The following is a 57759-nucleotide window of genomic DNA, read 5'->3' on the forward strand; positions in this document are numbered from 1 at the left end:
GTCCCAGACGAAGTTACATGCCCCTAGGCCCACTATTGGTGACGCTGCACCTTGTTTCTTTGATTGCGGCAAAACGATATGGAATTCGGAATTGTGGCTGAATCTGTTGGAAAGAGGAATCCGAGAGCTTTTCATCAAATACTCACGGGCCGAAAAGGATGTCGTATGTAGATTCGGTGGTCATTTGAAGTCAGCAGTGTAGCAGGTGGCCGAATTGGATCCCAGCACTTGGAGGACTTGATCTTGAAGTCTTCTTGTTGATCCATGATGTGAGCAACAATTGTATCCATAGTAGCCATGGTCACATCATTTATACTTGAAGAATTAACATGTATGCAGAGATTATACACCAAAGTGAAAGAGAAATGAGCCAACATGCAAAGAAACAAACCCCCGACAAATCACCTGCAAGCACATGGATTGAGGGGCCCACAAGTCAGCTCAAATGGACCTAAAGTGGGGCCAAACCACAGGGAACTGCCATAGGGGCCTACCTGTCAATTCCCTGGTGAAAGGCGGTTAAGAGGGGTGAGGCCCAGGGTGGTTTGGCCGAACTAATCTCACCACCTATGATCTCCATCCTCCATGTGACACCTCCTAGTTGCTCCCCGATGACGGTTGTGCGGGTTACTGACCTTAACAACCGTCATAAGCAGCCTATTTAAGGAGTGGAGTTTCTCACTTCATAACACACACCTTGAGGAGTTATTCTCTCTACGCTAGATTGTATCTTCCATAATATTAGTGGAAATACGCTTAGAGTATCTTTAGTCCTAGAGTTTTCTTGGAGATTTTGGTATGTCTTTAGAACTTTCCTCTTCTTTGTAAGATTCTCGAAGATTCTCGGAGTTTTCTCCTAGAGTTTTCCTAGAGATTCTAGTTGAATTAATAGAATTATCTTCTTTACCTTTTTGTGTTCATATTTCATATACTGCTTTAGTAGTTATATGCTTTATAAATAGGGAACATTCTTTATTCATATGTTTCACTTGATTAGGTTAGTCTATCTATGCTATGGTAATGGTCCAATGACCTTCATGGGTTGCCCTAGCTCTAGCTTGTCCATCCGTAGGGTGAGAGTCCCAGGGGAGTTAGTGTCATTATTTACTAGTGTAAGCATGATGCTTGGGTTAGATAAATGTCGTTGGATGCAGCTATGCCCCACGAAAAGTGAGGTAGGCGACATGTGGTGACAGCTCTGTCTGTTCTTTGTATTGTTCTTTGTATTCCTCCACTTCCAAGTATGACGTAAGAGTATGTATTATAGCGGCCCCATTTGATTTAGATTATTCATTGGATTATGGTGAAGATTATTGATTTGATTATAAGAATTAATTAAATATTTTTGGAAATATACTTAACTAATAAATTTAAATAGGTAGTTTAAAGAATGCAATAGGAGAAAGATTTCTAAGAAAACATACTTTTTGAAGAGTAATATTTTAATAATCCGGTGATTAGGTAAAAAGAATAGGGCCTAAAAGAAAGTACATGTTAATTCAAATGAGCTAATTACTGATTTCAAATGCTGAATTATGTTAATAAATGCTAAGTTGAGAATCGGTAAGCCTAGACCACTTGTCTTCTTTTATAATCATTCTATAAATAATTGTTCTAAATTTTATGTGTTTGAAATTAATATGAGAAACATTAATATTGCCAAGAAATTAATCTCTCTGTTGGGAAATATAAGACATGCATGGTTTGACTTGGCATAGTCTTCAACATAAACCTTTACCATCAATTTCTTCCAAATTATACTGTGATTGGTAGTGAAACCAATACATCCAAATAGAAATTCAGTGTTAATACTTGATTAGACCAATAGTCAAAAGGCGTGTGTGCCTCATCAGAATAATGAAATGAATTATTTGTTTCATGCTTCAAAACATATGTTTTTTTTTCAAACAAATTTCTTCTACTTCACTTGTTTAAAATTTGTTTATAAATTATTTCTCAAAACATTTAGTTTATCCTTATAATCAAGAAAATAATCCACGATAATAGTCGCTCAACAATCTTAATCAAACATGCGTACATGAATGACTTCTCTAGAAAGTATGGATAAGAACGGAGTACTAGTATCACTATACATATCAAACTTATTAACCTGATATTTTAGCATGCATCTCATGTTGTGAGATTTCTATAAAATAGCATGCATCTCATGTTTCTTTAAAATAACCTGATTTAAGTGTCTTTCCGCTTAAACAAATTCAAGTGACAATACATTTATATATATCAGAATTATTTGCGATATTTAATATAGCGCAGTAGTAGCCTCTTGTGTTGTTACATGTAAAAAAAATATTTGCGAGAAGAGTAGTTATACTAACCTCTTTCGTCAATAAGTATCATGTCAGGCAAATTAACTCATTGCTATCGGAATTTATGCGTTCCCAAACTCTAGTTACCCTAATATTTACTTTCCTTGTCTCTTTTGTAATGTTGACTGCTTGAAGCATATCATATATGAGAGCATGCCCAATAGCTTCCTTATTTTATTCTCTATCCTCAGATTTAGGAAATTTTGGTCAAAAAAATCATCTCCAACAGAATCCCTATCATATCTCTCAATAGATCAGGTTCCCATCTCCGGATATATCGTACATCACTTCTGGGGAGCGAATTTTTATTCCAAATCGTGGTCAACTCTCTCTCGTGCGCGCATGGCGAAAATTTTCTGTGATATAGTTGATGTACACAGAGTGTGCACGAAAGGTTTGTGTGCATAGGATATGTTTCCTCCTATCTGGTGCTCTAGGTCAATTAGAATAGCTTCCTAAGGCATATCTCTGCTAGGTAGAGTGAGCAAAGGAACAACTCCCTACTTATTACTATGGAGCTAGCTCGGCAACCAACAAAGTGATCTGGCTATGCATGTCCAGCAGCAGTTGTGTTCGGGGTTTCCTAAACCGCTGGTAACCATGGGCTTTGATAAAATTTGTTAGAATTCAAATTCTAATAAAAAAGAAAAAAACACCCAAAATCCTTCGAAGTAGTACATGATTTATAATGATATTTAATTATAATATTTTAAAAAAAATACTGAGCTAACTCAATATTTTGTCATGAGCATTGCTTCAAAATAAATTTTGATCCACGTGGACATTATATTGTGGACACTATAGTTTTTCTAGTTTTCGACATTATAAAAAAGTGATTTTGTGGTTTTCTTGTTCCATTTATTTTTCTTAGATACATGTGGTTTTTGGCGGTCACCATTGTAATTGCCAGCAACCTCCCAGCAGATGGCTGAGGAAACCATTGGTGTGTGCTATTTTTAGCGCAATAATCTTCTTTTCCTATAGTACTTTTATATCTAAAGTCATCACAACCCATCCTTTACAAGCATTTCCCCTTATTTCATTGCAGCTTACATTTATCAAACATATGGCCAGTTTGCCGCTATGGAATGTTCAGAAATTACAAGTAAAGGAGGCCGAAAGCCATTCCTAGTCCGAAATTTATTGTTGGTACATTAAGTTATTCATTCTACATACATTTTTATTCAATAAACGCATATAAAACCATGTGAATAACACAAAATAGTTTTTATTTTATTTGAAATGGATAATAATACTAGTCCCTTATGGTCATCTCACTGTCCACCCTACTATCAATGTTTCATAGGCACAATCAAAAGAGGAAGTTCTTCCGAAAAGCAAGCTGGCCTATTTCGTCCATATCAATATCTTCTTCTTTCATTCCCTTCGGAAGTTGCCAATTAAAACAATACAACAGATTGGCTACTACAAGCTCCACATTGGCCACACCCATAGCAATGCCAGGACAAATCCTTCGCCCTGACCCAAAAGGAAGGAGCTCAAAATGTGACCCTCTGAAATCAATTCCTTTGTCCTCAAATCTCTCTGGATAGAACTGTTCTGGATTGTCCCATATGTTAGGATCTCTTCCCATTGCCCATACATTTACATATATTCTTGTTTCTGATGGCACACTGTATCCACCAATTGTGCATGTTTTCATGGTTTGTCTAGGAATCAACAGTGTCCCTGGTGGATGCAGCCTGAAATTTTCTTTTATTATCATCTTAAGGTATTTCATGTTTTGGATATCTTCTTCACATACTTTTGATTTGTTTTTCACAATGTTATGCACTTCAGCCTGTGCCTTTTGCATTACCCTTGGGTTCCTCATAAGCTCGGACATAATCCAAGTGACAGTTACAGCAGTCGTGTCGATTCCTCCCACAAATGCATCCTGAAGTCAGATGTGGCGCTCTGATTAATTATAGGCACCTTTATTTTTTTTCAAAACAAGTTGTGTGTTGTTTATATACATACATCTGTATTTCTCCTACTCCCTCATTCCCAAATTGATCATCATATAATAGAATTTAAAATTTCTCAAATTGATCATCATATAACCATATGGACATGGATTTCATCATAATACAATTAATGTAGCATGGGAGAACGTGTATATGCTAAGGTGTAATTGGCATGGCATTTTAATCAATGCATATATTGTGGGAGAATATGTGCATGGTTTCTTGATTGATGTGATTTAAATTATCCTTGGTCTTAGTGCATAAACATATATGATGATCAATTTGGGAAGAAAGGAGTATAATATTATGTACAGTTATATAGTTACCTTCAGATAAGAGAATGACTGAGTTGCATGAACCATGTAGCCATTTCAACCTTTCTTTAAATTTATAACTTGCAACGTATATAGCATTGGGCTATGATTTGTAAAATTTTTGTACTTTGTTGAAAATAGTGCAATTTATAAAAAAAATAGTACAATTTTCATATTTTTTAAAAAATAAAATTAGACAACGAAATGATTGAATTGTATGAACCATTCAACCATTTCAATTACTTGCTAAAGGCCTATGCTTGCAATGGATATATATGATATAAAAGAAAAAACAAAAATTATAAGTTTATAGCATAGTTAGTCGATTAGACATATAATGCCATCTCCAAAGGCTGCTAGATTACCTTTTTTATCCACTTTATCTATTTTCACAAGCCATACAATCGGATAATACAGGATTGGACACTTACAATTCATCTGTGGGTGGTACGCAATTTGAAGGTTTTTCATATAACCTTTATCATTTCTAGAATTAGTATTTCTGGGCTATTAAGATGTTGTGAGAACCTTATGCTTATAGGCTCACATGCCATTTTGTGGTGTTGAAAGCAGACTCGGACACCACCACTAGTATCAAATTAGTATAGAAAAATTGATTTGGTGATCCAAAACTTCCACGCTACTCATGTACAAGTTTTTTTATGCCTTATTATATGTGAAGTCCTTATTAAATTTGCATTAGCCAAGATTCAACCTTATGTTTGCTGTAACAAAATCATGGGTTTCTTACATCTATCGATGTTCAAAGGTACTCATTCCAGTTTTAAACAACAAATTCTATATATGCTACTTCTTGAGATGTAAAAAACGTACGTGATGTTCCCCCTTCCAGTACATATATGACCTTCTGGCCCAATTAAGATGTGACTTGTGTGGCCCATGAGAGTTGTGTGCATGTTTAGAACCACATTCCTAGTTTAGCAAGAGTGGAACCAACTTATAAGGGCTTGTCCCTCCAACCATATCACTCCCTTTTACAGAAAGTGATGATGAAAGTGTAAGTGGGGTGGTTTATGTAAGTGGGCTCACCCGTCGGTTGGGTTGGGCTACGCGGTTTTGGAGGGTAGGCTGTTACAAATGGTATCAAAGCCGACTTTCGCGGTTGCACGTACGGGTCAGTATGCGGGAATATGACGCGTGGTGCATGTGGGCTCTATGTGAGGCATATGGCATGGCATATGGCATCGGCACTAGATGTGCCCTAAGAAGGGGCGTGTTCCTGGACATTTGCCTATATGCATGTGTCTATATAGGTAAGTTGGGCCGACGGAGATGTCGGGTCCTTTGAGAGGGGGAGGGGGTGATTTCCTGGCCCAATGTGTGTGAGGCATATGGTGTCGGCACTGGACGTATGGACGTGCGCTAAGAGGAGGCGTGTTCGTAGACATTTACCTATATGCCTGTGGCTATATGGGTAAGTTGGACTCGACGTATGGGTAAGTTGGGCCGACGGGGACGTCGAGTCCTTTGAGAGGGGGTGCATGACATTCTGGTCCAATTAGGATATGCCGGCGCATGATGCATGTGGGCTCTGTGTGAGGCACATGACATGGCATATGGCGTCGGCACTGGACGTGCGGACGTGCCCTAAGAGGGGGGGTGTTGCTAGACATTTGCCTATATACCTGTGTGGCTATATGGGTAAATTGTCCTTTGAGGTAGGGTGTGTAACATCCTAGCTATGTGCATGTTAGTACCACTTTGCTAAGAGTGGAACCAATTTATAAGGGCTTGTCTGTCAGCGATCCTGGAGGCTCTGATGTTACTAAGACCGATGATGCAGCAAGGGTGGAGGCTGAGGAGCTGATCGTGCCGGATGCTGACCAGGAGGATCAGGAGGTGGCGCCAAGGCAAACAACAAGACTTGTCAAACCAAATGCTAAGTACGTTGGGCCGTACTGGGCCTTGTAATAGGTCCATTTCTCTTTGTCGTAGCTGGCAGTAGCGTAGAAGGAAAGAATGGTTGGTGAAACTGTAATATAAAAATAGAGTACCCTACTCAAGAACACAGGCTTGGCAACTTGGCGGCGTTGGCGGTGGCGGCTCAACCCAGTTGGGTTTGAGAAGAGATAATACATAGTTGCCAACTTCTATCTGAGTGCGTGTGATCTGTTCTTCCTATTAAGCTGCTAACAATCTGGTATCAGAGCCTTCCGCTCCCAAAAACCCTCTTGATTTGGTTCGCATAATCCCAGGAAAGGATTGGAATCTTCCCTAGGGTTGAATTCCGTGAAAAGGAAACTTGCCTTTCCCTGGTTGAGCCGGATTCGGAGAGTGGAGTGATTGATTCTAGTACAGATTCGTCCACCACCTCTTGAAGTCATGGCTTCGGAGAGCAAATTGGATCTGTTGTTACGAACTATGGAGGAGAATGAAAGGAAGAGGGAGGTGGCTGAGAAGAAAAGGGAGGAGGCAAAGGAGAGGGCGAGGAAGGATTTCTCGGATCTCAAGAAGGTGTTCGAAGTGCGAATTCCCTTGGTGGAGAAGAAGGTGGAGGAGCTAGGCGCATCCGTACAGACCCTCAGCGACAAGGTCACTCACATTGAGGGCACAATCTTTAAGCAGGAGAACCCTCAGGAACCCACAGGGCAGGAATCGTCATGGCTAGCTGGTAAGCGCGATCCGTCTCTCTTCACTTTGAATCGCTCTAACCTTGAGTCGCCGTCCTCTAGTTCAGCCACTGCACCCGTAGATTTGAGTGCTAATCTTCCCCCTATGACCTGTCCAAAATTCGATGGAAACAACCCGCAAATGTGGAAGAGCAACTGTGAACAGTACTTTGATGTTTATGGCATTTTGCCGATGCACTGGGTTAAGGTAGCGACCTTGAATTTCTGTGGAAATGCGGCATTCTGGTTGCAATCCATCCGTTCTCAGATTGCTGGTATCACTTGGCCAACTCTTTGTGAATTGGTGTGTGCTAGATTTACTAGAGATCGGCAGGAAGCTCTCATTAGACAGTGGTTCCATACACAGCAAAATAGCTCAGTAGCAGAGTATGTGGAGCAATTTGATAGTCTAATGCATCAGCTCATGGCATATGACAGTGCTTTAACTCCAGTCTACTTTGTTCAAAAATTTGTTGAAGGGCTTAGAGATGATATTAGGGGGGTAGTAATGGTACATAGGCCACAGGATCTCGATACTGCATGCTCAATAGCTCTGTTGCAGGAGGAGGTTTTGGAAGGGATGAAATCTGTTAGTGGCAAAGGTGGGAACAATCAGGTTTATATCAAACCTGCAGCACCAAGAACTACCACCTACTCATCTGTGATTCCTAACAGCAAAGGTTTAACTCCTAGCAGTCCAACAGAAAGGAAGTTTTCAGAAGCAGATAAGACCAAAGATGATCGATTGGCGTCTCTTAAGGCATATAGAAGGTCTAAGGGCCTTTGTTTTGTTCGTGGAGAACGATGGGGACGTGATCATAAGTGTGCTACTTCAGTGCAGTTAAATGTTGTTCAGGAATTATTGGAAGCCTTGCATTCTGATTTGGAGTCTGATCAACCTGGTACTACTGAATTTACTGATGACCAAGTAGAGAACCAACTGATGGCCATTTCCCAACAGGCATTGTGGGGTACTGATTCCTCTAAATCCATTCGGCTAAGAGGTTGGGTACAGGGTACTGAGGTGCTTATGTTAGTTGACTCCGGTAGCACCCACTCATTCATTGATCAGCAAATTGGTCAGAAACTGGCAGGCCTCACTCCTCTTCCTAGTTCAGTTAATGTTAGAGTGGCAGATGGTAGTATCATGCAGTGTACTCATGAGCTGGTCGATTGTAACTGGTGGATGCAAGGGTATGATTTCAAAAGTACTTTTAAGCTTCTGCCACTAGGAAGCTATGATATCATCCTGGGAATGGACTGGCTTGAATAGTTCAGTCCCATGAAGGTTGATTGGGTGGATAAATGGTTAGAACTTCAGATTGCTGGACACACTGTTAAATTCCATGGTATTACTCCAATTACTGGACAGTGCCCCCTCATTTCCTTGGAACAGTGTCATGGTATGGTTAAGAATGGTTCTGATCAGTGCATGATTCAATTATATTCTACTCTGCACACTGATTCCAGTTGCATACCTGAAGTAGTCCAGCCAATACTTCAACAATTTCAGTCTGTATTTGCTGAACCAAAAGGGTTACCTCCACAAAGAGTGTGTGACCACAGCATTCCCTTGCTTCCTGGTTCTAAACCAGTTAATTTGAGACCATATAGATTCAATCCAGCCCTTAAAGATGAAATCGAATCCCAAATTTCTAAAATGCTTGAATCTGGAGTTATACAACCAAGCCACAGTGCCTTTGCTTCTCCTGCTCTTCTGGTCAGGAAAAAAGATGGATCCTGGAGATTGGTGATTGATTATAGGCAGCTAAATGCTATTACTGTTAAAAGTACATACCCAATGCCTGTTATTGATGAATTATTAGATGAGTTAGCGGGTGCTAAGTGGTTTTCAAAACTTGACCTACGGGCTGGTTACCTTCAAATTAGAATGAAGGCAGGGGATGAACATAAAACAGCCTTTCAGACTCACACTGGGCATTATGAATACAAGGTTATGTCATTTGGACTCACTGGTGCTCCAGCAACTTTCCAAGGAGCTATGAATGCAACATTGAAAACTGTCCTCAGAAAATTTGCCTTGGTATTCTTCGACGACATTCTCATCTACAGTCCTGACCTAGCCTCACATTTGGACCATTTGCAACAAGTTTTATCCCTTCTGCAGAAACATCAATGGCAGGTTAAATTGTCCAAATGCTCCTTTGCTCAACAACAGCTTACATATCTTGGTCACATCATCAGTGCAGCAGGTGTATCTACAGATCCTGGCAAAATTAAGGAAGTAGTTGACTGGCCTGTTCCTACATCTGTGAAGAAATTGAGGGGTTTCCTTGGGTTAGCTGGTTACTATAGGAAATTTGTTAGAAACTTTGGAGTTATCAGTAAACCTCTAACCCAACTATTAAGGAAGGGAGTACCTTTTGTCTGGTCTGATGCAACTGATCTGGCTTTTCAGCACCTCAAGCAGGCATTAGTTTCAGCCCCAGTGTTGGCATTGCCTGACTTCAGTAAACCTTTTACAGTGGAAACAGATGCATCTAAAGCAGGCATTGGAGCAGTATTATCTTAGAATGGTCATCCCTTAGCATACATCAGCAAGGCTTTAGGGCCTAGAACCAAAGGACTTTCCACATACGAAAAAGAATGCATGGCTATTTTAACAGCAATTGATCACTGGCGTTCCTACCTCCAGATGGGCGAGTTCACCATTCTAACTGACCATCATAGCTTGATTCATTTGTCTGATCAGCGTATCCATACACCTTGGCAGCATAAGGCGTTTACTAAACTACTTGGTCTTTCTTACAAAATCTGCTATCGAAAGGGTACAACTAATGCTGCCGCTGATGCACTGTCAAGGAAATTTCAAGGTGATTCTGAACTGTCTGCTATCTCTAGTTGCACTCCACTCTGGCTCTAGGAGGTAGTTCAGGGCTATCAACATGATGCCCATTCTTCTGACTTGTTAACTGCATTGACTCTAAACTCTGCAGCTAAACCTGGGTATACTCTGCATTCCGGCGTGATCAAATATAAGGGCAGAATCTGGGTTGGTAATAACCCTATTTTACAATCCAAATTGATTCAAGAGTTGCATGCTAGCCCAATTGGAGGTCATTCAGGGTTCCCTGTTACTTATGCCAAATTGAAACATCTGTTTGCTTGGCAGGGCATGAAATCTCAAGTCAAGCAATATGTCCAGCAGTGCCAAATTTGTTTGCAAGCTAAACCGGATAGGGCTAAGTATCCAGGGCTGCTTCAACCACTACCTGTGCCAGCAGGAGCTTGGCAAGCCATTTCCCTTGATTTCATAGAAGGTTTGCCTCGCTCGAACTCTTATAACTGCATTCTTGTCGTGGTGGATAGATTTTCCAAGTATAGTCATTTCATTCCTTTGGCTCACCCATTCACTGCAATTGATGTAGCTAAGGTGTTCATGGTTCACATTTTTAAGTTACATGGTCTTCCTCAGATTATTGTTTCTGACCGTGCAGAATCTTCACTAGCCAGCTTTGGGAGCAGTTATTCCAGTGGTCAGGAACAAAACTTCACCTCAGTTCGGCCTATCACCCACAAACGGATGGCCAAACCGAACGAGTCAACCAGTGCCTAGAAATGTATCTCAGATGTTTTGTTCATGCCACCCCTTCCAAATGGGTCACCTGGTTGCACTTAGCGGAGTGTTGGTATAACACATCCTATCACTCCTCCTTACATTCTACTCCTTTTGAAGTACTATATGGCTATGCTCCCAGCCATTTTGGTATATGTGCTGAAGATTGTGCCATTCCTGATCTTGCACAATGGCTCAAGGAAAGAAATCTTATGCAGTCACTGGTCCAGCAACAACTCAATCGTGCACAACAACAAATGAAGCATATGGCTAACAAGAAACGCAATTTCCGGGATTTTGCTATTGGTGACTGGGTTTATCTTAAACTGCAGCCTTACATCCAAACCTCTATTGCCACTCGAGCAAATCACTCGAGCAAACCTGCTACAAGTGCTATACACCCAGTTTTCCATGTCTCTCAATTGAAGGACGCTAAGGGGTTTAAGGGCACTATACAGACTACTCTGCCTGCTGCTGACAGTGTTTTCCAGATTCCCTCCTAGTTATTGGATACTCGTCTTATCAAAAAGGGTAACTCAACTATTCCACAAGTTCTTATTCATTGGACTAATTCTGCAGCGGAGGATGTGACTTGGGAGGACTTGGAGGACTTGCGTTCTTGTTTTCCTGCTGCCTTGGCTTGGGGGCAAGCCAAATTCCAAGGGAGGGGGATTGCCAGCGATCCTGGAGGCTCTGATGTTACTAAGACCGATGATGCAGCAAGGGTGGAGGCTGAGGAGCAGATCATGCTGGATGCTGACCAGGAGGATCAGGAGGTGGCGCCAAGGCAAACAACAAGATTTGTCAAACCGAATGCTAAGTACGTTGGGCCGGACTGGGCCTTGTAACAGGTCCATTTCTCTTTGTCGTAGCTAGCAGTAGCGTAGAAGGAAAGAATGGTTGGTGAAACTGTAATATAAAAATAGAGTACCCTACTCAAGAACATAGGCTTGGCAACTTGGCGGCATTGGCGGCGGCGGCTCAACCCAGTTGGGTTTGAGAAGAGATAATACATAGTTGCCAACTTCTATCTGAGTGCCCAAGATCTGTTCTTCCTATTAAGCTGTTAACATTGTCATTCCAACCATATCATTTCCCGGTTAACCCTATTTACACGAAGTGAGAATAAAAGTGTAAGTGGTGTGGTATGTGTAAGTGGACCCACTCATCGGTTGGGTTGGGCTTCGTGGTTTTGGAGGGTAGGCTATTACAGATATATATATCTTTGTGGGGATATAGAGATAATTATCGATTTGTAGATTGGGTGTTTATTTGTGCATTTATACTTAATATTTCTAATCTATTTGCGCATATACAAAACCAAATTTAAATTCACTCGACAAAGTGTAACCTCCACAAAAACCCGAAGTATTACTATGCAAATTGCACAAATTAATGGGCACACCTAAAGTTTCATACTGCTACACCCTTAATCAATTTTACTTTGATCTACTATACATGAGTTCTAGACTTAGCTGAAATACATGGGTTCTTTTAATTAATTATACAAATATTGTAGCCATCACTGATGGAGAAACCATCTTTGGTCGGTCTAGCAAATTCCACAATAGTCCTAGATCCAAAAAGAACCGGGACTAAAGATTGTTTTTAGACCCGGTTATAAAAATTTTGATCTTTTGTCCCGGTTCGTGGCCTGTCAGAGGCATGTCAGGAGGCCGAGGATCTTAGTCCGGTTGGGAATACCAACCGGGAGTAAATATTTCTCTTCCACATCTAATCGGTTAAGTCTCAGACCAGCTTCCTCCTCATATTCTCCTCCTATCTCTCAGATCAGATCTGGCTACTTCATCTCCTCTCCTCCCCTTCCTCCTCCTCCCCCTCCTCCCCTTCCTCCTCCTCCCCTCTCCTCCTCACATCTGAGGGCCCGCGTCGGCGGCGGCAGCGAGCGGCGGGGCCGCGACCCGCGCGGCAGAGGGTGGCGGGGCCGCGCGCGACGTGGCGGCCAGCGGGGCAGCGCGCAGCAGCCGTGGCATGCAGCCGGTTCTCCCCCCTTTTTTTATTTGTGATTTGAGAGATGTATAATTTCTTCTATTACAATTTGTGATTCATTGCATAGATCTGAGATGTATAATCGATCTGTGATGCATTTCATTTGTGTGTAATTTGTTTAAGATTTGTGATGTTTTGTAAGATTTAGGATTTGTATTTGGGATGTGAATGATTTGGGATGTTACATTGATTTGGGGATTTGGGTATATGCATGGCAGTCAGATTTGGGGATTTGGGGATTTGTTGTGTGATTTGGGTATATACATCCAACTTGATTTGGGAGAAAATAAAAAGAAAATGGGAACTGCCCTAAGACTGCCTTGTCGATCTTTAGTCCCTGTTACCAACCGAGACTAAAGAGAGAGATCTTTAGTCCCAGTTCAACCGTGACTAAAGATCGATCTTTAGTCCCGGTTATTTCACCCGGGATTAAAGATAACGATCCTTAGTCCCGGATTAATAGTCCCGGTTTTCAAATCAGGACTACATGAGAGTTACGAACAAGGACTAAAAAGCAACTCTCCACCAGTGCATCTAAGCACTCCTAGAAACCATATTACCACTGACGGTCAAAATCCATCGTGAAAATTGTTCTTGACGTGTCAATGTCATGAAATTTCCTTCGGGACTAGCTTGTCAAAGAAAAATAAAATTATCTAACGGACAAGCATTAGGATTAATTTCTATAATGTGCATTTACGTCGGGACTAATTTGACGTACGTTGATCTGAACTGTCAGCAATATTCATCTATCTTTGATGGTCTCCCCCATCATTTACGTCGGGAAAAATGACGTAGCTTTTGTAGTATTTTTTTTATGGTTAAGTGAATTATTTTCTATTTAAGTTTTCTAAAATATATGGCGCCATATTTTTTTTACTTGATTTTAGCAACACTTTTCTTTTCTTTGAACATTTTTCCCTATTGGATTGCTACCTGTATATAAGGCCCTGTTTCTTTCAGCTTAAGATTATAATTCTTAAGATTATTATAATCTAGATTATTGAGTCAGATTACTATAAGCTAGATTGTTATAATCTGTAGTAGAATAAACGGTTAGTTGTTTCTTTTCTAGATTATTAGAGCCTAGATTATTGGGTTTGCAAGTCTAAAAAGGGAGTGTGTGGCATGGTGGGTAATTTTTCACCCAATAATCTGAAAAAAAAACTCACCTAAATGAGCTTATCAGATTATAATAAGCTGGGATCCAGATTATAATAAGCTACTTCAATAAGTTGTCTGTTTCTTTCAACTTACTCTGAATAATCTAGATTATAATAATCTCAAGCTGAAAGAAACAGGGCCTAAGTATGTTTCATCTCACCTATCTTCTCTAGTAAGAGCATCATCAATGGAATGTGAATAATACACCATCAAAATTTTGTTACTGGGCTTCCTAATTAAACTGAAAATAGGTAGTGAAAAACTTGTCTCTCTAAGAGAAACCTTAAATTTAATTAATTTCAAAAAGTAAAAGGTGGGCCCATGCTAAACTAACAACCGAAATCAGCATAAATTGTTTCTCCCGTACATGAGCTTGAGCTTCTGCCTTAATAGTGCTCGCTCCTTTATGTGGCCCATTTGCCAGATCCACGTACCAGGAGATCGATGGACAGAAAAAGTGTGAAACTAATTTTGGGAGCGAGCCCTCTCCCTTAGAAGAGGAGAGTGATATAGGCAGGGATGGGAGCGGCTAAATTTTAGGAGATGATCAAGCCACCCTTATAAAAGGAGAGCGACATACGCGGGGATGGGAGCGGCAAAATTTTGAGAGATGATCAGGATACTGTTGGATCAGTTTTTTCAACTAAAATTCCATAAAAAAATTAATAGGAATGGAATTGGGGCACTGTTGGTGATGCTCTAAGTACTTAATCAATTAGTTTTAATACTAATGCTTTTATATAATGTGTATTAAAAAGTTACTAGGTGATTTTTGAGATTTACAATTTTATTATGATAAAACTTTGAAATAGTAAAGTTACTTGTGGTTTAGTATTGTGTGTCAACACCCTGTGGTCTTATGAAATTTGCTCAACAAATTAATAAAACATACCAGCAAGATTGCCTTGATATGATCGCGCGTCAGTCCAAAGGCCTCGTCTTTCTGCTCCCTCCACACCATCACCATCGCGTCGACCATGTCCTCCTGCACCCCGGCGCTGAGCCTCTCAGGCTCGAGGTGCTTGTCGATCACCGCGTCGAAGAAACCGTCGATGCGGTGGAAGACCCTCCGCCGCCGCCCCGCCGCACCGGTGAGGGCGTCGGCCCACCGCGCCAGCGCCGACGACGGGAAGAAGTCCTCGAAGCTGAAGCTGCCGAGCACCTGCATCGTCTCGTCCATCGCCTCCTGGAACGACGCGCCCCACTCCCACGACGACCACGCCGCCGAACCGTACACCTTCCCGAAGGCCACCGTGCCGATGACCCCGTCGGAGAACGTGTAGAGAGCGCTACTGAGGTCGACGGGGACGCCCGCCGGGGAGGCGGCGAGGGTGTCGACGAGGCGGGCCACTTCGGCGGCCCGCGCGTAGGCGAAGGACTGGACGCGGCGGATGCTCGTTAGCTCGATGACGAGGAGCTTCCGCATCTCACGCCAGTAGGCTGTAGGGGCTGACGGCCACGTCCAGGTAGTTGTAGCTCAACATCTGTGGACCTGATTAATAGATGAACGGTGAACACGCACATCGATCACCACATACTACAAAATGATTTTTCCATGCGTCACCTCTTTTTTTTCTCCGACGAAAAAAAATAAACGTCAGCAAAATACATTGATTTTCACTGATAAAATCCTTAAAAGGACCGCTTGTAAACATGACCCTATTTTTTATAGACGCACCTCTTAATATATAGTACCACCAGTAAAACATTGAAGCCTTATAAAATAGTCCATGAGATACTTTCCACCAGGGTTTCGTTTACCACCGGTAATCATGCTTACCGCAGGGATACGGTAAGTGTTATCAGTGGTAAGGGTTTGGTGAACTTTGAGCAAATTTAAAAATTCCAAAAAATATCAAGAAAATGAAAAAAAATCATGGATGTAGTTCTTGATTTGTAATGACACATGGTGAATAATTTTTTTGAAAAAGGGTAAGATAAAATCAAATTTGAGGGCAAAGTCAATAATAGTTTAGGAAATGGAAAAAATAAAAAAGTATTGGGCCTTCATTGGCACTGTCTAACCGGCCTATTAGGGCCCAATAGTGGAGAAAATATCTTCCGGCTGTTCTCTCCTCCTTTCTGTCAGTATGGGGTTGAATGTACTATGAGTTCTTGCATTATTATGCTATGAAGTCCATAGTATAGAAATTCTTGCATTATTATACTACAAAGTCTATAATATAGAAAAGGTCATGCCGAATTTTTGTATTTTACATCCACAAGTTAGGTTTGCAAGTATCCTAAATATTCTTCTAATTATCCCAATTTCTGCACGCATATAAGTGTTTTTCATTTTTTTCATGTTTCTGCCAAACATGTCGCTGTTTTTGAACACGAATTTCACATGGTTATAACCGCCTTACCACCCGGGGGGGAGGGGGGGTGGTAACACCCTCCCAAACGATAAGGTAAAGCCTTCTTTCCACTCATTCTCATCCCTCTGTCTCACCCGCTGTCTTCATCCTCACCTGTTCTCATCCATCTCTCTCACTCGCTCCTCTCCACTCTCCCCTAGCAACTGCGATGGTGGGATGGCTGCAGGGCGGCAAAATGGCGGCCAATCTTCGCTCGTTCTCCCCCCAGCAACTCCTTGAGCCAACAGTGGGATGATGATGGTGAGGTAGCCCCGGGATGACAACAGCAGTGGCGGGCCTCGACGGTGGATGGCTTGGCAACGAGCATGAAGGTGAGGGCTGCAGCTTGGCGTGACCCAGAACTACAGTTAGGAAAGAAGGATCCATGCATGCCATTCGCCGATGGAGCTCGACATGACGAAGACTGTGATGGCTCTCCACATGGCAAAGACGATGACAATGTTGATGTTTCTATTTGTTGATATTAATCTATTGATGTAGATGTTTGTGTGTTGTTTAAAAAAATGTGGATTTGAACCAAATCTTGTTGTTGTGAAAAATGTTTTTATTTCTTTTTTCCCAAAAATCTCTTTGCTGGCGGTGACATAAGGGTGCTGTCACTGGTGGCACCTTAAGAGATCCGCTAGCATTGGAGAACATGCTTCTGTCAGCTAAAGCTCTTTATCCAGGAAAATGTTTTATGGAGAAATTTCTCTTAGGTGTTTGGAATATTTGGAAGCAAAGGAATGGTTTCATTTTTGAGGATAAATTGCATTTGTTCTCTTCTTGGAAGCAACTTCTTAAGGGAGATTTGCTTCTTTTATTGTTTAGGCTCAATGCACGAGATCAAGATGTAGTTAGGGACTGGATCCATCTGTTGTAATCTCTTTGTAATCTCTTTGTAATTTTTTAAATTTTATTAATAAAATTAATCTAACAGCGGGGCCTCTCCTGCTGTGTTCTCTTAAGAAAAAAAGAGATCCGCTAACAAAAATCGATTTTTGTTGACGTTGGTTATCCGCCTGTCAAAATCTACGATTATCTCTTACCTTTGGTTGTTGGCAATAGCCCAGCCATGTGCAAATATTGGTTTTGAACGTCTAGAAAGATTAGTTTTGTAGTAGTGTTAATCAGTACCACGAAATTATTGATCCCGGTTAATCGCAGGGTGATCAGACACAATAAGACACCCGCGTGATTTGAAGAAATTGTTGATCCCGGTTAATCGGAGGGTTAACGTGGATCAGACACAATAAGACACCCGTGTGATTTCAAGATGCGCGTTTTATGAACCATGTCTTTGATGATATAGACTTTATATATATCGCAGGCGTGGAAGACCTGCGTATGAACACTTCATTCGGTTGGTATCCATATCTCTGACTTAACTTTTCTACGTATGTATTTGATTGTAGCCGCATCTGTGACTTAACTTTTTCAGGCATAAAAATCCCTAGTCTAGGTTTATGATACGATGATATTACTTTCTGAGGCAAATTTACGTATACCATATTTCTTTCGTAAACTGAACTTTCATCGTAAACATCAAATAATGAAAGTAGTTAGTAAAGCGAAAAGCCCAGTTTTTTACAAATTAACTTGCCTGGCGACGACGGCCGGCTGCAGCACTGCAGGTCGTTCGTCCGGAGAACGTCCTTGGCCGCCTCCGGCGAATGGACCACCACCGTGCGGATGCTGCCGAGCTGCACCTGCACCACCGGGACATACCTCCGCGCGACGGCCTGGAAGTAGCGGTGCGGCCGACTGCCGATCTGGAGGAGGTTGCCCAGCACCGGCAGCTGCCGAGGGGGCCCCGGCGGGGAAGGAGCAGATGCAGAATCCATCACCCCGCCATTGCCGTCACCCTTGAAGAAGAGGAGGTAGACAAGAGGAAGGAGGAAGAGCACCGCAGCTAGTAACTGAACAAGTGGTTGCCATGGTAGTAGCTGGCTGGCGAGAAGCTCGGTAGCCATGGTGGTTTCGCTTGCTGGAGTGCTGGCTGGACTTGGACGATGTGTAGTGGTGGATGCATGCTTATATAGGGTAGTAGTAGGAGATGCGTTCTTCTACCGAGAAAATTAACATTATGCCAGGGTAAGAGTGGGTTTCACCAAAATAATACTTTACATATAGGCTTCATTAAACTACTATTCTCAAACGTTCATCAATGCTAGAATATTTTCTTGGACAAAAATACCCGTCTTCCCCACCTTCACTCGCAACGCCAACGTGCTTGCTGGTGAATCCGTGGGAGGCACACTACACCAGAGTTAGTCACCTATGACGGGCCCTAACCATCACCTTTGATGGGTTTGGGCTAATGGTCACTGATAAGTCCCAGTCACCTCTGACGGCCCAGTATTTCTGGCCCACGGCTAGCTCTTTCCAGCCCGTCAGAGGTGTCTATCACCTCTAACAGGTTTAATTCACCACCCGTCACAGGTAGGAAAAATCACCCAAAAAATTCAAAAGCCCACAGCCCCCAGCAATATCTCGATATGCAAGAGAACAATTCAGAGAACAAGACATGATAACTTTGCATTTTATTCGTAGAAACTTTGCATTTTATTCTTAGATATGTTAACGTCAGAGAACAACAACATATGAAGCACATTCACACAAGTAATATATATCACAGATCACACAACTTAAGTAACAATATACATCACAAAGTAATGGTCCCCATCTTAACAAACTACAAATCCACACAAGCAATCAAGATATAGCCCAATCTGAAATTTGGCAATGAAAATTAGCAATAAAAATAGCCAACCGAATCGGAAATGGTGGCGGCGCTTGTGGGTGAAGGAGACATGGAGGACGCAGACACCAACGGTTGGGTGTGGAGGTGGCGGCCGCCGTATCCACGTCACCCAATCGTCGAGTAGCGGAGGACGTCGGGGGCAGGCTGCGGACGTCCACCAGATCCAGCGGCTGGTGGTCCGGGGGCAGAGGAGAAGGCAGCCGGTGATCCGGCTACTACCGGATCTCATGGGCCCGCCAGATCCGGCTGTCGACGGTCGGTAGGTGGGGGAGGCGGCTGCCGCCGGATCCGCGTCCCCCGTATTCGTTGAGGTCGGCGGGGGAGGCGGCGGCGGCTGGCGGTTGATGGAGAGACCGGAGGTCAGGAGGCGAGGGAGGTCGCCGCGGACACCGGCGGTGAGGAGGCGGCGGTCGCTGGATCCTCGTCCCCCAAACTCGTCGAGGCCGGATCCGGCGACCGGCTGTCGGGAGACGGGGGAAGGAGGCGGCAGCTCCGAGCTCCTGGAGATCGGCGGCGAGCGAGGTGGAGGGAGGCGGGAGGCCGCGGCAACCGGTGGTTGTGTGGGGAGGGGGGAGGGTGGACGGGGCGACGGTGGTCGTGGGGGGAGGGGGAGGATGGATGGGGCGACGGCTAGTGGTCGGCAGATCGAGAGAAGAGAGAAGAGAGGATGAAGCGAGAAGATCGAGAAAGGAAGAGACAAGAGAAGAGAAGAGGGATAAGGGGAAGTCCGACTGGTGGGTGGGTGGTGGGCCCCCTGGGTGGGGGTGGAGGTGGGGGTTTCTTTTTTTTTAAGTCACCAGTGACGGGTATAAAAATTGAACACGTTTGAGGTGAGGTATCTCACCTGTGACGGGTTACAAAGTTAAAACCCGTCACAGGTAAGAGGTCATCAGTGACGGGTCTATATGTGGACACTAGGGGTGGATGTCGAGCTGGCTCGGCTCGGCTAGGTCTGGCTCGTTAGGATAACGAGCTAGCTCGGCTCGGCTCGTTATCCTAACGAGCTAACAACCCAGCTCGGCTCGGCTCGTTTGAAAGCTCGAGCCAGCTCGTTAGGCTTGTGAGCTTTGGGGGCAGCCGGCGACCACGGAGGCTCGGAAGCAGCTCAACCTCGCCGGTACCTTGACAGCTCGCCGGCGACCACGGGGAGGAGCTTGACGGCGGAGGAAACGAGCTCGAGCTCGCCGGCGACCACGGGGAGGAGCTTGGCGGTGGAGGGGACGAGCTCGAGCTCACCGGCGACCACGGGGAGGACCTTGGCGGCGGAGGGGACGAGCTCGAGCTCGCCGGCGACCACGGGGAGGACCTTGGTGGCGGATGGGACGAGCTCGAGCTTGCCGGCGGCGGCAGGCACAGGGGGAGGGGCGGAGAGTGGCGGCGGCGCGTGGGACGAGCTCGAGCTCGCCGATGGCGTCGGGCGTGGGGGCAGGGAGAGGCGGAGAGCGGCGAGCCGCCGCCAGCGGGCGCTGGGGTTAGGTGGCGGCGTCGGTCGCTAGGGTGGAGGCGCAGAGCGGCGGCGTTGGGCGTGGCCGCGTGGACCGTGTCGCGTGGCGCCGCCGTGTCAGGGAGATGGGGAGCTCAGCCGCCACCACCAGGGAAGGGGAAAGGGGGAAGGGAAGCTAGGGTTTTGGTTTTTGTCTATTGGGCCTTCTAAATAAATGGGCCTATGGGTTTTGTGGTCTGGCAGCCTAGCTCGTTAAGTCTCGCGAGCAACTCGCGAGCTAGCCCGAGCTAGCTCGTTATCTCTAACGAGCTAAACTTCCAGCTCGGCTCGTTAGGAAAATCAAACGAGCCGAGCCGAGCCGAGCCGAGCTTCTCACGAGCCAAGCGAGCTAACGAGCCACGAGCTTTCTGTCCACCCCTAGTGGACACGTCTAAGATGTTGTGTGTCGGGTCCTTATATAGATCCGTCACAGATAAGTACTTACCAGTGACGGGTTATTTTCTTGAGCCCTATCTATGACGTGATTTATTGCAACCCGTCATAGATGAGGTTATTTCTGACGAGGCACTTTGGTCCGTCACTGATAGGCCGTCACAGATGGGCCGATCTGGCGTAGTGGCAGCGTCTCTGGCGCGTCAGGGGCACCAGTCCCATCGTCGCAGCTTGGTTAACGAGCGCCAACAACCTGCAAGCCACACTAGCAGGGCGGGGCAGTGCGTAGTACATTGGCGGATGTGCTCGACGACACAACGGGCTGTCGACGTCGGAGGACGGGGGTCAAGTGTGATGACGCAGCAGATGGAGGAGGCCATTGACCGGTGCTATGGCACAGATGTCTAAGCCTGACTGGTGCCCCAATCGTGCTCCGGCGTGCTCGCCTCTCCCATCCTAGACTACCTCTCTAGTGTAGCCGCAGCCATATAACTCGCCGCGCTCGTGCTCTACCACCACTCGGGCCCCTCTCTCTCCATCATGTTCTCTGTGCTACTGTCTCCGTCATCCCCATTTTCCACCTTAGCAGTGGCGTTGGGCCTCGAGGTGGTTGTGGTGGCCACAGGCGGTGGAGGAGGCCGGCCATCACACCAAAGTTCAAGGAAACCATGGTTGCCCATCGGCTCGTTGCTTGGTGCCACCATCCTCAATCACTCCTTCGTCGCCAGCGAGGTTCCCCTGTCACTAGTGTTCCTCTGTCATCACCGGTGAGCACACATTGGGAGAGGAGATGGGAAAGAAAGGTATTTTTGTCCGAGAATATTCTAGCAACGAGAAATGTTTGAGAATAGCAATTTAACGAAGGCCATATAAGAAGTGGTATTTTAGCGAAACCTACTTTTGACAGTGGCATAATGTTAATTTCATCGCTTCTATCGGCAAGTGTGGCTGCAATGTGCAAATATATTTTTGAAGGTAATGGAATAAGATAAAAGAGTAATGGAATAAAACAAGTTTAGATACCATCTGTGCGCTTCACTCTAAATAGTGGAAAGATTGATTTCTACTTTTGTACTCTGTCTTAGTATATTCATGTTCCTCGTTTAAAAAGGAGCTTTGAAACTTTAATTAAGCATGTCACTTTTAATTTACACTATATTATATTATAATAATCTCCTGGTTTTTCTTAAACGAGTTCAATAAAGAAATCTTTACTTATGCTAAATACTAATTGGACGCAGCCTCAACCTCATCAACAGCCCTGCAAAATTTAAAAAGCTAGAAAACAGAAGATATGATTGTTTGTTTGTGGTCAAAGTCATATGCACAGTTATGATTAATTTATATGTTTTTTGATAACGGAATAACGAATGGGCTAATGCTAAACAAGATTATAGAATATAAATTTGTTACTTTGACTCATCGTCAATTACAACAAGGGGACTTTTATTCGGATGATTCAACAAAATGCAGGCGATTAATATAGTAGTATGTATAGCTACAAATGGCAATTGTAACCACTATACGGATAAAGCCTACTAAACGACCGATACGACCGTTTTTGAAAACACTATAGACATGCACTGCATCGCATAGACTATTTACTCTAATAACCTTTTTTTCTCTAAGCCTAAAAAGCAGTGGGTGAGAAGGTTAGCAGTTAGGAAGGTGGGGAAAGGGGACCGTGTACAGTTCTGGGATGATGTTTGGTGTGGAGAAGTGCCTTTGAGCGTGATTTTCCCTAAGTTACATAACATAAGCAGAAATCAGGGGGTGTCTGTAAGTGAAATGTGGTTGGCTGGTGGGTGGAGATGGGAGTTTAGAAGACAACTATCTATAAGAGACCAAGGAGAGTTAGCTGAGCTGGAAGGGATGTTAAGGGAGGTAGTGTTGTCTATAGAACCTGCCCAGGTAGTTTGGCCTTATGAAAAGAATAAGTGCTTCAATATCAGATCAATGTATATACATTGATATGAAGTTCGGAGGGGTCATAGATGGGGGAGATGATGTGGCTCTGGAAAGCTAAGATACCTCTAAACATAGCACTTCATATACTTGGCTGGAAGGGGGAGGATTCCTTATGCTGTGCAATTAGTGAAGAGGAATTGGAAGGGGGGAATTATCTGTGCAAATTCTGTTTGATAAAAAGAGTCCTCTAATCATGTTCTCTTTAATTGTATTATAGTTCATTTTGCTTGGTGTGTGATTAGAGAAGCTCTGAATCTATCTAATATTCCAAGGAACTTTTGGGATTGTTGTTGTTTGCTTAAGAAGAAAAATGCTAAGATTGGTCTTTTTCATTCCTTCTAAAATAAGATTGGTCTTTTTCTGGGGGCTGCTATGTGTTGGGTTTTGTGGTTTACTCGTAATGGATGGGTGTTTGAAGATATCCTGGTCAAATCTCCGTTGCAGGTGGTGTATAGGACTATATCCTTAATGCAGCGGTTGCGAATCATGCTAAAGGGGGACATGCTTGTTATGGCAAATAAGTGGATGGAGGAAGTCATGATCAAGCTACTCCAACTCAAGCTGATCAACCTTCCTGAAGCTTTCTGATTTGGGGCTGTAGCGTTTCCAGGTTTACTGCGGAGGAGGGAAGAGCTTTTTGTTCTTCTGTTTTATTTGTTTTATGTATCGGACTCTGTACCTGTTTTGGGCCTGCTTTTTTAGGCTGGGGAAAGTAAAATTACCTTATGTAAAAAAAAAAGGTTCTCCAAAAAGGGTACAGTAAATGCTGTTATGAAAGGTAGTAATATAAAGTGAATGAAGCCTATGAGAAAGGGCTTCTCTCTATGCCAATATCCACACCATATGGTTTCCCAATAATCCAATATGTTGATGATACTCTGCTCTTTTGAAAGCTTCTTGAAGATAACTTTTTTTTAAAGGCCTTGTTAAATTCTTTTGCAGCCAATACAAGTTTGAAAGTCAATTTCCATATATGTCCTGTATGATCCCCCTGAACGTAGAAGCAGAAAAATTGAGGACTTAGCTGCCTTATTTGGATGTTCCACTGGTACTCTGCCATTCACCTATCTAGGCCTCCCTCTAGACACAATGCCAATGGTAATTGATTTTCAACCTTTAGTGGATAGAGTAGAAAATCTAGTAAAAATTTTCTGGTCTTGTGGGATAGAGTCTGTCAGCCCAAAATGAAAGGAGGCCTAGGTCTAACCAACACAAGATTGCAGAATAACGCTTTGTTGATGAAAAATATCCTCAAGTTTTGTAACAGACTGCCATGGGTCAAACTCATATGGAGCATTATCTAGATAAAGTCCCCATGGGATCTCTCCTAAGGGCTCCTTTTGGTGAAGTTATGTTTGGGGAGCTTAAAATTATTAGAAACAATATATGTTATGAACTTCATGTCCATTCAAACCCCCGCTTACCACGAGTCGATCTGGAATAGCAAAGGTATAATGAAAGTATACAATATATTACAATATTATTTGTCACATGCAAATGTATTCAACCCCCTTCTATAGTCATTTGAAGTTAATACAATATTATTTGTCACATGCTATCAATATGGATATTCAAAGTATGATTGACCCATCAATCATCCATTTTTTAAAATAAAATTCAAATATTCATAATAAATACTTGATGAGTTACAATAGTGGCACAGAGTAGAGCATGTGTGGAACTTTGTAGCTCGATCCACTCTTAAATATAAAGTTTTGAAGATATATTTGTAGTGATGACAGTGTAGTGCTGGCATGAGAGGGTGGTATTTGGGCCATATATGATATATGAGTGGACACGCAGCGCACCCGGCATACATACATGTTGGGAGGAGTGTTTGTAGATAAATCTCAAGGATATCAATTTGAAGAGAAAACACAGGAATTTTGTAGGATAGAAATTTCATAGGATTTCAATCCAATAAGATTTTTTTTCCCTATATGGTCCTTTAAAATGAAGGATTAGAAACTATTGAATCTAATGAAATATCTAAGGAATGCCTCGATCTATATGAGTTTTGGAGGATTTTTTAACACGACCTCATAGAAAGTTTCCTTTAAGTCTAACTCACGTCCAATTCCTATATTTTTCCTATGGTCAATTAAACAATCATAATTATATTTTACAATTAATTGTTTTACACTTACATTCCTATAACAACCCAACCCGTTTGAAAATTGTAGTGGTATGGTTTAGGGTTCACCACGCCCAGCTAGCCATGGGCAGCCCCATCATTGCCTGGTGGAAGGCAGTAAATGAGGTGGGCGCAATAGTCAGCCATGTCCCCATTTTCCTATACTCGTGTTATGCCCGACACAAGTAAAGTGAAGGATGATAGCTGCCGCAGTTGCCGCTCTGTCTTCCATCCTTCCAGTCCCCAGGTAGATAACTGTTGTATCGGACATAAATGTGGTAATGTTTGGACTCGAGGCTAGGCCGAGCATGTGGTTCAGACTCCTACTAAGGCCTCCACCCCTCCGGACATCCCTCACCCTGAGCGGTACGCTCTTCTTGTTTTCGGATGGGCCACGTGCCACCCCTATTTCGATCCTCAACGTAGATCCCAGTGACATGGTGTGTGCCGACTGCTCGGGAGATCCTAGTTCGTAGGTCACCGACACCTGGGTTAACCCTTTTATGTAGAAGTTTAAAGGAGTTACTGTGTGAATGTGGGCTCACTCAACATGTATATAGCAAACCAATGCAGATTTTAGATACAAGGTGTGGTATCGAGCATAATCCTTTCTGTGTGGTTCATGCACAATAGGCCATGGTCTGTACTAGAGAGTAGTTTTAGGCCTGTACCAGGTGTGCGGTGAGCTACCGGAGCGTTAGCCCGCGCGTGGGGGGGTTTGGTTGCCTGTAACACTTAATCCTATTTGTAGCCTGCATTATCTAATGATATGGGGGACACACGACCTTCTTGACGTAGTACTGAAACATCAAAAAACCGACGAAGTGGATGACCAACATGCAGCCAGTGTAGCACACCTTTCATCTCACTATCGTAAAACTACAGGAAGCAGAAGATAATTGAACCCTCTATCCGAGCGGAAAACAAGCATGATGTTGATAGGATCATCGTATTCCCCTTTATGTGGCTATGCCAAATCATAGGAAGAATGGGTAACGAGTCCCTCACATGGTTATAACTAAAAGCTAATTATTATTCATAATATCAAGTCTCTCCTATTATGGACGCACAACTATTACTTATATAGCAATCCTAAGACCGCTAAAACAAGAAATGAACTCGTTACTAACTTGGACACAGAAAAAAAAACTTATGTTGCATCAGCCATCGGCTGGTTTGGTAAATAGCGAATAAACCACTAGGAATCTGAAAGTGAGACCAAATCTTTGATGTGGGCCATCAAACTAGCTTTCCAACAAATACTCAAACATCCAAAACGGAGTCCGTATGCGAAATTCACGACCGTTTTACCACTGGAGTGTCTAAGCTGTCCAAACCAAACCAGAACTGAATCCAAACCTATACATCTTCAAATCTCCCCTTTGGAAACAATTCTCAATCCATGTAGACAAGATACTTGCCAAATTATGGAGAGTCTTGGAATAGATAGAAACCATCTAATCACATCTTAGAACCCACAAACCCTTCTAACTAGGCAATTCTCACGAGTCATCTTTTCATCAGCTTGCGCAACCTTCACTAAAATTGTCACTACTTTTAATTGGAATATCCAAATCATGTGTCACTTGATCCATTGAAAAGATGACTTGATAACCTTTCTAAATATATATGATCTTTTGATACCTTGAATCCCTCTGATTTTATGCGTAACTCTTTAGAGAATTGACGACCAGTACTGCATCCTATCCAAATCAGCCTCACTACTAGACAAATTATACTTAAATTATACTTAAGTAGTTCTTGATATTGATCTAGTATTAAAAAAGCGATTGAGAAATTAGAAAAGAAAATCAGTAGCTTCATTGTCAATGTCAATAAATAGTATAGGTTAGGCAAATCTCCGTAAACAATAGTACCAATGTTCTCGATGTTAGAGCAAGTTCAATAGTATAGCCAACTACAAGCTCCAATTCATCCATAGCCAATCTAATAGTCAATTTATACAATATGTTCTTACTATACTATTAATATATGGTCCCACCTGTCATACACACACTGTGTCTTGGAGTCCGTGCTGCAGCTGGCTACAGATCTGTAGCCCGCTGCTCTTCTCTCTCATCTTTTATCTTATTAAAATATGTTTATAGCTAGCTAATAGCCTACTATTGTACCTTCTCTTATTGTCATGCACGTACACACATACTGCAGCCTGGCAAATGGCTTAATGCAGACAATATGTATTCCCAATGCATTGATAGTCGCCAGACATGACATGATCGTGCTTGAAGGTTGAAGCATGGACAAGCATCGTGTGAAGGGAACTAGTTGATCAATCCCAAAATAGTTATTCCTATCTTATGATTTGGAATTTGTTCTGAAATAATTATCACTACATGTCTCATCGATCAGTTACTATTCAAAATTTTCTCGATCTATCTTAAGCCTCAACAGCGCTTCTACTCTCAACTATCCATCATTAATAAGGGACATAATAGTCTTTTATTCTCACTACTACAGTGGGGTGGGCGTGAAAAAAAAATCCAAAAACTCACAAGATTTTTGCACCAATTTTCACATTTTCACACGCATATGGATTGAAGGGTTCAATCCAGCAATCTCTCTCCACTCAAAGTTTTCTTTCTATCTCACCTAAAAACACTGGTTATCTTATAACCAAATACTACTATTCTTTTTTACACTACTCTCATCTGAAACTTATATTTCATATTTAACATCATAAATGAGCTCAAATGAAAAATTTTGTCAACTGTAAAGTTATAAAGTCATATCTCTCATCTAGATCAACAACTTTCGTATAGATTTTGTCTTCATCCGAGATCATTTAGAAATTTTAAAAATTCACTTATCCAAATAGGTTGGAGAACTTATAATATATTTTTGGACATCTAAATGACCTCAAACCAAAAAGTGATCAACTACAAAGTTGTATATCTCCTCGAGGTATACAAATTTGTTATAAAGTTTATTTCTGTCTGACTTCATATGAAAAAGATTGATATAAAATACAAATATGAGTAGTGTTATCATTGGTGTTGGTTTTTATTGTCGACCGGCATCTATGAATCACGGGTGCTAGTTTTGGTTGAGAATGGCAAAAAAAAAAAACGATACCTATTGAACCACACTCATAGCTACCGATTTAGTATAAGAAACGGTATCTATATGATATTTATAGGTGCCGATTTATTATAAGAAACGACACCAATAATTATCGGTGTCAGTTTTTTTATGGACTGGCACAAATGGCTAGTTATAGCTACTGGTTTTTATTTATTGAAAAAAAGACGAGGAAAAATCTTATAGGTGTCGGTTTTTTTATGTAGCGGCATCATGCACCTATTAGGGTTTATTACTAGTGTCTCATATCTTCATATATAATAAATTACATAGAATGATAATTATCGTGGGAAGGAGAGTCTTCATATATAAATTATTATAGAATGGAGAGAGTAATAAGTAGCAAAACCTTAATTATTCGTCCGGCATGTGTTTTTCATTCGCCTGGAAGGTGAGCCGTACGTGAAAGGGAATTTGAACACACGATAGAAGCATGCTGCATGGACACTGCTTCAGCGGTTCAGAAGTCAGCAAACGGCGACATTGGACGGTGAAAGGCTACAGCGGCTGGCTTGATTTTGGTACGTCGTTGTTAACAACTTCTTGAGGCCCAAGTGTTGATCTGCTCCACCAGTTTTCTTCGTTAACAATTGCAGTCTCTAGGAACACGCTTTCAGGAAATTAAACGGACTAGTAGATCTGCTGTCCTTGTTCACTGTCCATCTCAGTTTTTGGCAACGAAAACTTTCGGTGCTTCAAAACGTGTCGATGACACACGAGATTTGGTCAATTTTTACAAAAAAAAAAATTAGCATCAATAACAAACTGAGTTGCCTTGAAAAATGCTACCTTTCTTGAGTCTATCATGCATTGAAAAAACAATACCAGCTTTGAAAAAAAACGGTGTTTTGGCTATTTAAAACATGAAAAATCTGGTGTATATAATGCTTACTTCAAAAAAGTAAAGAAACGCTATGCACATATTATCATGAAAAATACTGTTATAAGACTTCAATTTATTAGATGCTATAAGCATATTTTTAGGATTGATCAATAGTTAAGGGGTCTTTGTTTTGTGCGCGCAATTATTAGCTCGTGTTTCCTTCAGCTTTTGTTGGTGTGCTTTTTCAAGACTTGCTTATGTGTGCTAGTTTGCATGAATTTGTTTAATAATTGGCTGTAGCTCGTTGAGCAAAGTTCTAGATTTTATTCTATTATTTTAAAAATAAACATATTTTAATTTTAAGCTGATACTCATAATATTAGAAATTCGATCGAATCTCACCTTAAATGTCAACTTTATGACCGGAGAAAGTAACATATACATGTGGAGCTACATATCGGCAAGCATGCCATTTCGGATACAAGATGAGAGAAGTGCTATCTGCTAAACCAGATTCTAAGATATGAAAACATAAAACATACAAGCATACAGAGACTGAAGATCTATATGCGTAAATATATTTTCTCATAGATGGTTCTTGATTCGCCTAAAAATCCAATAATTACACATGTCCTTTATAGCATGCGGAGCAAAAAACCGCCCGTAAACGCCTTGTGCGACAAATCTTGCACGTATGTGATATAAGTATTGCCACATCTTTTATCCTTACCCTGAGTTAGACATATACTTTAGAGATAAGATGATAAAGAAACAATATTATGCCTTGGTGCAGAACAATACGCATTGAACAATCGAGAGTATCATTTGAGGAACTTTGTTTTAATTGCAAAATTCTTAAAAACCTCCGGAAGGAAAGTTGAACAAAAGAGTAAGTGATTGGTGCTCTACGATCCGTTCTATCTTTTAACCACCCAAGATAAGATAAGGAGAAGCTAAAAGCCCCATATGGAATAAAGTAATAAAGGTGAAAATACTATTGCCAACTTATTCAAACTCTAGGTAGAAGGATATGTTATAAAACATGGTGGTGTTGACCAACAACCTAAGTTTTATCTTTCCTAGGGGATGAGCAAAGGTTTAGCTTGGGGGTGTTCTTAACAGTCGTTAAGTACAATTTCAACCATGACTTATCATAATAATTAAAGGGAGAACTAACATTTCTTACACGTATATCAATAATAAATAATGTAGTTCCACTGTACTTGGAGAATTAACTTGTATGCGGATGTTATACACCAAAGTGAAAGAGAAATGAGCCAACATGCAAAGAAACAAACCTCCGGCAAATCACCTGCAAGCACACGGATTGAGGCTACCACAAGTCAGCTCAAACAGAACTAAAGTGGGGCCAAACCTATAACACCCTGAAAATTTCAGTTTTGAAATACGAAGCTAAAAATTGATAATAACCAAAAATCTTTTCAAACTTTCTTGCATGCTGGAATTTATTGGGTTTTATTTCCCGTTTTCTTGTTATGCATGGGTGAAAGGACGGACGTCTGAGAATATGCTTGTACTTTGATTTAAGATATTATTTATTCAAAGAACCATGGTTATGAAATATGTTAATATTGCAAGTACCAATTATTTTCCTCAAAACCCTTCTCTATGTATTAAAACCTCATTGATGTATTTGTTTTATACATAAGGACATATATTACAGTTTTGGATGAAAACCCTCTAAGGGATAGTTCATTAAAACAAATACTATTTTAGAAAGGAAATATAATTTTGATTATTTTCTAAGAATCCTTAAAAAGGAATAAGTCCTTTGGAAAATAACTTGGAGATGACATCTAGTAGAAAATTATTTGTCAAAATCTTATTTGCAAAGTGAATCCCTAAAAAGGCTATTTTAAAAGAGAAGGTTCTCTCATATAAAGTCTTGTTTCCCTCTTCGAGAGGCTTAGCCTGGCTCACATAATAAAATTTGTTAGGGGTAATTGTATCACTGCCCCCACTTTCGAAGCCAATTACTATTTTACCCTCATTTTTTAGGGCTTGCAGTTTTACTCCCACTTTTTGAATCTGAATCAGCCGTGTACCCCTACTTCTATCTAACAGCCAGTTTTAACGGTGTTAATTGTAGAAAAAAGGACATTTATACCCTTGGTGTTTATCGCATTTTTGCCCCCATTTTTTTCCAGCTTTGTGTGATTTTGTCTCTATTTTGTGATTTCAGCTTATGTGACGAGCATTTCAACCAAATATGAGCATCTACTAGGCAATTACAAAATTTGACCAAAATATGAATAAAATTTCGACAGCATTTACAAAATTTGAACAACAAGTAGCCGCCGGCAGGCCCTTGACGCGGCTGTCCGCCAGCACTCGACGCGGCCGCCACCCAGCCCTCAATGTGGCCGCCGTCACCTCGCGTGCGCCCGTAGCCACCGCCGCCGCCACCGCACGCGCGCGCGGCCCCAGCCACCTCGTCGCCAGCGGCCGCCGCTGCCGTCTCCGTGCGCGCCCGCGGCCGCCGCTACCGCCGTCACCACCCAGCCCTCGACACGGCCATCGTTGCCTTGTGTGCGCCCGCGGCCGCCGCCGCCGCCTCCACACGAGCCCATGGCCGCCGCCGCCGCCTCCGCACGCGCTCGCGGCGGTCGCCGCTGTCTCCGCGTGCACCCGTGGCTGTCGCCGCCGCCGTCGCCACCCAGCCCTCGACGCGGCCGCCGTCGCCTTGCGTGCGCGCGCAGCCGCCACTGCCGCCTTGCCCGCGGCCGCCGCTGCCGCCCGCACCCACGGCCGCCGTCGCCGCCTCGCCCGTGGCCGCCGCCGCTGCCTCCGCGCACAAAACTGACGCACAAAACCTTCTCGCCCGCACGAAACACACTCAGGCCTTATCCATTCCCTCAGGGGTAGAAAGGTAACATATTTCCTTTTGTATTTCCTTAACACAAAACGTGGGATCCACCAAACGGCTGTCACAAGTGAGGTAGACGGCTGGTTCAGATTCAAAAAGTGGGGGTAAAACTGCAAACCCTAAAAAGTGAGGGTAAAACAACAATTGGCTTCGAAAGAGGGGGCAATGATGCAATTATCCCAATTTGTTATTATTTGTGTGTGTTTAGTTTGGTGCCAAGATCTCGATTCAATCCACTCTCCCCTAAAACTGTCCTTTGTTCGACGTCCTTCCCTGTCCCCTACCCACTCTGTCTATTTGGTTAAGCGCTTTGGTGCTAATCCAATCAAAGACCAGAAGCTCTCTCCTTCTGTCACAATGTGATCTCTCTCTCTCTCTCTCTCAAACTCTTGGAATCCTACGGTTAAATTGAAACCGCTCTATCGATTTGATTTCGATAATTCCCTCAAAAAATCTAAAATCATTCGACGGATTTATTTATCATACGTCGACTCAAATATCTCCAAATTTATCCTTACCTTGAGACCCTACCCGGTCGAATGGATTTGTATGCCATATGCATTCCCAACGGGGGATCCTAATGGACAATCAATCGCCTGGAAATGGGGGTAGCGATCGATCCCCTTTCCTCTCCCTCTCTCTACCTGGTTTCCTTTTTTGACACCACATTACTTTTCTATTTTAGTAAGTTTATATGCACCTAAAGTTTATACACCTCAAGTTTACACATCTAAAGTTTAGAGACCCAAAGTTTATAAGTTAAAAGTTTATATATCCGATTCAAATTTGAATTTGAATTCAAATTTTTTATACATATAGTATTTCTATACATCTAAAGTTTATACACTTAAAGTTTACAGACCCAAAGTTTATAAGTCAAAAGTTTACATACCGGTTTCAAATTTGAATTATATCTGATTCAAATTTGAATTTGAATTCAAATATTTTCTATATATAGTATTTTTTATGCATCTAAAGTTTATAGACTTAAAGTTTATAAGTCAAAAGTTTACATACCCGATTCAAATTTGAATTTGAATTATATCTGATTCAAATTTGAATTTGAATTCAAATATTTTCTATATATAGTATTTCTATACATCTAAAGTTTATACACTTAAAGTTCATAGACCCAAAGTTTATAAGCCAAAAGTTTACATAGCCGATTCAAATTTGAATATATATAGTATTTCTATACATAAATTTTTCTAACTTTTTATTTTTCTAAAAAAAATTTTGTAGTGTATCGAGTATAGGGGAGGGGGCGGACGGGTGATCGCTGGGCGGACGGGGGGCGATCACCCGACTATAAGCATTTCCGGTTCCCAACACCCCTCTGTGTTACCGTCGTTCATTCATTCAAGCAATCACAATGACTACCGTTGAAATTGTCTATCGGACGTCAACCCCAAATCCCTAGTCGAGGGCGCGGTGTATCCATCCAAGCAAAATGCTCGAGAACCCTAAGCGTGACCCTTGCTTATCCAAATACCAAGTTAAATCCAAAAGCCCATATTTAACAGTCCATCTACAAGTGTCAATTTAAATTCCAATTTCCAAATTCCAAACTCCCTTGTAAATTTACAAAATTCCTCGAAAAGATACAAACGGTCCAGCAGTACAAGTTCAAACAAATCATTGTCCGATTATACAGTCCATTGTACAGTCCAATTATACGGAGCCAAATCAAATTACAACTCCCTAGCAAATTACAAAACTTCCTAGCAAAACATCCAAGTCTCCTATTACACTTGATCCATTCTTTTCTCTGCCAACCCAGCCCATGCCTCCCTCTCCCTTAGGCAGCCTACCATAAGTCTACTTTGCCTCCCTCAGCCGACGCAGCATGAATGCACATAAGGTGTTCGATGAAATGCCTGCAAGCCATCACACATATTTGAGTCAAATTGTTGCTGCCATCAAATAGCTGGGTCCCCTCCTCAACAACATCCCCTGCACCCATGCTCCCAATCCACCAAATGCATCCCCAAAACACAGGTAACATGAGTAGAGACCACACCGAATGAGAAGAGCCAAGTTCACAGAGCCACACTTACCTTGTCCTGTGGCGATGTCGACACGACCGCCACAAACCTATAAAACCGCCGCCAAAGCCCAGCACCACCGCGCCTCTCCATTTCCGTCTTCCTCTCCTGCACCTGCTCTGCCACTGTCGCCTCATTCCCAGCGCATTCGCAGCCGCTTCGCTGCTTGCTCCGCCGCGGCTGGCCACGAGCCGAGCCTCCGTTGGGCAAGGGGTTGAGGTTGGCCGCCGCGTCGTCCCGTGAACTCCCTTGCACGAACAAATGAACGAACATCAGAACGATCGAACTGTGAACTTTGGAACGTACTCAAACAACAAAAGCTTGCTTTCGAACTGGAACCGAGGACGTAATCAAACTAAAAATCGAACTAAAACTGAAAACGAACCTCTATGGACGTGATCGAGCACTTGGCGCGCGAGGACGAACCGTGAGCCGAGCAGTACCTCGACGCCCGTCGACCACGCTCGGTGTGCCGCTACCCGACTGCCGCGAGGTGAGCACCTTCCCCCCTTCCTCCCCTTGCTCTCCTTCCTCCCAGCCATTCTTCTCCTTGCTGTGCCGATGCCGCCGTCGAGCGCACCGTCGCATCCTCCTCACGCGGCCGACGCCTAGCTGGCCCGCGCGCCGACCTCTACCTCCATCGCCTTTTCCCTCGAGCCAAGGCTGCCCTCCCCCTCTCCCTGTCCACGCCTGGCCACCGCGCAGCCGCGCCTGGTTGTCGACCGCGCCTCCCCGACACCCCCACAGCCGCGTTGCACCGACGAGTCAATCGCCGCCTTGTCATCACCCAAAACATCTTCCCCCATCCACCGACGTCACAGCCACCACGACCGCCGCCTTGCCGTCTCCCTCCTCTTTCCCCACCGCCACCAGCCCCACGCGAACTCCGCCGCCCCCACCGGGTCACCACCGACACTCCCACCCCCACCCCCACCCCCGCCGCCCGACTCCTCCTTCCACCATTGCCTGCCCCTCCCCACAGCAACCTCCCTCCTCTTCTCCTTCGCGCTGCCACAAAACCGTGACTCTAAACCAAACTCTTAAAATCGGTGCAATTTGACTCTCTTGACGGTTTGCTGACGTGGAGGCTACGTGGCGGTATTAACTAGGTCTCCTTTACACGTTGTGTTTAGGTGACATGTAGAATTAAAAAAAAATGTGTAGGACCCAATTATCATTGATACATAAAAGAAATTGTGGGACCCACGTGTCCCTTCTCTCTCTCCCCTCCCTCGAGTTCCTTCTCCCTCCTCGCCGCTCCCTCCCTCTCCCGCGTCGGGCGGAGACGGCGGTGAGCGGCGAGGGCGCGGACATGGCGTGGTGGCCTGCGAGCGGCGGAGGCGCGGGATGAGCTCCACCGCCTCCTCGCTGGCCAAGATCGAGTCGGCGGTCAACACGTAGGAGCTCAGCGACGTGCTATTCGTCTCCGCTGCAGGTGTCGTCGCGACGATTGACTGACGCGCCACACGACGAATGACGCCTCACGCTTTTTGGAGTACTCGAGATCGAACAAGCGATGCGGTGGTGGTGTGATTTCATTTCACGGGACAACGAGAGAGAGGGGAGGGAGCATATGGATTGGGAGCAGCTGCCGATGGAAATACTACCGAGGTGGTGCAAGGCAGGGGTAACAGGTTAATAGCTGCTGATGGGAATACTGCTCGGACTAGATGTAACTGATCCTGTGTGCCTGCGTTCACCACCACATCGCATGCAACTGCGTCGTCCACAACGGCGGCGTCAGTAGAGAGGGAGGACGTCAGGACGAAGGGGCGGCGCAGGCGGCGTGCCCCACGCACAGAGGCGGTCCTCGAGGTGTGAGCAAAGTGGATAGGCCTCAGGAGCGGCGCAGAGGCGAGCGACCCCGGCCGGGCGACGCGACGCCCCATGTGGTGAGCTATGGCATGGCCGCCTCGCGCGTCCCGATCCGCGGTGGTGGTGGTGCTCCGTGCTCGGCAGGGGCCCGGCCATCTGCTGCCGCTCTTGCGCCGCCTAGTTTTGCGGCGGCAGGGCGGGCGACCCCGCGTGCTTGCGACCCTCCCCAGCTCCTTCACCCGCCGATGCATTGCTACTGTCCGCGCCGTCCTGCGGAGGAAGAGGGTGGCGGAGGTCAAGCGCCACGTAGAAGGGTCGACGTGGGGAGGAAAGCGGCGGCGGCGACAGTGGAGTACGTCATCGACATCGATCCCGCAACGTGTGCCTCACGCTGTCGCCGCCTAAACGCCACGTCAACGCTACGTGGAAAGAAAGCCGAGTGAATAATGCCACGTAGGCACCACGTCAGCGAAACCGTCCTCCAAAACCGCTGATGGAGTCAAATTGCACCGGTTTTAAGAGTTAGGGGTCGAGATATCCAGTTTTGTGGTTTAGGGCTACGGATTAGATTTCGATCACTTTTGACTTTTGAGGGTCACTAGGTGAACTTATTCCTTTTAAGGGATAAAAACAGGTAAACAAAATTTTTGGCCCAAAAAGCCGACCTCGTCGGCTGAGGTGTGAGTTATCGTCTGTGCCGCGGGTCCAGATCAACGAACACTCGTGGGCCGTAGGCGGAGGCGCAAGTGTGTTGTGGGTAATGGGCCAAACCAGCCCATCTAGCCTTGTCATCAACAGCATAAACAAAAGAAAAGAGAGGAACTAGGGTTCCTTTCCTTCCCCCAACGCCGCCTCTTTGGAGCGACCTCCTGTCGACGCCGCGTCGGCCTCGCCCCCATCCCCATAGCCATACCAGGCCTCAATCTTCCTCTCCAATCTCCTTGTGGCTAGTTCGGACAGCAGCAGCAGCGTGGGTGGTGCCGCTGCGATTCCGGAGGAGGGGGCGGTAGTTCGGAGGCGGCGCGATGAGGTTGGAGAAGTGCTGGTTCTGCTCGTCCACCGTCTACCCCGGCCACGGCATCCAGTTCGTCCGGAACGACGCCAAGGTTCGCGCTGTCCTCCTCCTCATCCTGTGTCTCTTCTTCGCATCCTGTAGGTTATGTCCCCGTTTGGGGATGTGGATGGAGAAGCGCGCCTTTCCGTGCGCCATGTTAAGGGGAAATAAAATTAGAACCTTTTTGGGGGGGAAGTCACTGAATTCGCACACTGCACTCATCAATAAATTTAGATAGCCAGGAATTTAGATATCACGGTTGTAGTTTTTACAAAGTTTTATGTGTTTGGTGCTACTTTCCTGCATTTTGTTTCAAAAAAAGGTGGTACTATAGGCAGGATAGCTTAATTTATTACCTCCATCCTTGTACATGGCAGGAAAACAATATACAATTAACAACTAGAGACACAGATTATATATACCCTCGGTCCCAAAATATAAAGGATTTTGGGTGATTCATAGACCTAGGATATGTCACCTCCACCAAAATCCCTTATATTTTGGGACAGAGGGAGTATGTAATCTTATCTAGTGCTGCCAGTTCTCCATGTCATTATCTTGGATCAGTAAGGGCTAGGCGCTACAGGGATGGCAGGGCTGGCTTCTAGGTTCAACCTGACTAGTGATTCTAAGCAATTAGAGATCATATTACATAAAAGTTAGACAATGAAATACTAAATAGCAGCACAAGAGCTCCCAAGGATATTTAGGTGCCTAATTGACCATCTAATGCCTAATCAGGGTGGCTAGGCACCTAGCACCTAAATAGGTGCCTAGGCAGATCTTTAGGGCTGGCTTTTACAACACTGATTATTATCGTTGAAACTACACAAATCAAACAAGAAAGTCATATTGGCTGGCAAGGTTTCAGCAATAGAAGCAAAAAAGAGAGGAACATTAGATTTTTTATGGCTTGGGATCAATGTAATGTCTGCGCTCTTGGTTTTGAGAAGAGGAAGAGGTAGATGGCTGATTTTTGGAACCAAAAAGATAGTTATGTAACTATCTTATTTATTTTCTTTGTTCCCCAAACACCTCAAAATTTTTATTGCCACAGCATTTTAAACCCAGATACCTCTAAAGTTTTATTGGCATATCATACAAACAAATCATGGTACTCCTAGAAATCTATTGTACTTCCAAATAGGTTGAGGTACTTTGTCATATTTCTGCCAGTCTATTGTTGTTTTGTAATAACAGTGATTTAGTGGAGATATATAATCATTAAACTTTTTTTTAGTTTGATGTCTATGTTTCTCAGTCGTTTTCCATTCTGTTTTATGGTTGGAGTAGTGGTGGATGCTAAAAGCTGAGCCCTTTTTGGATAACAATGAGGCTTTCATTCAACATAAGTCGCTAGAACATATGAATCTTTATACGCCATATATAGTAAGAGTAATTAAACTAATTACATCAATCATCAAAGAGAGGTGGCTAACTACCTTTGCTGGTATTCATCCCATTAGTTTGTTATATCTGATGCTCTGCCCTATCAATGCTGTTATTTGTGATAAGTTGTGCAAAAGTTTGTTACTGCCTTTCTGGTATACTACCAAACATAACTAGTTTAGCTTTCTCTGATTAAAAGTCTTCAGAATAACACAGATGTTCTCAATTTGACCTTTTTGGAGTAATATCTTGCTGTTTTGTGCATTCCTTTACATTTTTTCAATGCTGTATAGCCATGCCAATACCTTTGTATTGTCTTCTTAAATAACATTTTATGTTGAATGCCATTCACGTTTACGTTTTAGATTTTATTGTGCTGGATATTGTTGGCACATTTAGTTACATTTATTTCTGTTCGCAGATCTTTCGCTTTTGCCGGTCAAAATGTCATAAAAATTTCAAGATGAAGAGGAATCCTCGTAAGGTTAAATGGACAAAAGCGTACAGGTGCTTGCATGGGAAGGACATGACACAGGTATTTGGTTGCTATTGTTTGATATTCTTTCAGTGGTAAGTGGCAACACATTTTCCACTATGTGAACCACGAGCTGAATTGTTTGATGATATCAATCAGGACTCCACCTTTGAGTTTGAGAGGAAAAGGAACAGGCCAGAGCGCTATGACCGGAATGTCACTGAGCAAACACTTAAGGCTATCTCTCTTATTACAAAGATTAGACATGAACGGCAGAAGAAACATATTACAGAGAGGTTGGCATCTGAATTTTTATTCAGTATCTGTTTATTCACGAAATTATCTTTGCCTGATATGAACTGAATTTTTAACAGGCAAAAACAGGGTAAGACAAAGCAACGGGAGAGGGATGCTAAGGAGTTGGAACAGGATATTCAAATGCTTCCAAAGAAGGTTACCCTATCAACACAAAAAACAAAAGTCGTGGTTAAAGTTTCCCAGCAGCAGACAGAAGAGAATCTTATGGAAGAGTAATGAAATGGAATCAAGTTTTGCATGTTGTTATGTAGGACTGTGTTTCATCAAATCGTTACTATGAACGGTGTATTTGACTGGGTACCAGCAAAGTTTTGCACCGACCGTCTGGTTTGTGACTTCCAGCTATCTTATAGTATCAATAGTATTGATGGCTTTGTGAACTGTTAAAAGGATGTCTATTTTTAAGATTAAATTGCATATTGCACAACCTTAATCGTAATTTATTCTACGAATGCTAGATTTTTGCCATCTATTTAGCATAATATTCCTATTCTTCCAAGACAAGATCATGTGATTTGTTTAGGTTTTGGTTTCTGGAAATCCAAATTCAGAGGCTGAAATGCTTCTGTCGGTGCCATGTACTCATGTATAGTCAGGTAGTACTTAGCCAAAGTAATTATGGACAAGCGGCCACTTATGCAAGTTTTGTACTTCTTATTAGCCCTAGACAGGGTTTGTACAATGCTAATTAATAATGTCTACCCGTATTCTCTATCGTCGAAAATACTTGGTTTGATTCATCGATGTGGCTTTGACCATAATGTTATATTTGAATAAATTTATAAAATCTTATAATTTCATATGATTATAAAATTACTTATCAAGGCAAATCTACAAAGACCATATTTTGAAAGGCAAATCTTAAAAGTCACTGATAGTCAAATGTTTCAAAAGTTTAGTTCAGATATCGTCTAGAATGTCATGTAATACTTATTTTACTAAGAGTAAATTTCATAAAACTCTATCTATTATGGTCTAATTTGCACTAAACCATAGGGATTTCGGCATATGGTGCATAACCACAAGTACTATAGTACTAAACTTCCATGACATCCACTATAGGACCTCCACTTTGTTAAATTTTGATATAAGAGTATGTTAAAATGGTAAGTAGTGTGGTTTATTAAAGTTTAGAAACATAAACATAATACCCAAGGTTATTATGTTTATGTTTAGCACACGAATTTTAGCACATGACGCATAACCTTGAATCATAATAGGCGGGGTTCTATAAAAATTATATGTTTGAAATTTCTTTTTTTTTTGTGTGTGTATTATGATTAGTGCGAAGGTCTCAAATCAAATAAACCCTTGCAATCCTAAAACTCACCCAAAACTATTTTTTCAAATAAAACCCCCCTTATTCCACTTTTTATGTTCGAAAATATTCCTCATAAAACCTCCCATTTTGACCGATATTCTCTCCGTACAAATTTGAACTTCATTTCACCCATCAAATTTTCAATCAAATATCTCTCCTCTGAATGCCTAGGATTTCTGAAAATTTTGGGTATTAGCTTTTGACCAAATATCTCATGTAAATCTTTTCTTTTACACCTCCCATCCAAAATTTAATATATTCACAACTCCAATCTCTTATAAAATATCAACATCTAAGAGAAACACCATCCTTCGAGTTCATACAGTTTCTTTTATTTAAAATTTCAAATTTTTACCCAAACCTCAATTTCAAATCCACCCAAAACTTGTCTCTGAAATTTCCTAAATAATATTAAAAGTTACTGTGCACATGGTCACACCCCTTCATTTTCCTTCTCTCCTGCCTGGGCCAAACGGTTGGCCCAAGCCTCCTCTTCATCCAAGTTCAGCATAGTACTCGCCCTCTCTCTTTCTCTCTCTCTTGTCTCTTCATCCTGAAGGCCTAGCCACATTTGTAGATCAACTAGATTTCTTTCACCTACCTCTTCTGGCGCCTGTGCGCAGCTCCTCAAGCCAGCCCAGCTAGCTACTGGCCCAACTTCCTTTTTTTTCCCACTTGGTTGTCTCCCTCCAAAATAACCTTATTTTAAATCCCTCATCTTGATGTTGAGTTTAATAGCACCTTTGAATTGCAATATCAGGTATAACGCGTCTCTTATCTTACACCTGGTTTCGGTACAGTACAGTTAAAATTACAGTATGTATAGTAGTACAGTGGTTGGAATTTAAACCTGTGGTCGTTGTTTCGTAGAAGTGTCCTTCAAACATTGTTCTCAGTCCTTTTTCACCAGTCCAGATTTGTTGCTGACAGTGCATCTATGATCAGATCAGAGCCTAATGTAATTCAACAAGCTGGTGTGTGTGGATGAACCTACGTGCGGAATAGGCGGGAAATAATCACGCCAGCCGACGGTAGCGGTGCACAGTGAGCACGGCAAGAACAAGTTCTTATCATAAGTTATATTACATTTGTTATCCTTTTATTCAGCAAATTAGCTACAAGTTTATAAGCCCCTATATGACCAGGAGTAAATGAAATAAAGCAAGCTGGAATTGATATCTAATCTACTCTCTCTCTCTCTCTCTCTCTCTTCGGTACGGCGGCTCCAGGGAGGCGAGGTGCACAGCCTCGCCTTCCCGTCGAGCACGAGCACGCACTATGTAGCTTGGAGGAGCTTCCAAGCCATAAAATTTGCTATATGTCCCTTGAATGTGTGAATACATGTTGTGTTGTTAATTGATGCTTCCCAGAGCCTCCTATAGGTTCATGACGCATTCATGATACAAGAAGGGTGGCAAGGGGCGGTGGCCGGTGGGTACCCAACAGGACACACACGTACTGCTACCACCTTGACCCAGAGCATGATGCCAACAAGCGGCAGTGGTTTGAGTACTTGCAGTAGGATGCTAACTCGTGGCTGCATGGCTGCGCTAAGAAGGAGAGGATGGAGTTGTTTGGTGGCAAGAAGGACGGTGTTGCTGCCTCTAGTGCCATCGACTTCAACACATAGGCGTGCGGGGAGGAGCCTGAGGGGCTCATCAATTGCACTTCATGTTGTTATTATGCTTTTTAGGCATGCATATCAATGAAACCCTCGCATTCCACTTTTTATGTCAACTTTGAAATAATGGGTTAGAAACTGTTTCAGAAAACCTGATACTTGGTACCAGTGGTTTTTGAAAAGGAATAATATTTTGCGAAAGTCGCGATATGGGGCATTGCCTATCTGGTGTTGCCTTGAAGAATTTTATCCAATCATCTTACAGTGTGACCACATGGGGTTTGTGGGATACCCTTGGAAAAGTAAATTATTGATTCATGTTTATCTGGTATGCCAGTGGTTGTGGGATAGCGGAGATGAAACGAAGTTTTGTGTTCTGATATTGGCCATCGTGGCACTTGCATCTATTGTGGCGTTTATGGATAGATGTAGGAGCATCCCCGGTATACCTTAAGTAGACGATGGTTTGTCTTGCCTGATGTTTGTCCTGGTCTTGATCAACTATGTGGCATATGCTATTTATGGGTTAGCTTTAGAAAGGCCTTGTCATGAACTTTCAATGCCGGCGGGTGTTGGAGTAAAGTGTGTCATGTGTGTAAAGCGTATAACCTCAGCGGAGTTTAACTAAACTATTTGAACAGTCGTGCCCACAGTTAAGGGCGAATGTGAGGTGATCTCTTAGTGTGGATTTTTTTGCCTATGCTTTATATAAATTAATTTGTGGGATGTGAATCGTTGCTAAAGTTGGTATGTGTGACTGACATAAAACCTGGATGGTTTTAAATGGGCTTGTGTGACTCGTGATTCAGAATGGCATCATAGAGTAGGCTTCCTATGTGGAAGCAAAGTGCTATAGGATATGCATAGCTTTGTTGACAAAAAAATCGAACACACCGGCTGGGAGATCTGCTTAGCTCCTGTGCAGGTACAAAGGTTGATGAGATGCGAGCGTGCCAGTCAGTTTGATCCTGCAACGGACAAGATATGCAAATATAGTAGATCAAATAGCCAATCGGCTAACAAGCCGATGGAGTGGTTCCAGCCGATAGCAGATAATAGCCGATGTCAATACCAGCCGATAGTGATAGGGTTTAAGCAATCGGCTATATGTCCAATGTAGATAATGATATAAAGACAATCGGTTGATGATGATGTAATAAAATAACAATATAATCCAGTATAAACCAATTGGCAGTCAAAAAGTAGGCTAGAGATTATGGTTCTAAGCACAACTTAGTAGATCAAACTTAACTGATGCAGCACTAAGTATGAAAAGAAACACAATATCTTGACAATCAAGCCGTTGATTGATTTTCAGGGTGGTAGATGCCTAGGCTAATCTAATCTAGCAAAGCGATTTAGTCGATACAGGCAGAAACCCTAAAGCGAGAGACAACCGATAGAGCTAAATTGAGATGCTAGGACTAGATTAACATATGAAGCATCTAGGCCCCTGTTGTTAGCTTTGGTAATTAATGACAAGCACTAATTGTGGACTAACCGTTGCTATTGAGATATATTTTAAGATAAATCCACGTCATGTGTGCGCATGGATGACTATCGATGGATTAAAATTGACGGCGCAAAGCAAAGGGAAAGAAGATGGTAAATCTAGTGCTTTAATTTAGAATTGATCGAGGTGTAGGGCGATCAAATTTGCTAGTTTATTTTTAGTTTCGCCGTACTATCAAGGGGGGGTAATGACCTAGCAATGAGATGATTTTAATTGCCACATTAGGTCATTATGTATTTAGACTTGTGCTCACATTTCATCCAACACACACTTGCTATATATATTGGTCACTGTATGCACTGGGTTCGGCCTGACTAGGGGCGGTCAGACCGGCCACATAGTGGCGGTCTAACTGGCGTGCCCTGGCCGGTCTGACCGGCCACAAAACGGCGGTCTGACCGACGGCACATGCGCGATCAGACTGGCCCCCTGGAGGCCGGGATGTGTTGCTCGGGGTGGCCGATATAGAGCCGACGGAGCCGTATTCGGTCTGACCAAGCCGATGGCGGTCTGACCGAGCTGAGGCCGGTCTGACCGGCCACTCAACGGCGGTCTGACCGGCCAGGGCGATGGGGTCCTCTGACAGGGCTACAACGTCTAGTTTTCTAGCCGTTGCAGAGTAGCACGGTCTGACCGGCCACATACCTCCGGTCAGACCAGCAGAGCACAGAGTTGGGGGATTTCGCCACCAACGGCTAGTTTTGATTGGTGGGAGTATAAATACTCCCCCTCCAGCAGCAAGGGGGCTCTCTTGGCACCCAATTCAATTGCATACACCCCTTGCACCTCTCTCACACCCACTTGAGCTTTATGTTCATCCATTTAGTGTGTTAGAGGGTTAATTAGCCAAGAGTCAAGTGCATTTGCTTCCATTCTAGAGCTAGTGTGGCATTTGATTGATCATCTCCACACCGGGTCATTGCTTGTTACTCTTGGAGGTTGCCGCTTCCTAGATGGCTTGTGGAGGAGTTGCCCGGTGACCTCTCCGAGAAGATTGTGGAGGAGGCCCGGCGCCGGTTTGTGAGTGGTTTGGAGTTCACCACCTTCGGAGTGAAGGAAGAACTACCCTAGTAATCGAGGCTTAGGTAGTCCTCTCCGTAGGCCGGCTCCCGCCTTGCCCACCCCTTGACGAAGGGGGTGTGCGGTGGCTTCGTGGTTGAGCGGTGGAGTTAGGCTCGCCTCAACGGGGAGTAGGAAACCGGCGAGTTTCCGAACCTCGGTGAAAAATCTCTTGTCTCCTTGTCTCATTTACTTGTTGCATTTACATTTGTGCAATTTACATTTCTAGAGACATATTAGAGATCATTTCACCCTAGGATTGCTAAACATTGACATAGGAGTGTGATTTACTTTCCTAGAGATATAATTGAGCCACTATCACCCTAGGTTTGCAAAACATAACTTAGTTGCTTAGTTAGAGTTGACCCTCACCAAGCCTAGCAACTTAGGTTAGTTTTGATTAGGTGTCATTTAGTTTTAAATCGCCTATTCACCCCCCTCTAGTCGACATCTCGATCCTACAAGTGGTATCAGAACTTGGTCTCTCTTGATTGGGCTTCACCGCCTAGAGAGAAGATGTCGAACGAGGTGAACCATGTAGGGAAGGCTCCTATGTTTAATGGCACAAACTACTCCACTTGGAAAATTAAAATGTCTACTCACCTCAAAGCTATGAGCTTCCATATTTGGAGTATTGTGGATGTAGGCTTTGCTATCACCGGCACGCCATTGACGGAGATAGATCACCGCTACCTCCAACTCAATGCCCAAGCTATGAATGCTTTGTTCAACTCTTTGAGCCAAGAGGAGTTCGATAGAGTGAGCAACCTTGAGACCGCATATGAGATTTGGAACAAGTTGGCGGAGATCCATGAGGTCACAAGCGAGTACAAGGATGCCAAGCTTCATTTCCTCAAGATTCAATATGAGACATTCTCCATGTTGCCTCATGAGAGTGTGAATGACATGTATGGGAGGCTCAATGTCATTGTGAATGATCTCAAGGGGCTTGGGGTAAACTACACCGATCTTGAGGTTGCCCAAAAGATACTTGGGGCTCTACCGGAGAAGTATGAGACCCTTGTCACCATGCTCATTAACTCCGACATATCAAGGATGACACCCGCAAGCCTCTTGGGGAAGATCAACACCAATGATATGTACAAGTTGAAGAAGAAGGAGATGGAGGAAGCCTCATCACCTTCCAAGAAGTGCATTGCTCTCCAAGCCGAAGTTGAAGACAAGGGCAAGGGCAAGGTGAATGAAGCCAATGAGGACTTGGAGGAAGAGATTGCCCTTCTTGCTAGAAGGTTCAATGATCTCTTGGGAAGGAGAAAGGAGAGAGGAAGAGGCTCTAACTCCAATAGGAGAAGAAATAGTAGACCCAATAAGACTCTCTCCAACTTTAGGTGCTTTGAGTGTGGTGAGAAGGGACACTTTGCTTCCAAGTGCCCTTCGAAGGATGATGATGGAGACAAGTCATCCAAGAAGAAGAGTGGAGGCTACAAGCTCTTGAAGAAGCTCAAGAAGGAAGGGAAGAAGATTGAGGCCTTCATCGGGGAATGGGACTCAAATGAGGAGAGCTCCGCCTCATCCGGGTCCGAGGAAGAAGGTGGTGATGATGCAAGCTCCAAGAAGAAGAAGATGACCGTTGTTGCCATCAAGGAGGCTCCATCACTCTTCGCTCCACTTTGTCTCATGGCAAAGGGCTCCTCTAAGGTAACATCTCTTAGTGATAGTGAGAGTAATAATGATTGTGATGATGTTTCCTATGATGAGCTTGTGAGTATGTTTGAGGAGCTCCATGCTTATAGTGAGAAGGAGATTGTCAAGTTCAAGACTCTAAAGAAGGATCATGCTTCTTTGGAGGTCTTGTATAAGGAGCTAAAGACCTCTCATGAGAGACTCACCATTTCTCATGAGAAGCTTAAGGAAGCTCATGACAACCTCCTTTTCACTACTCAACATGGAGCTCATATTGATGTTGGCATATCTTGTGATTTGCTTGATGATAGTACTACTTGCCATATTGCTCATGTTGCATCATCTAGCATTTCTACCTCTTGTGATGATCTTGTGGATATGCCTAGCTCTAGCTCTTGTGTTTCTATTTGTGATACCTCACTTGTTGTTGAGAACAATGAGCTTAAGGAGCAAGTGGCTAAGCTCAACAAGAGTTTGGAGAGATGCTTCAAGGGTAAGAACACTCTTGACAAGATTTTGAGTGAGCAACGGTGCATCCTTAACAAGGAGGGACTTAGATTCATTTGAAAGAAGGGTAAGAAACCTTCTCACTGTGCCACTTGTTTTGTCAAGAGCAATGGTAAGTATTGCTCCAAGTGTCATGAGGTTGGGCATTTGGTGAGTGATTGCCCCGGTGGTAAGCCTTCCAAGACTTGCATGTTTGATTCTCATTATATGCTTAGGAAGGCTCATGATGGTAGCATTGTTGCTAGATATGTGGGTTCCCCTATACTCGGTGGTAAAAAGAATGCCATTTGGGTGCCCAAAGCTTTGGTCTCTAACCTCCAAGGACCCAAATAAGTTTGGGTACCTAAAAGAGTTTGATCTTCTTTTGTAGGTGAACTACCGCACCGGTGGGAGCCATTGGGTGCTTGATAGTGGATGCACTCAACACATGACCGGTGATAGGGCTATGTTCACCACATTTGAAGTAGGAGGGAAAGAACAAGAGAAAGTGACATTTGGAGACAATAGCAAAGGAAAGGTAATTGAGTTAGGTAAAATTGCTATCTCCAATGATTTGTCAATTGATAATGTCTCTCTTGTTAAATCTCTAAATTTCAATTTGCTTTCGGTTGCTCAAATTTGTGATCTTGGCTTGTCATGTGCTTTCTTCCCATAAGAAGTTATTGTTTCTAGCCTTCTTGACAAGTCTTGTGTGTTCAAAGGTTTTAGATATGGAAATCTTTATTTGGTTGATTTCAATTCTAGTGAAGCAAATTTGAAAACTTGTTTAGTTGCAAAAACTTCATTGGGTTGGCTTTGGCATAGGAGGCTAGCCCATGTTGGCATGAATCAATTGAGCAAACTTTCAAAACGTGACCTAGTTGTGGGTTTGAAAGATGTGAAGTTTGAGAAAGATAAGCTTTGTAGTGCTTGTCAAGCCGGTAAGCAAGTTGCATGTTCTCATCCTACTAAAAGTATCATGTCCACATCTAGACCATTGGAGCTCTTGCATATGGATTTGTTTGGCCCAACAACCTATAAGAGCATTGGTGGAAATAGTTATTGTCTTGTGATTGTTGATGATTATTTTCGCTATACTTGGGTGTTCTTTTTGCATGATAAGTCTATTGTTGCCGAGCTTTTCAAAAGGTTTGCAAAAAGGGCCCAAAATGAATTTAGTTGCACTCTTGTGAAAATTAGAAGTGACAACGGTTCCGAGTTTAATAATACCAATATCGAGGACTATTGTGATGATCTTGGTATTAAACACGAACTTTCCGCTACCTACTCACCCAACAAAATGGTGTAGTGGAGAGGAAAAATCGTACATTGATTGAGATGGCAAGGACTATGCTTGATGAATATGGTGTTTCCGATTCCTTTTGGGCAGAAGCCATAAACACCGCTTGCCATGCAACCAATAGGCTTTATTTGCATCGTCTCTTGAAAAAGACTTTCTATGAGCTAATTGTTGGGAGGAAGCCTAATGTTGCCTATTTTCGAATTTTTGGTTGCAAGTGTTATATTTACCGAAAGGGTGTTAGACTAACCAAATTTGAAAGTCGGTGTGATGAAGGGTTTCTTCTAGGTAATGCCTCAAATAGCAAGGCATACCGGGTCTACAATAAGAACAAAGGTATTGTGGAAGAAACCGCCGATGTTCAATTTGATGAAACTAATGGCTCCCAAGAGGGGCACGAGAATTTGGATGATGTAGGTGATGAAGGCTTGATGAGAGCTATGAAGAATATGTCTATCGGAGATGTCAAGCCTATTGAAGTGGAAGACAAGCCATCCACCTCCACTCAAGATGAGCCATCTACTTCCGCTACGCCAAGTCAAGCTCAAGTTGAGGTGGAGGAGGAGAAGGCACAAGATCCACCTATGCCTCCAAGTATACACACCGCTCTTTCCATGGATCACCCAATTGACCAAGTGTTGGGTGACATTAGTAAGGGTGTTCAAACTCGATCTCGTGTCGCTTCGATTTGTGAACATTACTCGTTTGTTTCTTGTCTTGAGCCAAAACATATAGATGAAGCTCTTTTTGATCCGGATTGGATGAATGCTATGCATGAAGAGCTCAACAGCTTTGCAAGAAACAAGGTGTGGACTTTGGTTGAAAGACCTAGAGACCACAATGTCATAGGTACAAAGTGGGTCTTTAGGAACAAACAAGATGAGAATGGGTTGGTGGTGAGAAATAAGGCAAGATTGGTGGCGCAACTCAAGGATGGGACGTTCGTGAGCCAAACCAAGTACATCAAGGATCTACTCAAGAGGTTTGGCCTGGAGGATGCGAAGCCCATCAAGACACCTATGGCAACCAACGGGCATCTCGACCTTGATGAGGGAGGTAAACCGGTAGATTTAAAGCTTTATCGTTCCATAATTGGTAGCTTGCTTTACCTTACCGCATCTAGGCCCGATATCATGTTTAGTGTTTACATGTGTGCACGGTTTCAAGCCGCTCCTAAGGAGTGTCACTTAGTGGCCGTGAAATGGATTCTAAGATATTTAAAGCACATTCCTCTACTATTGGCTTGTGGTACCCAAAAGGTGCTAAATTTAAGCTTGTTGGCTATTCCGACTCGGATTATGCCGGTTGCAAAGTGGATAGAAAGAGCACATCTAGTAGTTGCCAAATGCTTGGCAGATCCCTTGTGTCATAGTTATCCAAGAAACAAAACTCCGTAGCCCTCTCTACCGCCGAGGCGGAATATGTTTCGGCGGGTAGTTGTTGTGCCCAATTGCTTTGGATGCAACAAACATTGTTGGACTATGGTATATCCTTCACCAAAACCCCACTCCTATGTGACAATGATAGTGCCACAAAGATAGCCAATAACCCGGTCCAATATTCTAGAACCAAGCATATTGATATTCGCCATCACTTCCTAAGATACCATGTTGCCAAGTGTGACATAGTCATTAGCCACATAAGAACCGATGATCAACTAGCCGACATATTTACCAAGCCTCTTGATGAAACCCGTTTTTGCAAGTTGAGGAATGAGTTAAATGTCATAGATTTCTCTAATGTGGCTTGAGATGGTGCACCATGGTTGCTTCTTTTGCATTGTGTATATTTGCTCTCATTTGCTCTTATGCTTTGGATTTATTGCCATTTGATCCTTCATGGCGAAAATGGAGCATGTCACATTAAGGGGAAGTTTTGCACTCTTGCATGTGCTCTACTTCCTTTTATATGTGAGCAAATCAACTAGTGGTGCTAGTAGTATTTTCAAAATGCCCAAGTCAACATAAGTCAAAAATTTTGCAAAATCAATGTAATTTGAAAACTCAACATAAGTCAAAAATTTTGCAAAATCAATGTAATTTGAAAACTATCTCTTGGAAAATGTTTCAAAAGGTTTCCTATATGTTTTCCAAGCCTCACATTGCAAGAAAAATGATTTTTAAATGAAAATGCCATTTTGGCTCTCTTTTGAAGAAACTAGATTCTTAGTTTTAGCCAAAATGAGATTTATCCCTAAAATGAGATTGATAAGGAATTTGAGAAAAGTTTCAAAACAAAGTTGGTAGAGAAGAACATTTGAAATGTTTTTGGTATTCAAACCTATTTCAAAAACCAAATCATTCAAAAGTTATTTGAAAACCAATTTGGCCCAAAACCCCTATAGACCTTAAAATGTCACCTCTTAGCATTTAAGTGAGTTTTGTTGCAAATCATCATAATCTTCAAATATTATGGATGGTTAGCAATATTTAAACTCACACATTTCAAAAATTGCTCCAAAAATCAATTTTTTTGTTGAATTTTATTGTGTGGGGGTTGTCGGCTTGTGCAAGGGCTGTGCATAGCCGGCAGGGCGTTGCCCAGTCTAACCGCCCATATAGGGCCGGTCTGACCGGCGTGGCCGAGGCGGTCTGACCGGCTGCATAGGGTCGGTCTGACCGGCCGAGCAGGTGGGCCCAGGACTTTTCTCCCTTTCTTCCTTCTTACTTCTCCACTCGACCCAATCTCCTCCCATTCAGCCCTCTTCTTCTCCAACTCGAAAAAAACTCCTCCTCTCTCCTCTCCCAAACCCTAGCCACCTCCCTCCATCAAATCCATTCAGTTTGACCGTGGATTTCTCTCCGGTTACACCGTAAGTGATTCTCCTCCACTTCCTCTCTCTATTCCATGGATTAGTTTGTGTTTTTGTTGAGTTTTTTATCCATGGCATGGAACCCTAGGTGAAGCACGAGGTGTTCTTCGATTTGCACCAATAGAGGGTAGTTTCTTAGTGTGATTCAACTCCTCCAACCGGTAAATCACTCTCCCTCTTGTGCATTCTCTCAAATTGATCTATTTCACCCTAGGGCTATGGGTAGTTGTTCCAATCTTGATGAAATAGGTTCAACCCTTTGATGTTCATGTTCCAATCTTGTGCAATATTGTTCTAGCAAATTTTAGACTCAAATGTGTAGGTGAAAATTTTTGGATGCTTAAACTTGTGGGAGGAGGTCTGCCCGGAGCCACAGGCGGTCTTACCGTGGGTCAGCCGCCGGTCTGACCGGCGTGTGCGCCCGGTCTGACCGGTCGGCAGCCGTCGGTCTGACCGGCCACCATGGGCGGTCTGACCGGCCTGATGCCGACGGTCTGACCGCCCTACTAGTTGCGGTCTGACCACCCCTCCACAGGATATAAACAAATTTTCACCTCTCCAAATTTTTTTCTAGAATTATTGCTAATATCCTATCATCCTTTGCTATTTGACAGTGATGCCTCCCCGCACTCGCCATAGTCGTCGTGCGCCCACTCCGGATCCCATGAGTGAGCCTGAAGAATCGAGTGGAGAGGATTACGCTCAAAGTGATGAAGAGGTTGAGGCAAATGTTGAGGGGGCTAGTGAGGAGGCAAGTAGAGATGATGTCAGTGATAGTGGGGAGGATGAGGATGAACAAAGTGATGAGATGAAAATTGATCCCTCCATCCAGTTTGTGGTGAACATGAGGAATCCATCGCAGTATACCATCTTGAGGCATCATGATCAGTTCTTGAGGCCTCGGGTCACCCCGGATCCCCGGTTTCACACCGTTTTCCAGAAGACAGTGTATGAGCAGGTTTATGTAGGGAAAGCTTTTGCAGAGTATAAGTGGATTTCTTGGAGAGACATCAATGAGACTCCAGAGTTTAAGAGCTTGCAGGATCTCTTCAAGACTGTTGGCATTGACCGGATTGTGACCCTCAAGCAAGACTATAATGAAGATTTGATCCGGCAGTTCTATGCTACAGTGTGGGTGGCTGGAGACTATAGTGATATGAAGTGGATGTCCGACACCCTTCAGTGTTCTATCTCTCGGAGGCAGTTCCGGCGGCTCCTTAACATACGCTTGGATTTTGGACATGATTTGCATGAGGCGCACACCCACAATCCGCTCTCCATAGACTATCTCTCTCAGTTCTATGAAGATGGAGCGCGGTACACACATGGGAAGGTTGCCGGCTTGAGGACTATCCCCAGTGTGGTTAACAGGATTGTGAGAGCCACTATCCTCCCTCGCCTTGGCAACAATGATGACATTTGGGGGGTGGCTTGGCACGTCATCGATGCAATCATTCAGGGTCGTCAGTTCGACATTGTGTCTTTTATGATGCAAGAGATTGCCATCTCCAAGGGGACCTTCACTCAGGGAATCTATTATGCCCCTTACATCATGAGGTTGATTAAAGACAAGCTTGGGGCTGCTGGGCAAAATTTGAAGAAGCACAAGCAGTACAAGCCCCGCCTTTAGCTTGGAGCTCCCCGTGCACCTAGGACGATGCCCTCTTCTCACCCTGGAGCTAGCTTAAGCTCAGCACCTCCTCCTCCTCATGGGTATGATCCAAATGCTTTCTTCCATCCTCAGTATGCTTACTTTGGAATGCAACCCAATAAATACTTCAACACGGTACTTGGGGCTATTAATACCCTAAGTGAAAGCATTCAACGCTTGTCTACCGGGTATGAAGCATTGCATGATGATGTTTGTGGCTTGCGCACTGATGTTGGAGACTTGAATGCTTTCATGGGGAGATTGCACACTCGAGTGGGTGCATTGGATTCTCGAGTCCAAATGTTGGAGAGCACCCAAGCTTTTGTCTATCATCGCCGCCGTGATGCTCCTCATCCTTCCTCTTCGGCGCGTCCTCCTTCCCCTCCACAAGAATGAGGACCTTTTTGGTACTTGATGCCAAAAGGGGGAGAAAAATGTCCTTAGGTGTGCTTTATGTCTTGTGGGTTGGGACTAGTGGTAGTGAGGTTAGTCACATCATATCTAATAGGTTAAGGTGGTTTGGGCTATATTATATATGGGTATGGGCTATTACTCTATTGTGTGTTCTTTATCATTTTGTTGGACTCTATGTCATTTGGACCCTTTGTGGTCTTGTAATAGCCTATGTTTATTTGTGAGCCCTTTTAGGATGATTTGTGACTTATGTGAGTTGAACGGTTAAGTGATGTGAACTTGTGCGATGATGGATGGTATATGTGATATTGATATATATGTGACCATCTTATGCTCGTGGATGAATATTTCTTGAAGTTCACATTGAAATATTGCTTATGTGTTTGTGCTTGTTGAAATGTGAAATTGAAATGTGTATTGGCTCCATATTCGTTGTCTATGATTGATATGCACATGTTTAGGGGGAGCTTTTCATTTCCTTTGCAATATATGTCCATATGTTCCATGTTTGTTTATATATATTTGTTGTGTTTGTCGTCAATTACCAAAAAGGGGGAGATTGAAGCATCTAGGCCACCGTTGTTAGTTTTGGTAATTAATGACAAGCGCTAATTATGGACTAACCGTTGCTATTGAGATATATTTTAAGTTAGATCCACGTTATGTGTGCGCACGAATGACTATCGATGGATTAAAATTGACGGCGCAAAGCAAAGGGAAAGAAGACGGTAAATCTAGTGCTTTAATTTAGAATTGACCGAGGTGTAGGGCGATCAAATTTGCTAGTTTATTTTTAGTTTCACCGTACTATCAAGGGGGGTAATGACCTAGCAATGAGATGATTTTAATTGCCACATTAGGTCATTATGCATTTAGACTTGTGCTCACATTTCATCCAACACACACTTGCTATATATATTTGTCACTGTATGTACTGGGTTCGGCCTGACCAGGGGCGGTCAGACCGGCCACATAGTGGCGGTCTAACCAGCGTGCCCTGGCCGGTCTGACCGGCCACAAAACGGCGGTCTGACCGGCGCATAAGGCCGGTTTGACCGGCGCCATATGCGCGGTCAGACCGGCCCCCTGGAGGCCGGGATGGTGTTGCTCGGGGTGGCCGATACAGAGCCGATGGAGCCGTATTCGGTCTGACCTAGCCGATGGCGGTCTGACCGAGCCGAGGCCGGTCTGACCGGCCACTCAACAGCAGTCTGACCGGCCAGGCCGATGGGGCCCTCTGATAGGGCTACAACGGCTAGTTTTCTAGCCGTTGCAGAGTAGCACGGTCTGACCGGCCACATACCTCCGGTCAGACCGGCAGAGCAAAGAGTTGGGGGATTTCGCCCCCAACGGCTAGTTTTGGTTGGTGACAGTAGAAATACTCCCCCTCCAGCAGAAAGAGGGATCTCTTAGCACCCAATTCAATTGCATACACCCCTTGCACCTCTCTCACACCCACTTGAGCTTTGTGTTCATCCATCTAGTGTGTTAGAGGGTTAATTAGCCAAGAGTCAAGTGCATTTGCTTCCATTGTAGAGCTAGTGTGGCACTTGATTGATCATCTCCACGCTGGGTCATTGCTTGTTACTCTTGGAGGTTGCCGCCTCCTTGATGGCTTGTGGAGGAGTTGCCTGGTGACCTCTCCGAGAAGAATTGCCTAGACCTGCGGAACATTGGACTTATCCTTTCGCCGGAGATCGAAGACGATGCAGCCCCGCGTCGGGTGCCAGGTTCCGCCGGAACGTAAAAACAAAAGTAGAAGTAAAAAGGGTGGCGATGCGCCAAATTGTATTGATTGTAGTGATAGATTACATAGACTCCGGGTGTACATATTTATACCCAAGGGTTGATAGTCCTTGTCGAACAAGAAAGAAACTTTCCTAAAGATAAAAGGAAAAGATAAAGTCCTTATATGACACTAAACACACTTTCCTAAAGATAAAAGGAAACTAACAAACTATTCCTAATTAATAGATAACTTGCCATGCCGTATTCTCTTTGAACTCGGTCTCTTCTGGATAAGCTTCCTTTAGTAGATCAATTTCCTTAACCAAATATAGCAAGAATCCGACAACTGACGACTTGACAACTCTCATCGGCTAATTTCAAGACTTCGAAGCCGATGCTGACTCTAAGCCGATGACTACTCTGGGCTTACCAAATTTCACTATTAACACATACCCCCCAGTTTTGGAGTATGAGAATTCATGCTTCAAAATTATCTTCTTTCCCTATCTTGTAATCGGCTTTCATGATCTGATACTGATGTGCTTCACCATGCTGAAGCTGATGCGCTTGCCCCCCGAGCCGATATTTTTGTTCCTCCATTAAATTCTCCACTGTGACCATGATCTTGGCATTAACTTCTTCTTCAGACATGTGGATATAAAATTCATGGTCCCACTGGGCGTGCCAATTTGTGTTGACGAAAAAATGAACACACCGGCTTGGGAGATCTGCTTAGCTCCTGTGCAGGTCCAAAGGTTGATGAGATGCGAGCGTGCCAGTCAGTTTGATCCTGCAACTGACAAGATATGCAAATAGTAGATCAAATAGCCGATCGGCTGACAAGCCGATGGAGTGGTTCTAGCCGATACCCGATAATAGCCGATGCCAATACCAGCCGATAGCGATAGGGTTTAAGCAATCGGCTATATGTCCGATGTAGATAATGATATAAAGACAATCAGCTGATGATGATGTAATAAAATAACAATATAATCAAGTATAAACCAATCGGCTAGTATTGATATGATAAATAAGCATCGATCCGAAGGTTAAAGCACACATCGGCTGGAGGTCTGATGTCATGAAATCCACAAGATTAAATTAAACAATGAAACCTTTGTTGTCATCGGCTAAATCCAACTTATATGTATATGCAATCCTTATGAGCCGATGCAACGTCCAGATAACTCACCGGCTGAAACCCTGATGAAACCCTTATTGGCAGTCAAAAAGCAGGCTAGAGATTATGGTTCTAAGCACGACTTAGTAGATCAAACTTAACTGATGCAACACTAAGTATGAAAAGAAACACAATATCTAGACAATCAAGCCGTTGACTGATTTTCAGGGTGGTAGATGCCTAGGCTAATCTAATCTAGCAAAGCAATTTAGCCGATACCGGTAGAAACCCTAAAGCGTGAGACAGCCGATAGAGCTAAATTGAGATGCTAGGACTAGATTAACATAGACATATGATAAATAGCCAGGCAAATATATTATCCAAACCAGAGTAATCCAAGAGGTCGAATGTATTGATGCAGCCTTGAACGATGCCGACGTAGACGATACAATTGCCTGGACTGGCGGAACATTGGACTTATCCCTTAGCCGGAGATCGAAGACGATGCAGCCCCGCGTTGGGTGCCAGGTTCCGTCGGAACGTAAAAACAAAAGTAGAAGTAAAAAGGGTGGCGATGCGCCGAATTGTATTGATCGTAGCGATAGATTACGTAGACCCCGGGTGTACATATTTATACCCATGGGTTGATACAAGTCCTTGTCGGACAAGAAAGAAACTTTCCTAAAGATAAAAGGAAAAGATAAAGTCCATATAGGATACTAAACACACTTTCCTAAAGATAAAAGGAAACTAACAAACTATTCCTAATTAATAGATAACTTGCCATGCCGTATTCTCTTTGAACTCGGTCTCTTCTGGATAAGTTTCCTTTAGTAGATCAATTTCCTTAACCGAATATAGCAAGAATCTGACAACTGACGACTTGACAACTCTCATCGGCTAATCTCAGGACTTCGAAGCCGATGCTGACTCTAAGCCGATGACTACTCCAGGCTTACCAAATTTCATTATTAACAAGCTTGAAGAGCAAAGGTATAAGATGTGATAAAGTGATATGAAATGAGGAGATAGAAATGTTTGAGAAAGTGAAAAGAAACTATTAGAGGAAAAGAGAATTGATGAATAAAACTAAAATCTTGCTTTCCTACTTGAGTTGTTACAAAGCAACTCACGGATGGATCGAGACGATAAGTATCATTCCAAATGGTTTGTAAAACTTTAAGCTTTGAAGTTTGAAGAGTGTTTTGGAATAAAGAATTTGCAAAATAAACCTAGATTTACTTTAAAGCTTGTATTATTAACATTTTTTAGTGGCTTACGGCGTATGAAAGTACAACTTTCTATTGTTGTTGTTTTTCTTCCATTTCTAAGTTTAGGTTGATGGAGATGAAGAATATGTTTTTTTTCGTTCACAGATCCAAGCCGATGCTTGTGGATTGGTGTTCTAGCTACGTTAAAGTTTCGACACTGGCTCTTGTTTCTAGATGAAGGTTGCTACTCAGGGATTACTTGAGAGGTCGCAATAGAAAGGTATGAATTTATTACTAGTTTTGCAATGATTCATTTTGTTACCACGGATACTAGCACTTATTTCCTTAGACTGGTATGCATTGTGGTTCTGTGGTAGATAGTTCATCGTTCTCTTGTGGTGCACCCTCCTTGGTAATGTTTGTTTGGCAGTGTCTAGGCGGGGTGTGACACATCCCTATGGTGGCCGTACCCCACTTATGATTGCGTGCTTGCTTCCTGTAAAAAAGTTAATTCGGTACTATTGTTGAAGTGCTAAGACTTATAAGCTAACCCTCTATAACCGAAATATTATTATAACGCTCTATAACTGAAAGATCAAAGAAGATACTAAACTACCACTAGAACCACTACTACAGATGGCTAAGGACATGGGGTGTTAGGTAATGCTATCCTGCTTTATTGGTGGCAACACACAATAGAATTATTAAAACGGGAGGAGAAGTCCACATTAATTTTGTTCCTCATATTTGGATTGGGTCGCTCTAGTAATACCGTTCGCAATTAGTCCTTCAACTCAAAAACATTATTCACCTTTCATCTCTTGGCCTAATAAAATTCATACTATTATTCTCAATCACCTGACATTTGTGTTGAACATAATAATAA

At 43.2% G+C, this 57759-nt stretch overlaps 2 protein-coding genes, 1 non-coding gene and 1 pseudogene across 3 annotated transcripts; 2 read left to right on the forward strand and 2 right to left on the reverse strand.

The window, feature by feature from the left end:
* Nucleotides 1-3540: 3540 nt before the first annotated feature.
* Nucleotides 3541-18356, reverse strand: LOC4342952 (4-hydroxyphenylacetaldehyde oxime monooxygenase-like; annotated as a pseudogene).
* Nucleotides 6893-8799, forward strand: LOC136357152 (uncharacterized). The gene has a single exon (XM_066312046.1). It carries the CDS (start codon nucleotides 6952-6954, stop codon nucleotides 8509-8511), a length of 1560 nt encoding a protein of 519 aa, XP_066168143.1. The 5' UTR covers nucleotides 6893-6951; the 3' UTR covers nucleotides 8512-8799.
* Nucleotides 18357-33516: 15160 nt separating the features above from the next.
* LOC112939539 (uncharacterized) lies at nucleotides 33517-34865 on the reverse strand. Its single transcript, XR_010742717.1, has 2 exons — nucleotides 33955-34865; nucleotides 33517-33774 (listed from the first exon to the last, which is right to left on the reverse strand). It is a non-coding gene; the product is annotated as an uncharacterized protein (transcript).
* Nucleotides 34866-36581: 1716 nt separating this feature from the next.
* LOC4342953 (probable ribosome biogenesis protein RLP24) lies at nucleotides 36582-39432 on the forward strand. Its single transcript, XM_015789475.3, has 4 exons — nucleotides 36582-36863; nucleotides 38622-38735; nucleotides 38835-38971; nucleotides 39050-39432. Exons 1-4 carry the CDS (start codon nucleotides 36783-36785, stop codon nucleotides 39207-39209), a joined length of 492 nt encoding a protein of 163 aa, XP_015644961.1. The 5' UTR covers nucleotides 36582-36782; the 3' UTR covers nucleotides 39210-39432.
* The last annotated feature ends 18327 nt before the right edge of the window (nucleotides 39433-57759 follow it).

This window comes from Oryza sativa, chromosome 7 (genome assembly GCF_034140825.1).
Source record: "Oryza sativa Japonica Group chromosome 7, ASM3414082v1".
NCBI lineage: Eukaryota > Viridiplantae > Streptophyta > Magnoliopsida > Poales > Poaceae > Oryza > Oryza sativa.

Bases quoted from the DNA above. Each gene is read 5' to 3' on its own strand.
- LOC136357152 (XM_066312046.1), top strand. From the start codon at position 6,952: ATGGCTTCGGAGAGCAAATTGGATCTGTTGTTACGAACTATGGAGGAG.
- LOC4342953 (XM_015789475.3), top strand. From the start codon at position 36,783: ATGAGGTTGGAGAAGTGCTGGTTCTGCTCGTCCACCGTCTACCCCGGC. The intron at 36,864-38,621 runs GTTCGCGCTGTC...TTCTGTTCGCAG, and splicing joins TCGTCCGGAACGACGCCAAG to ATCTTTCGCTTTTGCCGGTC. The intron at 38,972-39,049 runs GTTGGCATCTGA...AATTTTTAACAG, and splicing joins AAGAAACATATTACAGAGAG to GCAAAAACAGGGTAAGACAA.